Here is a 50,670-nt window from a genome sequence, read left to right as displayed (position 1 = left end):
TGTTCGGGAGGACGAAGAGGGGGTTCGTGGAGGAGAGAATGGTGATGATGAGGAGGAGGAGGAGGAGGAGGAGGACGATCTTCTTCCTGCCAACTACACCGCAGTGCCCAGGATCGAGCACCCAGTCCCTCGGCTCAAGACTCCTTCTCTAACCGACTTCCAGAGACATATGGACCACGCGAAGGAGCCCGTGGTCCTGACAGGGATCATGGACCATTGGCCCGCCCTGAAGCGGTGGAAGAAGACGTCCTACTGGAGAAAAGAAACGTTCAATGGGCGACGACTCGTGCCGGTGGAGATAGGACGGAGCTACACAGACGACGACTGGGGACAGAAGATGATGCCGTTTGGGGAGTTTCTGGGCAAGTACATCCTTAACGATGGCGGGGATGGGGTCGCGGTAGAGAATACAAATGGAGAGGCAGAGCTTGAAGGGGTTCTGTCTTCTGAAGCAGGAAGCGCTCGTGGCAGCGGTGATGATCCCGCTGGAGCAGATGGTAGTCCACCACCGGACACCGGAAGACAGACAGGCTATCTCGCCCAACACGATCTTCTCCGGCAGATCCCATCGCTCCGCTCCGCCATCGCGACCCCGGACTACTGCTACCTGGATCCGCCGCCACCAGAGCCAGGCACGCCCGTCTACCTGAGCCGGCTCAAGGACAAGACTTCTCACAGCGCTGCCAAACCCAAGTCATCCCACCCCTCCCTCGTCCCGGTGTCTGGGAGTAAAATGCCCAGCCCAGACCACGAGGCCGAAGGCAACAAAACCGACCAAAGCAACACCGCATCAAAGCCATCGCGACCCCGGACTACTGCTACCTGGATCCGCCGCCACCAGAGCCAGGCACGCCCGTCTACCTGAGCCGGCTCAAGGACAAGACTTCTCACAGCGCTGCCAAACCCAAGTCATCCCACCCCTCCCTCGTCCCGGTGTCTGGGAGTAAAATGCCCAGCCCAGACCACGAGGCCGAAGGCAACAAAACCGACGATAAAACCCCCTCCAGCCCAGACCCAGACCCAGACCTGATCCCAGATCCAATCCAAACCAACATCTGGTTCGGCCCCGCCTGGACAATCTCCCCCCTGCACCACGACCCGCACCACAACATCCTCTGCCAAGTCGTCGGACGCAAATACATCCGCCTGTACTCGCCGCACCACAGCGCAAGACTCTACCCGCGCTCCGCGAGGGAGGTTGCCCCTCACCTCAAGCACTCCCAACCCCAAACCACTCATATCTCTTCCGTGGCCGGTGACGGCGAAACACGCGCGGCACCGCCATCATCCCAGAGCCGGATGATAAGAAGACAGAGGAGGATGAAGAGAAAGCGACGATCGACCTCTCCAACACCTCGCGCATCGATCTCGCCGCCATCGAGCTCTCGCCCGCCGAAGACTGGGATGCCGTCTATCCCGGGCTCGGCGCGGTGCCGTATCTGGAGTGTGTGCTCGAGGCCGGGGAGGCGCTTTATGTTCCCGTGGGTTGGTGGCATTATGTGCGCAGTTGCGCGACGGGGGTTAGTGTGAGTTTCTGGTGGGGGTGAGGTTGTGGGATTTCAAGGTTTGGAGGGGGATGGGAAGTCCAGACTCGGGTGCGGGGGTGAGGTAGGGGAGACGGGCGGAAAGGAGAGGGTGGAGGTGGTGAGTTGCAGGGCAAAGACGAGGTGGGCCGGGTTAAGGGGTGCTTGATGGATATGGATATGGATATGGATATAAATAATATTAACATGTGCTGTGAATTGGATACTCACTCCAGACAAACACGCAGCTCCTTACCGTACTGATTGCGCAGCCGAGCCGAGCCGAGGTGGACGGACCGCTTTCTCATGTTGGACTGTGCGAATCCCTCTGGTAAAAATGCATGCTCGCCTCTTGACCGGTTGATCACATTGAATCCTAGCCCCCGCGCGCGAGTGATCGAGAGAAGTGGGGAAAACGCAGTAGTAGGAGGTAGGTTCAGCAAGGTTGAGAAGAGCCCTTCATGTTTCTTCCTCCCTTTCCCCTTTTTCTTTCTCTCTGTCAATGCAGCAAGAATCATGGAGACCCTGTCAGTGTACGTGTAGCAGCGGTGGTTGTTCCAGGGACGATTTGATTTGGGCTCGATTCAGGCCTAGGAAGGGAACGCCCCGGATGAGTCGAAGCTGGGATGGTGTACGTTGCGGTCACTGAGTCTTGCTATCGAGAGAAATCATGTCTCGATTTAGGGACAGGTTTCCTGATTGGGATGTCCCGAGTGCTTGGTTGCTTGATTGCTTGGGTAAGTCTGTGTGTGCCTCTGCTTGGTGTTTCCGAGTCTGGTCGTAACGACTTGGAGGGGACTCTGATACCAGTCAGCTGAATTGGGCAATGTCGACCACCTGCCAGGAATGGAAAAGCTTTCAAGGAGAACAGCCCCGCTGCAGCTTCAATTCTTTTTCCTTCTATCCAAGCCGGATCGAGATTCTGTTCTACCTCTATGCAACAACCCCTTTCTTCCTCAAATCCTCCACCTCAGCTTCCTCCATGCCCAGCAGCCCCATCAAAACCTCATCTGTATGCTGCCCTAGCATCGGCGGTGCACTCCGTATACTTGTGACGCTCTCACTATACTTGACCGGCGGACTGACCAGTTTCATCGTACCACATTCCTGATGTTCAACCTGCGTCACCATCCCCCTCGCTTGCACATGCTGATGATTCAATGTATCCATTACATCGTTGATAGCTGCGTATGGCATGCCGGATCCTTCCAAGAGATCCAGCCACTCCTTCGTCGACTTTGTCTTAGTAACCTCCTCGATGAGCCGTTCCAACTCGACCCGGTTCGCAACTCGAGAATTATTGCTGATGAATCGCTTGTCTGTTTTCCACGCGGATTTACCCAGTCTGTCGCAAAGGATGCCAAACAGACGGTCATTACCGCCTCCGAGCAAGATATCACCGTCGAGGGTGCGGAATCCTTTGTAGGGGACGATGGATGGGTGGGCGGTTCCCCATCTGCCCATATCTCTTTCTCCGGAAATTAACACTGAGCTCGCCATGTTCGCTAACGTAGCAACTTGGCAGTCACTTAAAGCGACGTCGAGATGTTGTCCTTTACCGGTCCGACCTCGTGCTATCAGGCTGGCCATGATGGCATTACTGGTGTAGAGGCCGGTGGTGAGGTCTGTTACGGCAACACCGACTTTGACTGGTGGGCCGCCTCGTTCACCTGTGATGTGCATAAGTCCCATTTCTGCTTCGACCATGACGTCGTAGCCGGCGCGTGAGGAGTAGGGACCATTTTGGCCATAGCCCGTTATGGAGGCGTAGATCAGGCTGTCGATTAGAATGGTCAACTGTGGAACGTGGGAATGTCGAAATGCAACAAGAATGATTAGTACCTGGAGTTAAGGTTGTGAATCGTATCATAGTCCATCTGGTACTTCTTCAGACTACCAAGCAAGTAATTTTCGACCAGAATATCTGACGAAGCGGCGAGTTTATGTAGAATCTCGACCCCTTTAGGATCTGCGAACGAGAGAGCTAAGGATTTCTTGTTTCGGTTGACCTGTTGATTATGAGTCTGCATTCCTCACTACTTGATGAAGCTCTCACAGATAGGAAGTAAGCACTCTCGCCGGGTCCTTCTTTAGGACTATCCCTTGAGTACCTGGCGAAAGGTGGTCCCCAGGCCCTCGTATCATCTCCTCTGGTTGGATGCTCGATCTTGATCACTTCGGCGCTGACGCACGATAGCTTTGTTAGTCACATTCTCCGCATGACAGCAGAGAGTAGTGATCGTCATACAATCAAGTATGGGCATATCAGGCATACCCGAGATCTCCTAGTATTTGCGTACAATATGGCTATCATCTGTCAGTGGGCTCAACATCGATCCCGTTGAAGGGAGAATTCCGTACCCCAGCCAATACTCTCGTCATATCAAGGACTCTGATACCATCCAGCGGACCTTCTCTCTTTGGGTGGGCGACAGAAGCAAACCGTCTTGGACAACCAGGCGGAGATGCATGAGCAGCAAAGCCTCGACTCGCCTTCGACGCTAGTGACGCGAAGGGTTTAAATGATATGGCCATGATCGCGGCGAGTCTGTGAAGACGTATTCACATTATGACTGCATTAAACTCGTCCAGACGTGAAGAATTCAATTAGTTGAGAGGCAGCACTGGTTTTGCACCGGAGGACCTCGGAAATTTCCCCGCACGTCTCCACTCGAGATTCGTGATCTTTAAGTGAGGAGCCAAGATTTGGTGGGGCCTTGTAGCCTAAAACAGCTCTGACTTTTGGATGCTGAGGGCTGGGGATCTGCTAACAGATTCTGCAGCCCTCTTAACGTGCCAGCAGAGTGTCATGAAATCTGTCACTAGGCTTGGACCCCCGAACAAAGGCTCGATAACATGACTATGTGCTGATGATGGAAGCTATTTGCACAAACAACTCACCTCCATCTCTCACCATTATGTTAATAAGAAGTCTGGATTATTGGAGAATTATATTAGTGCCCTTTATAATAACTGGGCTCTCTGCGCTATCCATTTGCAATAATCTCTACAGCGTTCCACGACCTCTGAGCTCTCCGTCACTTCACAACAGACCATTGATGCCTGGGTATTGAAAATATGATCGTCATCATCGTAGATGAGATGATCTCAGAATATATTTGAATTGTTTCTTCTCTGGAGACACATTTAGAGATCGTCACTACCATTAAGTCCTCGCAAAAATGAGCGTCTGAATTTGAAAATTCCACGATCCATTGCAAGACCGTGTCCCCAAGCCAGAGATACGCTCAATCTGCCAATCCTTGCGTACTCGGCAGCGTCTGGATGGATGCTTCCCAATAGATGACGGTGGGTCATTGGAGGCCAGTTGGTGTCAGGCTGTACGTGCAACATACCCAGAGGTAAGCAATGGAGAGCCTCATCATACAATGACTCCTCAGCGTCTAGGATGGTTTCGTGTGAATATCCTGCGCCTATCATCTAGTCTCCTTCCATGATTATGTCGACGGGGGATATCTGCCCAATTCGCCTCCTGAGGTGAACGTAACCTCCAGTAAGGTTGCCATCGATATTGTCCGGAGCAGACTCCATCTGTACGTCCAACAAGGTAACTGGATTCTCATCCAAACCCATGGTAGTGATGGAGTCGACGTCTGCACGATCAATATTTAGGCATGCCCAGGACCAAGAGGGGTTATAGAGTATAAGGTCTCAGCTCCTCCCCACTATTCAAGGCTACACTTACATCGATACTGATTGGGTCTCCTGGCACGCCCGCTTACATTGACCAACACCATGGTAGGTTAATACTAGCAATAGCGACAAGCCTGTCCTCATGCTTGGTGAGTAGCATCTCGTGTATTTCCCAAAAATTGAGTCTCAGCCGTAGGTATCACCAGGGAAGTCGTCCCGCCAATCTTCAAGGCTAGAAGTGTGAACGAAGATTTCGGCAGCTGCGAACGTAGTCGGATCATGGGATAGCCCTCGGTATAAGTCTCACACGCTTGAACGTCCGGCATTCCCAGAAGAGCTGCGAAGAGTAGTGTAAAGAGTGAATGCTCATCATTCTTTCTCGAAGGACCCAGCCGCGTTGGTTTATATAGGCGTCGTGAAGAGAAGAGCCCCAGAGGTTGCCCGCGAAAAGCAGTGAATTGCGTCATGTCCTTTAAGTTTGATATGGGTCCTATAAGGAGTGATCAGACAAGCATCTGTATCCTGAAACAACCCTGTGTAGGTCATTGATGACCTGGTTACAGCTATGTTACACAGTGATCGTGTATATATGTCACCATCTGAGATGAGTCTGCAACCCAGTCTGTTGGTGAATCTTGCAAGACGCACGAGGAATCGATCCAGATGTATCGAATGCCCATGCTTCGAGTGGCCTGGATGGCTTCCCGAAATGTAGGTGAAAGTATTTCTTTTGGAATATTTCGTCTTAAGATATCTATGTTAGATCGTGTCAATCTTATGATTCCTCCAACCGTCCAGAGGTGAGTTAGATATATGTAAGGGGAGTTCATCTTGCCGGATCCGAGCTCAGAAGTGATTGTGAGACGGACCACTGAAGAAAACCATGCAACCCCCACATCAATTAGACGGGTAGGAAGCAAGGTGGTCCTTGGTCCTTGCGTCAAGACTTGTCATGGCTAGCTAGGCAATCGACCAGCCACCGCGACGCGATAGAATTGCAAATCTCTGACGCAGTATTCGGCGATCTCATCCTGCCAATTGCCATGTCTGTGACGGCTATGTGCTGTCAGCTCTTACGACTCGAGACACAGCATCAATGACTCCGGTATGACTACCAAGATTCAGTGTGGAGCTCGATGAAAAGGCATCCAGAATGGAATCAGCAATTCTGTACTGAAGGGCGAAAAGTTTGGCTTCCTCATCCGACCACCTCAGCGAGCATTCGAATTCCGTGTTTTCAAGTACGACTCAGGTTGTGCGGCAGCGGAAAGAAGACATGATTGACCTTATGAGAATACATAGCCGACAACCAGAGTGGGCGGAGCTGGAAACACTCTTCACAGTTACACGAAATGTGCACTTGGCCTTGTCCCAGGGAATGCAGTCTGGCTGGACGAACATCTGTTCGCAAGCAGAGCATACTTGACTTGTACCCGCCATGACAGTAGGATCCCAGGCTTTTCAGAGACAGACTGGTCTGCGGAGAGGGTAATCCATCGGCAAGGAGAAGAGATGGTTGGGTGTCTGGAGATCGGTCAAGTCGCTACTTGCAAGGCTGGATAAGGACCGGAGGACCGAGGTTAGGTGAAGCAGACGTGGCTTAGTGGGCACAGCCACACATGTCATGCTCGAAATGGGCTAGTCGCTGACTAAGCAGACATTGTCTCACACCACTACGTAAGCAATAGAGCACGGCTGAGAACTGAGGCAACATCTGAGATCAGGAACCCGTATTTTGGCCTGATTGTTATTCGTTTTAGTGTAGGAAGTTGTGCACTAAAAGTACTTAAACTGCGCTAAGGATTGTACCATGACGTACACTCTTGGCAATCTTGTCATCAACTCCTCCTTCATAAGCTTAGGGTCGAAATGCATTACCGTAACAGGACAGTCAGGCCAATCATCGTGATCAGCCGCATCTTGCTCGTTGGACTAACGGCAAAATCTTTCGGTCCTGCTAACGCCCTAAGCAGTGGGGCTTTGGATGACCCTTAGCCCCATCGGCCTCTAGTGATCTGATTCTGGGGTTGATATGCCCTAGAATAGTGATTACTTAAGAGATATAGTGGTGGCATTTCTTGGCTGCGGACTCTATGCAGGATTCTGTGTGAGATAGCTGCGCGGATTCTGTTGATTTTTACGTAAGTCGAAGGGGCTGAGCTAGTCAAGTGGCTCAGGCATGCATTAGTCTTCTGTCGCCGGTGAGATGGACTTATATTCAATCTGGCTTTTGATAGCATTAAAATAGAGTCTAATAGTTCTACATTGTCGCCGCCGCTTATTCACAGTGTTTGCATCTCCAAATCCAACGCGAGTTGCCCTGGCCATCCGGAGAGCCATGACAACCATTCCATTGAACGATACCGTCGCACTTAACGAGATAACAGTTGAGCAATGGATGCCTCCGGCTAAGACTCGCGGAACGGCCGACATTCTATGGACGTGCATCGTTACAATCATTCTCTGCAACTGGACAGCGGTACATATGAATGTGCCTGCGCCTGAAGACACAACAATCAAACGCGTCCTCAGGAAAGCCAAATGGACTGTTTGCGGCTTACTGGCTCCTGAGATTTTGCTTTACGCTGCGTGGAATCAATTCTCGCGTGCTCTGGCTCTCACAAGGATACTCAACAAAGAAAGAGAACGCCATTACGCGAAGGAACTTTGAAACATCCGATCCCGGAAACATTTGACCTTCGATATAGTTTCTTCGTCGTGATGGGCGGGTTTCGAGTTAGTTTGGGTAAATAATTTACTAAATCAGGATCAGTTGTTCTCCCGCCAGAAACATTGGAGTGGCTAGCGCATCATGGAACATTCTTATGGATTGACAGCAGGAGCATTGAGGCCCGAAGCAAAGCAGACACCTTAACGAAACTTGTGATCTGCGCGCAAGTCACCTGGCTATCAGTGGAGTGTATTGCTCGGAAAATCAGTGGTCTACCGTTGACGCTTCTTGAAATTCACACTCTTGTTCATGTGGTTTGCTCACTATGTCTTTATCTTCTGTGGTTTAAGGTATGGCACTCTCAGACACCTCGTACACTCTCTATTTCATAACAGGAGTCTTATCAGAACAAGGTATAACCGTGACTGACATTTCTTTAGAAACCGTTCGACATGACAGAAGGAACAGTTTCAAATCTTTCAGATGATGACATGGAGTTACTAGCTCTCTGGAAAGTGATTAGTCTACTTAAACGCCCTGATTCAGTTTGGGAGGTAGAGCCTGGTAGCTGGTTTACGTTCCGCAAGGAGGACTATTGCCCTACAGCGGAGATCATTGGACATCCTGACTTGGAGAAAGTCCCGACAGCAAGGCATCTGAGCTCCTCCAATGAATCCGAAATATCCTTCCCTAGCATGCCTTGGACATTCGCAGGGGCGGAATCGACTGGTATAACAGTCATTGTTAAGCCAAAGGTTGCTGATGAAGTTCTGTACAAACTTCCCCTACTACGCCTGAATCCTTCGCTACAGGAAACGCTCCAGAGTGCATGGCGCGCTTGGCAGCGGGCCGGCGGTGAACGCGCAACGCGTAAAGAACTTCCGATATTCATCCCGACGACGCTGAACAGATCTAAAAATCTACAGAAGTCAAGAACAACCGGCTTCAGAGAAGTTACCATCGGAGCACTAATCCTGATAGCGTATGGAGGAGTTCACCTCACAGCCTGGCACTTGCACTTTCCATCCAAAACAGAAATGTGGTTGTGGCGATTTTCTGCGCTTTTCCTGGCGGGAACGACACCCGTCTTTGTTATTATCGTTCTTCCAGTTGTGTTAGCGTGGATATTCAATGAGGACTCTTCCTGGTTAGCATGGGCTTTTTCGGCGGCGTTTGCACTATTATTTTTCTGTGCCCTTTTAGTATATGTCTTTGCACCTATCTTCTTGGTGGTGGAATCGTTCATCAGCCTACGATCAGTTCCGATTGGAGTGTCCGCTTCAACGCCGTGGTCGCATTACATACCGCATATATGAACAATGGGCAGGCAATTATTGGTCTTATGTGTACCATTTTATACCTTATATGGTTGCCATGATGGCACATACCCGCGTTTCCACCAAATTTGCGCTGCCTCTCAACCTACTAAACTCCTGTGCTACGATCTCAGAGTCGAAGGAGAGGAAGAAGGAAGAAGAGCGAGAATAGTACAGAAGAGAAGAGAAAGAGAGGTCACTTTGCTTTAAGCAAATGATGGAAAGAATGCAGTTACAGAAGACTCAACACGAAAATCCCTTTCCCTTCTCGATCAAAAAGGGCGGCCTAAACAGCTATAGAAGAGACCCCTGAGAAGGGGCCAGCTATCGTAAGGCAGAACCATGTCGCAGTCCTGCACCCACGAAACCACCCGAGGAGTGGTTGAGCGGGATGTTGAGTTGTGGGGAATTTTTTAACCTTATTTTCTGGAGATAGCCTTGCAAGAATTCTTATCAGCAGAGCTATGGGGCTTCCGACGCGCGGAATGAAAATAGTGCTAGGACCTGTGTCAGTAGGCTCTTGGGTGCCGAACCACATGGGTTCGGGACATGAAATGATATGGCAACGCTTGAGACTGTCGGAACCAGCGTCTTATGTCCCAGAATCCAGAGTTGAGAGATAATAAGGACCGGAGGACCGAGGTTACTAGTAGGTGAAGGAATTAGTAACACTCTTGGCATATATTTCTCATGACTAAAATCAGTCTCACGAATTCTAATCGAGCTTTGGGCCATGGTATCTAGGCTCCGCCAACTGGTTCTGATTAGAGCCATGTAAGGCATCTTTGCTTTTGATGTGGCCGAATATTAACAGAAATGTAGATCTCTCTATTATTTATACACGAGCTGCCTCAATGGTGACGCACCAAGACGCACCGGACCATTGTGTCGAGGAGCTGAAAAGGCCAGAAGACGTCCTTGAGCAATGAGCATGGAGGGCGCCCAGCTTCCTTGATCTGCTGAGAGCTTTGCCACTACGAAGCCATGGATGGGAAGCTAAAGTCTTCACCGTTGATGGCCATCGAGGCAGCACGAAAAGAATCGGTCGCCGGGATATCCCATGGTGGTCGATTTCCCGAATTACTTACAGGAGATCGGTCCATACTCCCCATTGGATTTGACCCCAGGAAAGTGTTCGCTGCTGAGTCCCAAGCTGTTCCATAACCTGAATTGCTTGCAGGGGAATAGCCCACGTTGTCTATGGGACTGCCATTGATAGAGGCCAGACCATCTCTCCCCACGCGCTGGTTGCTGTAAGACACCCAGAATTGGGCAGAAGCTTGGATTTTGTCATACTCTTTCCGTCGCATACCCATCGCTCTCTGGTGAAAGGTGAGATGGGTCAGGCACTCTTCCCATGTCCGGAACTTCTTCACGCTCCCCTCATGATCACAGGTTCCGGGGAGATCCGGCCACCTATCCTTGTGAGTATTGCGGATGTGATTCCCCAAAAGCTTTTCTGAATTGTACGACTGTTCACAGCTTTCGTGGAAGCAGAAAAACTTCTTTTCCTGCACGTCGTCCTCGAATTTCCGTTTCTGAAGCATATGCGATCGCGAACCGCCCTGTATCAGCACTGGTTCTGATGACGCGCCGGCACCCTCTTGATGTGGTGGTTGTTCGGTGGTAAGCGTGTGCGCTCGAAGGTCAGATATGAAGCTTGAAAGCTGTCAGCGGAACGTCTTCCTACTTGGCCTTGCACTGCTCCTACCTGACAAGCCTCCCACTCAGCAGTGGCCAGTTTGGGAAACTGCTCAATTTGTGTAAGGAGTCTTCTAAATTCTGGACAACACGTTGCTGTTCTGCCGACACTTCTATTTCCTGCTGGGCACCGAGGTAGGCCTCCAGGGAGAATGGCATCGCTCGGGGCTTTGGCTGCACGGAAAGTCGTGGCAGCAATTGAAGGAGTTTCGTGATGCCATCCTGCATAGTATCGAGCCTCTCAGCCACTGCCATTGGTTGATTTTCGTTCCTAGATGGCGGGTACTCGCATGTCACCTTCAATCTGGTACATGGTCCACATGTTGGCTCTATATCATCGCATCTCATCTTTCGTCTGCGACAAGAGAGACATGCTCTTTTAGAGTATGCTGGCTTCCGTCTCGGGAGGGGTTGTGGTGGGTATTCGGGGATCTCCACGCGGGGGAATGGACTGAGGGTAGCCGTGAGTCGTCCAGATGGCGGATGTTGCGCAGAGTTGTCTCCAATAATCTCGATGGGACTAGCTGGTAGAGGAAGGGGCTGCGTTGTGTTCTGAGTTGCACACCGGGTGGCCTCCCCAGTAGATTGTTCGCTTGCCTGTTCAGATTGTGAAAGATCGGCTGTCGGCAGGTTGACGTCCTCCATGAGTGGCTTTTGGATACTCGCCCACTGGACACCTTTGAAGCACAATGCCAATGAGTGCAGTTGTCCCGGAGAATCAGTCCGTGATCATACCTACGTCCATCATTGTGGTAAAAAGTTGTTACCTAGACAGGGCAACCTTTCATTCAGCCTTGTCATCCTCCTTCAGCCTGAAGCGCCTTCGCCAGGGCCAGGTCTGTGGGTGCGGGTACCAAGTACGGCGTAGGTGTACTACGTACTACGTATGTGCTCGTGCTGCGGTTCGTACTATCCCTTGTGTCACTAAATGTCTTGAGGAAATCCCTCCCATGATTTAACTTAGTAATAAGTTTGCTGCAGCCTTGGCAAGAAGAACATCAAAACTTCTCTGAATATAATTTTAGTATTAGATGTTTCTCCATCATATAATCATATTTCTTAGACTGTAAAGTTATACATTGATCAGAATATCAAGGGTTATCCATGATGTCATTCTTAAAGCGATAAGGCTAACAATAAGAGTAAATATAAGCAAAGAACATTGGAATAACAATTGACTTTGGCGTTCACCCTCCAAGGCTGCCGCAAAATCATCGAGCTAAATCCAGTTAGCTTCCGGGAACGCTATTCCTAAGAAGGAGAATTACCCATCCGTAGCACAGGGGATAATCAGCCACGGAGTTGGTTCCGGCACTCGTGCTAGTTTCAATGATTTTCGAAAGAATTTTTGCATTTCTTCGAAAATCCTCTGAATTTCCAGTCTTTTGAGAAAGCCCACCCATATTTCTAAGATTTAATCCGTTCTTCCAACAACATCAGTGACGGTGCATGTAAGTTTTTGTTTTCGTCTAAAGGCCTCAAGTTTCTGCGGTTGTTTTGTTCGGTTTGCCCCTAAGGCTATGCTCCATGAATGATATATAGCTGGGAGGTAATCGTCTTGATGCCATGCATTCACACGACATCTATCTCCTATCATCTATCTCGCGCAATAAACTCTATTAAACTTGTCTGCATTATATCTGCATTATGCACGTTCCTTTGGCTGTTACGCTCCTGCTCTTGCTCTCCCCGTCCTCGATGTCAATCTCTGCCGCTGTCCCACTTCCAGAATCTTGCTTCGGTCTAGCTGCAGCCTCTTGCCATATCAACACCACGAGTCCCACCATACAAGCTGCAGACCCGATCTCCTCAATAGCATCGTCTACGACAACGTCTACGCCAGCCCATTCAAGTTATATTACTGCGTCGAACCCCATCATCACCGATCGACCCTCTATACCTGTGATCGTACACAGCGAAGTACCAACTCCAAGCTGTTGCCTCAGCTATCTCCCAAATTCCGAACCGACCAACTGCCATTTAAACACAGACAAGGCAAACAGCAGCAGCATGTCTGTACCTTCTTCGAAGCAAAGCGGCGACCTCTACACCATCGTCAGTATCGCCTTCGGCGCTGCTCAGGTTCTGCTATCGATCTGGCCCACGCAAGCTGCGTGGAGGTTTCTGCATCACCAAGGTCATGGAGGGGTCAATCCTTAAGTGGGGCAAGTCTGGTTCTGGGAGACGCACGGCACCGATGAGCATTGAGTGCAAGGAGGATGGTGTACGGAAACACAGAACCGTCATTGCGATCGATGTCATGATTGGGGATCAATTACGTTTAGAATATCAGGACTGATTAGCAAGAAGTGGGTAGCCTTGCTGCTTGTGAGCTGAAATTCAATTAAATCTCTGGAGAGATTCAGACAGCAATCAGCTCTCTAGATGGAGTTCCAGACTTCTAGCAAGCTGGTCTGGCGTCGTTCCTCGTCTGCTACTGTTTGGTACTTTCTCTGCTTTTTCCAAGTCAGACATGACCTCCGTCCTTGGGATGCTCTGCCCCACCTCGCTTTAAGTACTAACTTAGTACTCCGTACTTAGTACTAGTTAGTATATCCGACCCGAGGCATAATCTCTTGGCAACCATAAGCCTACCGATTATTGTCCTTGTACTTCAAGATACCCAGCAGTCTTCTAGCCCTGCAAAGTACAGACACTCCATCTACCTCGTCACTATTCCTTTCCCCTCCCTCCAACCATGTTCACCGGCCTAGTCGAGACCATCGGCAGTGAGTCAATGCACAACTCCTCCGTACCATCCCGCCACTAACCCACACCCCCAAGCCGTCACGAACCTCACCTCCCTCGACTCCACCTCTTCAGGCGGCAGCGGCACATCCCTCACCATCTCAGACTGCGCCTCCATCCTCAGCGACGCCTCGCTCGGCGACAGCATCAGCGTGAACGGGACGTGTCTGACCATCACCGAATTCTCCCACCCCAATAACCCCTCTTCCTCATCCTCGTCCGCGTCTTCATACTTCAAAGTCGGCGTCTCCCCCGAAACGCTGCGCCGCACGAACCTCGGCTCCCTGGCGCAGGGCAGCAAGGTGAACCTCGAGCGCTCCGTCTCCGCCTCGACACGCATGGGCGGCCATTTCGTCCAGGGCCACGTCGACACCATCGCCACCATCCTGGGCGTGCGCGAGGATGGGAATAGTCTCGTTTTCCGGCTGCAGCCGCGCGAGAGGCGGGTGCTGAGGTACGTGATCGAGAAGGGGTATGTGGCGCTGGATGGGGCGAGTTTGACGGTGACACGGGTTGAGGATGACGACGACGAGGCCTGGTTCGAGATCATGCTTATTGCGTATACGCAGGAGAAGGTGGTTACGGCCGCGAAGAGGGAGGGGGAGGATGTGAATCTCGAGATTGATATGGTGGGCAAGTATGTGGAGAAGAGTGTGAGGGGGTATTTTGAGGATACGAGGAAGGGAGGGGAGGCGGCGGTGTTGGAGAAGATGGTGGAGAGGATTGTGGGAGAGAAGATCAAGGCGATGGATCGATGAGTTGAGAAATCTTGGCTCCTGTCCCGCTTATTGGGCCGGGTATCATCACACAGTGCTCTGGATGAAAAATACCAGCATTAAAGAGAACTCGAGCTTGGTGACTGACACGGGATCTGAAGTCACAGACCCTGGAAAGACAGGTTAAGACAGAACCGTAAAGATGAAGTCTTAGGTAAGTAGATGAACTTTCTAGTGACCAAAGACGCAAATTGCTCGCTAAGTACTCAAATCACGATTTAGACTCTGAGCATTCCAGCAACTCGGCCATTCTCTATCCGTATACCAACGCGCGGACTTCAATGCTCTCTCTCCCAGGTGCACCCTCAGGCGTTCTCGGATCCACAAAAGCGGTATGTGGGACTCTCTGTCCCACGCCTTGTTGGGAGTCAAAACACTTCAAGAACAGCCTCTCGTCGTTCGTCATACCGCTCCAGTAATAAAACTTCTGGTTCGGGTTGAACCGCACCGCAGCAGTCTCTCCAGTTCTATCTGGGTATCTGTGCTCCACGCCGATCAGATCGCTGTCGTCCACGGTATCGGCCGAGGCAAATCCAAGTGGGAAGGATTGGACGGGGCCGTTCAGCGGTCGCCATACGTTGATGATGCGATATCGACCCTTGAGCAGCTCATCTGCGTCGTCGGGAGAGTGCAGCCTGACGCGCAACTCCGTGGAGCGCGCGGTCTGATCGACATGCGTTCTCATGACGGGAGCACGAGATGCATTGGGCGCTGCTCTGCGGATTGTATGATCGAAGAGGACGACCTTGTGTGCACCAGGGACGTTGTCTAGAAGTAGCTTCTCCACCTCTGGGTAGTAGGTTTGTTTTATATGCTCATCATCGGCAAAGTCCTTCTCCTCTGATGGTATGTTTTGAAAGGTTTGGAAGGCGTCGACGTCAAGTCTGAAATCTGATTCATGGCCACGGATATCGTTCATCTGGACGTCATGGTACTCATCATCGAAATTGCGCTGTGGCTGGCCTTCGGGTGGCTCTTCGACAAAGTAGAAGGGCTTCGAGCCATCCTCTGGTGCTTTGTAGAATGATAAGGACGCTGTCACAGGGCCTCGAGGGATATAGGAGGCGTCTTGAGTAGTGGAGATCTTGGGAGCTGAGGTTTGCGTGGTAGTGGTGGCGGACATCTTGATGCCTGGTCGGGTAATATTATAAAGATTGTTTCTTACAATGCGTGAAAGTGGTACTATGGTTCTTCGAAGTGACTGCGTGAGAGTAGCTATTTTCTGGTGTCTCGAGGAACGGTGAGATGGTAGCAGAGGAAGTTATGAGACGTTCGAATAGCGAAAATGGAAGAAATATATACTACAGCTGTATATCACGAAGATTAGTTAATGCAAGCACTAGAGATTGCGCCATTGCTGCAACGTGCTTCCATCTTAGAAATCAAACAAATGGCCGAGGTCTCGTCTGGTTTCTGTGACACCGTTTACCAATCAATCCCAAGCTGAGGGATACGTCATCCAGGGTCACTCCGGTCCAAGAAGAAGAGAATTCCATCCCCGCAATTTACAGGATCTTCACGTGATGAGTTTTACATGTTGTGGCCTTGCAAATGGTCAATATCCATATCCATATCCATTCAGGAAAGGAATCAAGTGGGCAGTCTGAAACAAGTGTCCTGTCAACACCATCTGTACTCCTCAACTTTGAGCTATCTTTTAAATTCTGATATACAACCCACCGATAGCAGTCCTGATGCGACTTCGAGATGGCCCATCTCATTGCCCGTCCTTGGCAGCAACGCTGATTGCAACCTTAGACCACATCTTCATGTCATCGGGTCTGGAGAATGCCGGACACTGACTGACAGAATCCAACCGAGGCAGACAGCGGCTACTTCAACGGTTTTGCTCTAAGCGTCGTCTTCACATCAATCCCCGCTCTGTACAATTCTCTAACTAGTGTTGCTGTTGTTGCTGCTGACAATTACCACTTTCAGGCGATATGCCGGTCTTAACTCTGGGTCACTCTTGATCGCTTCAGCAGGAGTCATTCCATACACTGTCGGCTTTCGCCTGGTCTAATTCGGAGTGACGCATCAATGGGTGGGAATCTTTATTGATTCAGTTGGATGGATCACTGGGGTTACTGTGCGGTCTATCATTTTCTATTTGAGGTTGCACCTAGTCCGTCCCCCACAAGTAGAAGATCCTTCGAGCTGTGCTCTGGATGATCATTGTCAACGCAGTGCTCTGGCATACCTTGAGAACTAGTGTTGCTTTCGGTGCAGTATACAACAGCGCTGCGAAGACATCAACTGCCGTCTATGTCGTGGTCGAGAAAGTGCGGATGACCTTGGTGCGTGTCCAGGAATTCATTATTTCTACTCTCTCACTCTTGGAAACGATTTGACTCTTTAAAGTGGTATCGAATGAGCATACTCAAAATTGTCCTGTTGGCATCTATTCAGTATCAACGTCATCATTGTACTCATGGAGCTGGCCTTTTGACCCTTAGGTACAAGGACCAAAGAACTCTTGAACACACATTCAGGTGCAATATACAGCATCAAGCTCAAACTCGAGTATGCCACTCTCGGGAAGATTGTCACGATCATCGGCACAACTAGTGACAGACATCTTTAGGATGCTATCGATCACACCAACAACTTCCTAGACAGCACTCGGACCGTATCGGATGTTACTCATGCATCACCAACCAGACAACCCCCCTTGACCATATTGGCCCAAGGAGGAACCAAATAAGGACGTTTCCAGCGGGCACGTTGAAACGACGGTCAAAATCTCCCGTATAGCAAGAAATCGAGCCAGGCAGGTAGCCAGTCATCGACCGAGAAAATGAGCATAGCTCATTACCCAGCTCCCAAAAATACCGAACCTGCCAAGCCATGCACGATCAGACACCCAGGACATGTATGCCAATTTTATACGACAGATTTCGGGGGATCAACGGTCATATCGCAGCCTTGCAAGAAGCGGAAGCACCCATGCTATCCTAGCCCTTGGTACGTAGGGGGTGCGTGTACAGATCAGTTTTAGTCTCGATGATACCCTATATGCGAATAAAACGTGACGGGATAGATATAGAATTCTCGAGCGTTCGCACACGTAAATAGATGCGTATTGAACATCTTTGCATAATGATATATATCCAAGCTGCTCTAGCCCTCTATGGACTCCATGGATCGTCCGTCGTCTTTACTCAATACGCAGGCCCCGTAGCTCCTCCTCGACGATACCTACACCTTCAGTGTGCGAGCTCTCCTCCGCCTCCAGAAGATCCAGTATACGTACCATGCATTCCGCCTCCCCATAACCATTGCCATAGCTGTGATTCAGCGCAACAGACTGCAGCGTCACCCCGCGCGCCGCAGCAGTCTGCCGCACCGTCTCCTTCAGCGCAATCTTCTCAAACAGATGCTCCGACGAATCAGCACCAGCCTTCTTACACGAATCACAGACATCGTGATCCGGACACGAGCGGCAATGCCAGCGAATACCACGGAGAGGAGACACACCGCACCCGTCGCATTTGATATCGGCATGCAGCGCCACTGTCTCGCCCAGCTGCAACGGAGTCTGGTCTAATGCGTCGCGGATATCCGTGCGGGCGCCTCGTTCGAGCAATAACTCGAGGGCGGCCAGGTTCGCTGCCTCGACGGCGTGGTGCAGTGCTGTTCGGCCGAGGTGGCCGCTTTTCAGATCCAGCTGTGCGGGGGTGTGGAATCTTTGGAGGAGCTCGTACATGATGTCGCGGTTGACGGCCATGTCGTAGTACTCCGCTGGATGGGCTGGCCGTCATTGGAGTCAGGGGATCTGGAGTACGTGCCGCGGTAGGCCCAGGCGGCGCGGTGGAGGGCGCTGATGTTTCGCTCGGGTTCGACGGTGAAGTCGAGATTCTCGCTGGCCTCGCATTGAGATAGGAGGTATCGCAAGCGGGGCGTCGAGTGTTGTGCAGCTGAGGCAACGATGTGGCCGAGGATTGTGTTGGGATGTTCGAGTGCCATCAAGCCTGAACCGACGCTGAGGGCATTGATATCCGCTCCGAGAGACAGCAGAGTGGACGCAAGATTGAAAGCATTGTTCTCAAGGGCGACGAGTAAGGGCGTCTCAGATATCGAATCTGGAGTGAGCCGGCCTTCCACTGGTACACCAGCGGCTACAAGATCGGTGACTAGAGTAACGTCGGTGTTGTGTCCAGCATACGCAAATATATGAAGAGCACTCCAATCCATCTGGTCTTTGGTGAAAGGCTTCCTGGCACTCGCGCGAACGTCCGCACCGTGCTCGACTAGAAGCTGGAACATGGTTTTACGATTCCATCGCACGCATTCCAATATGGGCGTCCGCTTGTCGACGCCACATGGTTGGTTGATATGCTCCCGGCTGAATGCACCATAGCGCCTCGACCATTTATCGGTGGGGCCGGACAATTGTGAGTTGTGCTGTTCTGCTCCTGCGGAAAGCATGGCCTCAACCTCTGGCGAGAGAAGGTATTCGACAACTGCATCATGTGCCTCGGACAAGGCAAGATAGAGCAGCGTGTAGTCAAACTCGCCAACGCCCGTGCTGAAAGTGACGCCAATGGTCGCTTTTAGGAGATAGTCAAACGTCTCTTTGAGCTTGACCCTGTACTGTGGGCCATGGCGCAGCATCATCGAGAACACATCCGCGCTCCGGGTGGCAGGGTCGAGGAATGTTATGTAGGTGGATTCGAGCTTCTCTTCCCGCATAGCTTCTATCATAAATTTCAAGCATTCGACATGGTGGTAATGGGCCGCCCACTGCACTGGTGTTGGGTGTGGAGCAACCGTGTCTGTGCAGATAGCTGCTGATACAGCGTGGTCGAGCAAGAACTTGACAATCGCTGGTCGGTCATGGTGTACTGCCCAGCTGAGGGGCGTTCCACGTTGCTGATGATCCACGTCGATTCCAGAAGGAAACTGCGAGTAAGCGATACTGTTTGTAGTCCTTAAGCGGATGTCAGCGCCACTTGCAATAAGGGTGCCGCCCACGATCTCGATGTCTGCGTCTTCAAATGACACTAGCCAATGAAGGGGCGATTCTTTGCTCGGTGTCGCAATGGATGCGTCGGCTCCTCGGCCAAGCAGAAGGTGAACAACCTCTGTTTGACCGGCTCTACAGGCACAAAGAAGCGGAGTTTCTCCCTGATCGTTGACATGGTTCACGTCGAGGGCGGACAACGTGTCAAGAAGCGTCTCGATTGCATTGCACTTTCCGCAGCTTGCGGCTATATGCAATATCCGGTCGCCACGTTTGTTGATTCGATACTCAGCGATCCTGTCGAGTCTACTTAAATTCTCGACAAGGGCCTGCTGGTCGTCGAACGTGTTCATCCACTGCCGGTAAGAAAAGCCATGGAGTAGACTAGTTCCTGGCTCGAAAAACCGTGCTCCAGTGCCTGCAAGTCCATCGCGCAGGATTGTTCTGAGTTCAGAATAGTTCCCGGGCGCAACGTCCGCGAGATCCTGTGAAGCCATTCGGGAGCCTTCAAGAGCCATATGCCATATATTTGAAATCATCTGATCGTCAGCCAGAAATTCTTCCTTTATTGCGCGGCAGATACGGTAACCGTACGCTTTGGCAATGTCATGACCCCATCTGGCAGCATGAAGGATTAGCCGAACAGCCTCGTCGTAGTTAACATCGGCTCCGTAGCCATTGATGTAAAATGAGGCAAGCATAAAGCATTCTGGTGGGTTTACTCTATTGTCTTTGCTGGCATTCTGGACACGAGCTAAGAATCTCTGAAAAACAAATGTCTGTACAGATGGCTCGAGGTTTCTCATCTGCTGCCACGAAAGGAGACAGCGCTGCCGTACATTAACGCAAACACGATGACTTATATGGGTCTGGGACTTCCTACATCAAAGCTTTTCCTTAGTAGGAGCTCCTCGTCGTTTGATGATCTGCAGATCCATATTAGCGAGGGCAATGTAGCCCATCCCTAGAAAACCCTCATGCAAGGACAAAACTTCAGCCATGGAATCCAAGTGCACTTTGAAGAATGTTCTGGCAATATGCCTGCTGAAATAATGGCGAAAGTCATCGAGAACTATAGGCACCAAACAGTGGAGCTAGCGGAGTAAATTCGACATAATGGAAATTTATCAAGGACCGAGCAGTACTGAGAACTTACATTGACGCTGTAACCGGCTTTCCCTGTAAAAATTCGATCGCGCGGCCGAGATACCTAGACATCGGATCCTTCCCAAGACATTGGGCCAGGACCGCGCTCACTTTGCCGTAGAAAGGATCGGAGGCAGCCCTCAGTAAGAGAAGGGTCTCAATCTGTTGCGTGGGGAGAGAATGTGACGAAAATGCTTGAAATGTATACCTAAATATTTGAGTGATCTCGTCCGAGTCGGCCGAGCCAGAGGACATGTATGATAAACATCTTTGAAGCAGCTGCGTCGTCTGCTCCAATGACAGAGGAACTTGCGAGACAGCCTTCCATCTTCGAGAGGCTTTGATGTATGAAATATACCAGTGCTCCGGGGAACATCGTCTTGTTAGCTCATCGGCTTGCTTTATGCGTTCAACTTCTGCATTGAACTCATCTGCTTTCAAGCCCGCTGGAAGGAGGAAGGAGAAAGGATTCATGCTGTCAACAGCAGTCCGCCACACAAACAGGCCATAGGAGTACACATCAGTGAATTTGAGCTGATCTCTTTGCACGGGACCGGTAGTCTCTGGAGCTTTCCATGGTCGCGTTCCAGCAAGATGCATAGCAACGGCTGCTGCTTCTCCCACCACAGAAAATCCAAAATCAGCAATCTTCGCAATGTACTTTTTTTCTGGATGCGAAAACACGAGGACATTTTCTGCTTTCACGTCTCCATGAATGATGCCGCAGCGATGCAGAATGTCGAGCCCCTGCGCGACATCCAGACACAAGCTTAGGCGAGCCTGGGGTAGCAGTTCCTCCTTTTCTTGTAGCGCCGCCAGACTACCATGTTCTGCGTGCTCCAGGACAATGACCGGCAATCTGTGTGTGGGTTCAAAAGGGTTGCTTCCCCAAGCCAGTCCAAGAAGATCGACAATATTCGGATGCTCTACGAGCGGAGCTTGACCAAGGGCATAGATTTCCATCATCGCAGAATCCATTGCTCTCCTGTCCTGAATCACTGGGTCACCGAGATCTGTGAAAGCGATTCGTGCTGTCTTATAGACCAGAGACTCGCGTTGTTGCTGAGGCGCATCGCTCTTCGCGATGATAGTTAATCCGCCCATTTGAGTCGTGTATTCTCTTGCCTCGACCTTGGGAATTGCTCGACATGATACTGCAAAGGAGGCTCCGTCTCCAATGTGTAGCGAGCTATCAACAGCTTGGGGTCCCAGGAGCAACGGTGGAATTCTTGATCTGATAGCGCGCTGGGCCCGGCCAGCAAGCGTAACGAAATCAAAGACATTCGGCACGAAAGGCGAGTCCTCGCCAGTTTCGGCTTTCGTCGAAGTTTCTGGCGAGGCAGTTGGTGTTCCCTTAGACGAGGAGGGGACAGAAGTCAAGGGTCTCCCTGATACTGGGAATGCCATTGGAGCCAAATTGGAGCGGAGCAGCGGCCAGAGGTAGAACTTGTGAAATACTTACGCAGAACGCCGTGCTATCGCCTGGGCCCCAACTCCTGGGCCCCAACTCCTGGGCCCCAACTCCTCTGCGGCTGAACTTTGAAGTCTACACACTGGCAGCATTGCCTCGCTCTTGGCAAACTTCCACTCACTATTATACTTGTAGTACCCATAGTCAATGTGTTGTTCTGAATGATGGGTTCCCCACAACCTCTGCCCTTGATGCTGCGTTGTCATTCTTATGGATCCTGGAACAGCGCTGACGGTGGTGTCTCTCTCATTCCAGGTGTTCGGCGGCTGTATCAAGGGTTTCGTCCTGCTCTCGGAGGCCCACAATCTCGGGCAAGATGCATCACTTCTTCGCACGATGCTCAACCTTGAAGAGTATCGCTTCACACAGTGGGCCAAGACGGTGGGGCTGACGGGCCCAGATGCCACCCTCAATCCCAGGCTCAACCAAACTCTGGCAGCTGAACTTATGGGACAACTGTCACTTCTCCCTTCCATGAACAAGTTGAAGGTGTCAGAATCCCTGCGTATATGATACGTATCTGTTACGTATTAGCATGATGGTACAAGGGTCCCCGCATGCAAAACGCACGAAACGCTCTTGTAACTGTTACGCCCTGATATTTAGGGCAGTGAGCATTGCTATACGAATTGAACGCCAAATGCTGTTTCTGAGCTGTTACAGTAATGCGCTTCTATAGCTATTAGTATGAGCAAATGCTCCTCTTGATAGGAGTAACTCAATCAAGTGAATTGGCACCTCCGTATGCTATTTTGCACCAACTTCTAACAGAAGGAACGATACAAGCTCGAACTGGTCCCCAACCGCCCCACGAATGTCTCTGTAAACGACAACGAGAGCAAATCAACTGTTTCCCAAGGTATCCTAAGTGGCGCCGTATCGCCAGAGGCACGCGGAGAGATTTTGGCTCGAGCGAATTTCATACAAGCCAAGAACCATCTCCCCAAGAGGCTTTGGTGGGCATCGGTGGACAAGAAGAAGTTCGAGAATTTGGTGCAGGATGTCCGGGCAATTGTGGACGGGCTCTGGGCTCTGCTAGATCCGCTCCAGCAGGATGAGGTTACGCAAATGATGAAGCAAGTCCTCTCGGTCGTCATCCAAGTCAGCAAGGATGTTAGCGGACTACAGGATTTGCAGGCCACATTGAACAACCTGCAGAATGGAACAGCAAGGAATGCAGCTCCATTGGCTGTCGCCGCAGCTTTGAAGGCTGCACGAATCGAAATTCAAGACGATGAAAAGTTTGAGCCGTCCTCTGTTTCTATGCAGCAAGCGGTACCGATGACCTTGCCTTCACCACCTCATACCATCAAAGTTCGCCGCAATAAAGATCTTGCGCCACTCCAACTTGATCTGCTGAAGAGTTATGTTGCAAAGACAAGTAATCCTTCCGTCGGAACGGGACTCTACTTAGGCAAACCTGTCTTCGTCGAGTACAAGACGGTTAGCCCAAAGCTCAAAGGGAACTAATGTCTCGAGTCAAGAACCTTGCCCTTCTATTATCAATGCCGAAGGATCCGTCCTTCCTGACTCTTCGTTGCCTTGGTTTCTTCGAAGATGGCGATCGCTATGCCTTTATATATGCGTATCCCGACGAATCAATTGATGCAAATGCCACTCTACCTGCTGCTCAGCCTGTTTCATTACTTGACATCCTCCGTGACCCCTCAGCGCCACAACCAAGCGTGACCGTCCGCCTGAATGTCGCGCTTCATATCTGCCGCACTCTATTAACCCTCCACACTGCAGGCTGACTTCACAAAGATCTTCGCTCAGAGAATGTACTCTTTTTCCCTAGCTCTGCAGGGTCTACCATCGCTGCACTCCTGACCCGACCCTATCTCACGGGCTTCGCCTTCTCGCGCTTCGACTCTCCGGAGGCGATCAGCGAGCAACCATCGGCGAACCCATCACATGACATCTACCGCCACCCTCAGGCGCTTGGAGAACCCTCCACATCGTTCAGGAAGCAGATGGATATGTACACGCTTGGAGCGGTCATGGTCGAGATTGCCGAATGGCGTCCGCTCAAGCATATCATCCTCAAATGTGTGGACGTGAGAAACCCGGCTGTGAATGTTCCGCTTAGCGCAATTGCTTCTGTAAGTCAGTGGCTGGTCCGGGAGAAAGTCGAAAATGGGGCCGCACGTTTCCGGATGGGAGATGTCTTTGGGAGAGCATTGGCCACTTGTCTCAAGGGTAGTGGAGCGGTTGGGGAGTCTGATGATGAGTTGCTGAATTTACAGCAGATCGTCCGGGATTTTGAAAGATGTTTCATCTGAAAGCACCACCATGGCAGATATACAGAGGTGAGTTACCGGCCATACAACGACTTCAGCAGAGATTTTCTCACCCTCTTCCCAAAACCTACACCCAGAGCTTTGCAGGCCACTGTACCAGAGTCTAGAGCAAGCGTGGCCGCGTTCTCAGAACCCGGATTCTGCACGACATCCTCCTCATGTCTTACTTCAGCAGCATGAAGAAGCCACGTGGACCCCGGCCACTGCAGTAGGTGACCAAACCGAAACCGCTATGCTTGTACTAAAGATTTCCTGCACCAGGAATGGTGAACTTCGCTCAGCATGAACCGTGCTACTACCCTATGTTGCGTAGGCCATACGGAGTGCTGCATGTTTACATCGGTCCATATTTTGCAGTCTTGGTTATGCTTTCCTATCAACCTGCAACTCACCTGCTTTGGTGGTGTCCTTGTACAAAGACTCTGCGCAGTGGCAGGACTCTCTCTTACACATATACATGTATATACACACACTTATACGGGGCCTAACCCCATAAATGAATTCTGTCAACACCTATTGGTCTGGAGTTTGTCCCTATCTCTTGACTATGTCTACGTACGTAGGAATAACTGTCTGCTGCAGTGCTCAGTCTGGCATATCGGCATGTGCATGTCAAAGAAAATCCGGTTAGGGACCTCAAGCATATCCATCGGGTGTTAAGGAAGAAGCAACGTTCCTAGCTTGAAAGCAGCACTCTTTGTGTCTAGCGGTAGCAGATCCTGCTTCAGCGCGTCCTATGGAATTAATTCACCGTGAGCTTGTTTGCTGGTTACAGCAATGATTGGATGGTGGAGCCAGTTCACTCACATGGCTGCCAGTCATTGGCTCATCGCATTATCAGACAGTGTCTCGGGCACATGCGGCCACGTGATAAAGCTTATGTCGGTACCGGGTCTTGGCAGCATCTTGGCAATGTCTTACGTAGTAAGCATCTGAAAATTGACAAATGACGTATGTGGGCCTGGATGGCTTCCAATCAGGATTTACTACGTAGTAAAGTAGTAAAGTAGCCAGTACTGCTACGTGGAGCAGTTGGGAATAAATATGGCTGCCATGCCGAATTAACACCTTCCCTCTGCTCCAGCATTCTACATTCAAAATCAAGCATACAACATGCCTACACCAGGCTACGTCTTCCGCGACAGTGGCACTACTCCTCCAGCAGAAACCGAAGACCAAACTGCGCGACGACGACTCACTTTAGGCGACCAAGCTCAATTAAAACCCTCCCCACTCTCTGGGCAATTAACAAGACCCCCTCCTCAGGACAAGACCACCGACAGCCATGCTCTAGCATTAGCCGACCACGACATCAAGGGCGCAGCTCAGATAGCGGGTCAAACGGGAGATGTTACGGATCTTGGATGGCGAGCCGACGCAAAAGAGATAGACACCTTGGTTGGAGGGTTACCCAACGAGGAGTTATGGACATTGATCAGGAGGTTCAATAGGGTAAGGCAACACACAATCCTCGACCATCATCCATGTTGACTGATCAACAGCAAATGTATCATGTCAAATCCATTCCAAGGGTGCCACCCAATGGCCTCGACCTCGAAATCGCCGATCAAGATGAGTTCTCCCCTGACAAGCTTCGCGCAAATATTGAAAGACTTTATATGACCGTCATCATCGGTCTCATGGGATTTGGTAATCACATCGCCCGACTAAGGTCATGGCGAGAGCCTCGCAGGACAGCACCCTTTTGCGCAGTCTATTTCCTTGCATGGCTCCTCGGTTGCCTCGTCCCGCTTTCATGTGCACTGTTGTTAGTCCTCATTCTTGTGCCACAGTCTCGCCCGATGCTTTTCCCGCCAGCGCCTATCGCTCTCGTCAACAGCAAGACCGGTGGTGTACAAAAGCCAAAAGCAGGAGTGCTGGGCAGTCATGACAGTGCAACAGGTGCTCCTGAGAAGCATAAGGGTGAAGCGGTTGAGCAGGAAGCTAGCAATCTTGTCAATGGCATCGCTCATGTGGCCATCTCCAGTGCGGCTGGAAGACATGACCAAGGAGATCCCGGGGATACCAAGGCAGAAGATCACCTTCCAGACCCAACCAAGATGGCAGTTGGCGCTGCTGACTCTAAAGCCTCTGCTCAGGGTCAGTCAGTTGTCAAACACGACAAGACCAAACAGCCCATGGAAGATGCCATCTGGACGAAGATGAGACCCGCAATGCATGTAGTTGGTGATATTGCCGACGTTTGGGAACGTTTTGCCAACGCCTTGTCTCCGACACCACCATTTCCGCACACCCATCAATATCGATTCGCTGGTTTAGTCGCCCCTCTCTTCCTGATATCGTTTTTCGTCAAACCCGCCCATGTCGTCCACGGCACCAGCTTCGTATTTGGCCTCGCCTTCTTTACCGATCCACTCCTCCAACGCGGCATCAAACTGCTCAATCAGAAGATCCCGGATTGGCCCAAGTATATCGAACTGCGTAACACACTACTCATACGTGTCCCGACCAACGCCCAATTGACTCTCACCCTTCTCCGCATCGGCGAAGCCAACCGCGCCCCACTCCCGCCACCACCCCGATCCGACGAACCTCCTCCAGACCACCCTGCCGAGCTCGACAAACATGCCCTCACCAACTCCGGCCTCGACGCCTCCCACTCAGAGATCGACGACGTCATCACTGTCGACGCACCGCCGCCCGCTTCCACTACCACTAGCGATACCCCATCCAAACCAGCCTCAACGAAGAAGAAGGGCGGTATCGGCGCCAAAATCCTTTCCTTCTTCCAATATACCACCGCTGGCGTGGTCGAGTCAAAAATGGGCGTCGACCACGTCCGCGCCATGGCCGGCTCTGGACACGCCAAACAGCGACTCGGAATCCTGCCGCCCAAGGACGAGCTCAAGAAATCCGAAACCGAGGGCCCTGTCGAATTCAAGGGGAGGTATAACGGCAAGAAAGGCGCCATCTACCTCGACTCCTCCGTGTCACCCGCCGCGGCAGATGGCAGCTTTCCCGCCCGCCCGTGCGTCTACTTCACGACCCAGCTCGATGGCGACGAGGAGATCACCAGTGGCAAGAAGCGGCCGGGCTGGGCGGTCAGTATCGCCGATATCACGGAGCTGAAGAAGGTGGGCGGGTTGGGCTGGAAGGGCAAACTGGTCGTCGGCTGGGCTACCGAGCGGGAGATCAAGGATGGGCTGGAGATCGTCACCAAGGATGGAGCGAGATGGAGGGTCACGGCGATGAAGGAGAGGGAGGAGCTGTTTAATCGCCTTGTCGCTGTGGGAGGGCAGATTTGGGAGAGTTATTGATTGTTGATTTCCCTTGGCAGGTTTGGATGTTGAGGTAGGGGTAGAGGGAGGGTAGAGGGTAGGGGAGGGGAGAGAGATTGGGATTGGGATTGGGATTGGGATTGGGTGTGTGTGAGGCGGATATCTCGAAGTTGGTGGGTAAGTACTTCTAGCTTTGAGCTAGTTAGTAGTATGATGGCTTTTATGCAGTAACGTAACGACTATCTAGCACGAGATACCTACCTGCTTACTACGGTACCCACCCGCCTTGTAATGAGCAGCACATCTCAATCAAGCAAAAAAAAAAATGAAGAATCTGTCCGGAAACCACCCAGCCAGTCATGTCATTAGTAGCTTGTTGGTACTGCTGAACCCCACACAATCCCCTTCAAGTTGGATAAGGATAAATGTAATCCCCAGCTCCTGATGAACAACCTCCTAAGTACCACCCTGCCAACCTAGCTAGCCAACCTATCTGTGTGAAATGTCGTGAGCTAGTATTTACCGAGAAATACAATGATGCAGTACCCGCTTCTTCTGCCACTAACTCACAGTACTATATCTTCAGGTTCTTAAAGAGGTAAGGCAGATCTTCTTTGTGTTAGAGGATGTAGCAAATAGCGTACGGAGATACTGATTAGATAAGCAGTATCCAGAGAGAGAGGATTCAATCGATTGAGTTACACCTATCAAGAGGAGCATTTGCTCATACTAATAGCATAGAAGCGCATTACTGTAATGACTCAGAAACAGCAGCTGGCGTCCAATGCGTATAGCAATGCTCACTGCTATAGATGTCAGGGCGTACCAGTTACAAGAGCGTTTCGTGCGTTTCGCATGCGGGGACCCTGTATCATCCTGCTGATACGTAACAGATACGTATCATATGCGCATGGATTCTGACACCTTGATGTGCTCTGCACATACAATACCCATACCAATACACACACATATACAAGTGAATGCTCACAGGAACAATCTAACTAACATAGTGGCTGGGAGTGTGCACCGGTCTCCGCCAGAAGAAGAGGGGGGAAGAGAGGGAGGGCGACAGGATCCTCCACTTCGCTTCATGGACATGGATAGAAGATCCCCCGAAAGAAAAAAAAGGGGGGAAAAAAGTCAAAGAAAATATGAAGAAATTGAAGAAATGAAGATACGGAGGACATCACTAACCGAGCGAAAAGGTGCTCGGCTTATGATACTTAGTTATTGACTTTTAGTTTTTGTCCGGGCACTATCATACAGTCTTCTCCCTGCCCATGCTGACCACCTGACGCGGTTCCTCATGGAATGCCACCCGTCAGCTCCTGTCCTACCGCCTACTTCTTTGATCGTATCCCTTCCTAAAACCCGTTGTGTTGAATCCCCGGAGCGGCATCCTTTCCTGTACTCCCAAACTCTGCTTGTCAATTTTTGTGCTCATTCCGGGGACCTGTCCTCTTCTTGTTCCACCACTCCCCAACCGGCGGAAGCCTCAACGCCAAACTGCTCACCACTACACTCACCGAAGATAGGGCCATCGCCGCGCTGGCCCACACGGGACCCAGCTTCCACCCCATGCCCTCCTTTCCATTCAAATCCCCTAGTCTGAAGAACACGCCTGCCGCCACCGGCACCAAGAGTACGTTATACATCGCTGCCCAGACGAAGTTCCATTTCACCCGGCTGAAGACCCGTTTGGATAGACTGACCAGGGTGAGGAGGGTGTTGAGGTCGTTATTAAGGAGAATGAACGAGGATGTACTGATGGCAATGTCGGAGCCGGACGAGAGGGCGATAGAAACGTCGGAGGCGGAAGGCGACGATTTTTCTCCCTTGTCTCTTCTCTTTATTTTTGGTCATGTTTGCTCCCGGTGGTTGTTGCTGTAGTTCCTTGATGTAGGCTGCTTTGTCGATCGGCATTACACCAGCGCGAATGTTGGCAGATGGAATCCCAAGTTGGGAGGCGATGGCGAGCGCGGTTCTGGGGTTATCCCCTGTGCACATGTGGACTTGGAGATTGTGACGCTGGCGAAGGGTGGAGAGGACCGACTGAGCGGATGGACGGATGGGGTCCGAGATTGCGAAGACGGCGATGGGTTGGAAGCTGGCTGGGAAGCTTGGTGAGAAGCTTTTGCTGTTGGTGGGAGCCTGGCGAAGATAGAAGATTGCCGTAGATTGACCTCGAGACTGAAACTTGTTGAGAACTGCTTCCAGGTACATGTTGGGTTTGTCTCCCCTTTCGTTGTCATCTTGCAGCGATGAGAGTAGTCTCTGGTTGCCAATTGCGGCGCTGTAAACCGTCATGTCCTGGTGATTTGGCTCCCAGACCGTGAATCTTCCCCGCATGCCCTGGCCAGGGATTTCCGTGATATCGCAACCCATGATATCAACGTTCTTGATATCCTCCGCAGCGCAGTATCCCGCTATCGCTTTGGCAATCGGATGCGTGCTCGAATCCTCCAGGGCCCTGGAGAGCGCGAAGACCAGTGCCTGATCTTTAACTTCCCCATGCCCACCACTGAGCATTTCATAATCAGTCACCTTCATCTGCCCTTCGGTCAAGGTGCCAGTCTTGTCAAAGACGATCGTGTCCAATTTGCTAGCTTCTTGAAAAGCTTCGCCGCCTCCTCGAACCAGAATCCCATGCTTGGCTGCCAACCCCCCACCGACAAACAATGCTGTCGGTGCTGCCAGGCCGAGACCACAAGGACATGCCACGACGAAGACGGCAATTGCGAACTCCAAGCTCCAGAATGGCCAACCACCTTGCGCATTGGTCAGATACCTTGCAGGCAGTGCACCTGACATACCCAACGTTAACCAGACAATGAAGGTAACGATAGCGGTGAGAGTTATGACGGGCACAAAATAGCCTGTGATGGTATCGGCGATTCGCTCGATAGGAGCTCTTTTGCTCTGACCTTCTCTCACCAAGGCAACAATCTGGTCCAGCATTGATGTTCCTCCAGTACCTGTAACTGTTATATCAACTGGCTGAGATATGTTGACCGAGCCAGTGAAAACTTGGTCACCCGCCACTTTCTGTACTGGCTTGGATTCGCCAGTGAGAGAGGATTCGTCAAAGAGGAAAGTTCCGCCTGAACTCACGATACCATCTGTGGGTGGAGAGGCACCATGGACGACTCGGACATTGTCCCCCACTTCAAGCATATCAACTTGCACATGTTGGGATGCTTCCGACCCAGCAGTTTCAAGCTCTGAATTTCCATTCGAAGCTGGCTCAAGAAGAATGGCTTCGTCAGGTTGAAGTTTGCCCAGCATAGCAACAGCGTCTCCTGTCTTGGCTTTGCTGTAAGCTTCGAGATATTTGCCAATCAGAATGAAGAACGACAAGAAAGTGACCGAGTCAAAATATGTACTTGACTGGCCTCGCATCGCATGCTGTGGATGAGTACGAGCATCCAAGATAAGAACGGCAACAGAAGAGAAATATGCCACGGAGGTTCCTGCAGATATCAGTAAGTTCATGCTGCCAAAGCGGTAGAAGCGTCTCAAAATTGGAACTGTGCTCCCTGGTCGCCACAGTGCTCTGAGTTCTTTGATCGCACGGGTGTGAAAATAGTCTGCGCCAAAGAACATGACTGGAGTAGTCATGATGAACAGTGCCCATTCGGTGCGAGAGACGTTGCCAACCCAGACTGGCTCCTCAAACCACATCTTGGTAGGATCACTTTTCGAAACCAGACTCATGTAGATGACGCCAATGATCAGACTGGGTATCGCAACAAGAAAGGTGAAGAGCAGCCGGAAGAGGATACGCCTTTTTTCGTGGCGCTGCATGGCTCGAGACCGTTCTTCAATAGTTGGTGGATGCCATATCTTGGCCGAAAAGGCTTCATTGGTGTTTGAAATGGTATTCATGATCTTGCGGATAGTAAGCTGCGGAGGTGATGGAGTGTATCGGATTCGAATCTTTGGATCCTGCAAACTCAAGGGCTTCTCAATCACGATCGCATCTACAAATGCGTTGTTAAGAGCGCTTATAATATCCTCGGGGCAGTGTTCGCAATACATGCCTTCAACAACAATGGTGACGGTTCGGTCTGATATGGCTTCGTTGGCGGGCTGTAGAATGCCACACGCTTTCAGCTCGACCACAGCAGCATCATAACCAAGATCATCGATCTTTTGCAAAATTTTGTCGATATTCTGCCTCCCTTCGAAAGTGATTTTTCCACTGTTACCGACCAAATCAATGCTGGTTTCATGTACGAAGGATAGTGCTTGAAGGCCCTCGGTGATTGTGCCTACACATGATCCACAGGTCATGCCCTCCAGGCTGAGAGAGGCTACGAACTTGTATGGTACAAGTCTGGAGCTGCTTGCCATGCCATGTGGCTTGATCTCATTGACTGACGTTTCGTACCCAGCATCTTGAATGCAGCTGACGATCTTGTCACTGTTCTCCTTGGGCCCATGATAGGTTGTTTTGCCTGAGTTGGTCAATAGATTGATGTTGACATCCGTAACGAAATCCAAGGCTTCCAGTTTATTGGTGATGGACCCACTGCAGGATGCGCAGGTCATACCTTCAATACTCAGGGACACAACATACTCAGCAATTTCTTGTCCATGTGACTGTTCAGCATCGACGTTGTTCAGATCGCTCACTCCTATAGACGCAGCTCCATCTACAAGTGCTTTCGAAAGGGCTTGCTTCTCCACATCAGCCAGTAGCCCTTTTATTCTAGATGCTGCCCACACATTTGATTTCATGCTTTGATTGGCTGTCTCGGCGCGACATGCATTGCAGTTCTCGATGTGCTTCCGCTGAGTCTTGGACCCAAACAGAGGCCAGCTATAAAATAGCGATTGCTTGAACCGTGTTCCAGCAGTTTCGCGGTCACAGATAGTCCTACCCTCGCCATCGAACGTTTTGATGTGTTGAATCTCAAACGCCCCCTTTTCAAGCTCTTGAATTGCTGCATGGGCAGTTTTTGCGCGACGATGGTACAGTCGGATTTCTTGACTGAGGATGGAGATGGTGACTTGAACAATGTCGCTCAAGGAGCGTAGGATGTCTTCGGCATAGGAGACACATGAGGGGCAGTGGATGTTGTTGACGAGCAGGATGGAGGTGTAGAGGTCGGACTGCGGGTTTTCCATGTTGCAAACGAAACGGAGCTAGCCGGTGTGACCAGCGACGCTCCACTGGGACTCAGCAGCCAACGGATGATAAAGATGTGTTTGCAGACTGTAGCAATCAATAGTAGTGTAGGAAACAAAAACGAGTTGCAAGGAAGGAGACCAAGGTGTACTAAGTACTGGATAGTGAACAGAAAACACGCTGGGAGAGGGGAAAAGGAGAGAAGAGTATAAAAAACATGGCCAGGCCCCTGAAATAGAAAAGCAGGCATGATTAGGAATCGATTTGAGCAGATTCTGCGTATTCTGGCTGATAAGGGTGCCATTGGGTGTTTGTCAGGAGACATGATGATGGTTCTGCGAGACTTGTGCGTGAAAATCTGTCTATTTCCGGCCAGGAAGACCTGCCAAGACGACCTATGCACCCCACACTCGAGTCGCCGGTTTTGTATTACCGTCCTTAGTGCCAGACCCAAGTACAACGCACTACGGATGCAGGCTCTGCAGTTTTGCTGTACTACAGTAAGGTTCCGAAGTTCGGATATCCTCTCATCTCAGGATACACACAGCAACGCTCGAAGGAATCGGCACGGAACGTTTCTACCCTGTTTCTACCCTGTTTCTATCCTGTTTCTATCCTGTTTCTATCCTGTTTCTATCCTGTTTCTATCCTGGTACGCATTGAGGACACTGCATCGAATACGGGTTTAGGCCCTCAACCGGCGTCGCCCTCAGCAGAGAGCGATTGTGCTCCTCGTTGAACCTACCTAGTATCTGCTACTTCTCGCGTCGTCCTGATTCTACCCACAGCCTGGTCAGTCTGATTGGCAGCATCGAGATTGGATGGCCTTTCGCCGGCAAATTCGACCATCCCGACACCAGTAGCTGTCACTGTCTGACCGGCCACCTATTGACTGATATGGTTTCGCACATCTTCAAATTTCTTCTTCCGGTCGATCACTAGCACACCATCCTTGCTATATTTCGCATCTGTGTACAGTTCTGTCCCGAACGGGATGTCTAAAGCATTGGCCGTCTTCTCCATTTTAGTTCCAACCACGCCCGAACACTGATATGCCATTCAGAACGTCCCGTGCGGTAGCGAAAGCTGCCGCACAATCTCGACACGTTATGCCAGAGTGGACACTGCATTCACGTGTCGCAAGGGAACGTCTTCAAAGGCGGAGATATCCACGCGGGTGCCCTGGTAGATTGTGATGGCTATCAGTCCTTCGGCAAAAATCTCCATTTCCCCTCTGCCGAAATCTTGCAGATCTAGCAGACCGGGATGAGCGCCGACTTTTGGTGTTCTACTCTTTGCAGCTTTTCACGGTCTTCGTCATGATATTAGCCGCAGAAAGCATCGAGGATAATCCAGACTCACCATGCATGGAGAATGCAGGCTATATCGCATGATCAATCTAGGCAAAAGTTCCAAATCTGTATCGAGAAGGTGTGAGCTCAACTTCTCACGTCTTGGCACAACGGACAGCTTCCTCAAGATCCACATTTATCAATACTCTATGTTTGATAGCACGCATGCTGATCTACTAGACGAGCATGAAGCATTTAAGCCTCATATGTGTGAAAGGTAAAATGATTGACACCTGGAACAAATATCTCTAGGACTTCTCCGCGCCGCCTTGCTACCAGCTTTTCGATACATGCCAATTCCCCTCACCTGGCGACTGGGTACCGCGCAGCCCCACCAATCGTCTCATCATGATACGAAGTTAGCATCGATAGCACAGAAGGTCGTATTTGATACTGGTAGATATCATGCCACCTCCTCTCCGACGACGCTACGAGTGGCAGACATGGTCAGATATGGAGAAGCTCAGAACTCTGCTCGCTGCCAATCCAGGCAGAATCGCAGCGTGATTCTGCAGGATCGCAAAGAGTCTGAACATTCATATTGTGCTATTTCCACTGATGCTGATGCAGCATCTGACCATCTTTACTGCGGCGGATGAATCAATTCTTCTATCTGGTCCAGAGGTTAAAGCCCGTTCAGATGGTGAACAGATTGTGAAGATTGCCAAATCACGGAGTGTAGATGTCATTAGCACGGGATATGGCCTTCTCTCCGAAAATGCAGAGTTCGCTCGACAAGTCTCTGCAGCTGGGATGGTCTGACTCGGCCGTGTCCAGAGTCCATGGGGCTGTTTGGGATCAAGTATATGGCAAGGGAAATGACTGTCAACGCCGGTGTCCCTATATGCCTGGTACCAAATGACTCGGTGCGTCTGAAGATGAATCCCTGCAAGGAACTACCAAGCTAGGCTTCCCAATCATGTTGGAAGTAGCTGTAGAAGGTGGTGTAATGGATCTACTTACTAATACTTAGCAAATGAGCTCAGGGTGTCTCTCAGAATTGTTCAATCCAGTGGAGAGACACTCTTCAAGAATTCTGGTTTGTTCATCGAGCGCAACTATCCTTGAAGTGACATATCGATATTCAAGTCCTCGGTAATGGTCAAGGTAAAAGCTATTCATTTCAGCGAAAGAGAATGCAAAGTCATTGAGGAATGGCCAATTCCATCTGTGGAGAAACATTCAGGTTTGAGAGCCAAGCTAAGGTCTGCAGCTGTTCGGCTCACAGATATTATCGAGTACGGCTCTGCTGGCACCATCGAGTACATCGTGGACGAAGAAACTGCACTGAACAATTGCCTCAAGTCGAGCATGGCGGCGCAAAGCTTTGCTACAGTATTGACTCGGTGAAACTGATGCTGAAACAAGCCGATGCTCAATTGTCCGCGCAAGAAGGATTACAGGTGTCTTATCTGACAGTCAAGGCTTAGCCATCGGGTGTCGAGTGTTTGCTGAAAATCCTGCTCGCAGTTATGCTCCGTCTCCCGGCAGGCTCCAGCACGTAAAATGGAGCGAGGTAGCTGGTGCAAGGATCGATACATGGGCTCATACTGGCACGAAGACCTCTTCCTACTACGATCCACTGATTGCCAATGTCATGTACCATGCTTCGAACCCGGAGGAGACAATCAACAGATTACACGAAATCTTGAGAGACTCCAAAATTTGTGGCCTTCCAATAAACCTTGGTTTTCTACCCAAAGTTCTTTTGCATCTCTATTCAAACCTGGGAAGACATTGACCAAGTTCATCTCCAAATTCAAGCATGCAACAGCGGCAATCAATGTTCTCGCTGGAGGTGGTTTTACTCGGATCAAAGACTGGCCTGGCAGACCGACTATTGGCAGAGCTTTCGGTCATAGTGGACCGGTGGATCCCCTAGCTTTTCGAATTGCTAATTCACTAGTAGGGAGCTCAGTCGGTATGGAAGGATTCTAGATCACTCTGAGTGACCTAGACCTTTCACTTTCTGGGTGCTGCTATCGTTCACTTTATGGTGCAGAAATGGAAGCCAAGCTCGGCGGGAAACCATTTCCCTTGTGGAGAAGGGCTCATGTCAAAGCCGGGCAACGATTGACGATTGTCAAGACTATTTGGGGTGGCTGCCGCTCGTATCGTGCTGAGTATAGCAGAATGGGTTCGGATCCAAAGCAACAGCATCAACTACAAGCGTCGGAGGATATCAAGAACAAGAACTCGCGTCCGGCGACCATCTGATTCCGGTGGCTGACTTACCTAGAATCGAAGAAGATCTTAAGCTTCCTGATCGTCTTATTCCTCAAATGCCCGATTCGCTAGGATCTATTTGCCATGCCTGGTCCCTACGATGAAGGCCATCTACTTTCCGAAGATATTAACATACTCTACAACACGGAGTACGAGGTTGGGGCAGATGAAAGCTGGGAACACCATTAGATTTCCCCGGGTGTCTCTCACTGCCGCCAATGCCAAGCATCGCAGAGTGCAAGAACTCCCCCCTTTCGTCGATAATTGGTGTAGGGGGAGAGCGACGTTCGAAGACGCTTTTTCACTGAGGTACTCAGGTCTGCCACCCTCCGTTGGAACCGGAACTTGGGGCTCAGCCATTGTCCATCAAATCCAGGAAAAGGGAAACCAGCCACTAGTATCCTACCGCCAAGGCGGAGACGACTTCTTCCTCGTTGACTACGGCCATGGTGCATTCGACCTCAGCTACCACTACCGCGCCGTAGCGCTCTATCAAAAGCTCCACGAAGCCTCTGGGGACATCACCTTTACCCCTAGCCTATACACGGGGATGACATGCGGTAATTCCCTATTTCTCACTACGATGACTTTAAAATCCCCCGCCAAAAGCTCCTCAACCATTTTCCCCTACTCAAAGCCGAACCAGGGGAACTCAGCACCGCCAAGATGCCTAGCCACAAATTTTGCTTCCGTTGATCTTCTCAAGCGAGAAGCAAAAAGCTAGCATATAGCGATACATCGAAACCCGACGTCCTTACGTATCGTATCTGTCGGACACGATGGACTTGATCGCTAAGAACAATGCCTTCACGCAGCAGCAATCCGAGACGTCTTCGTCAATGCCAGCCTCATGATGGTGGTAATGGGGTTCTTCACCGCGCTGCCGCTTTGCTAGCCTATCGACCTGCGCCAGAGCATGAACTGTCCGAAGATGAACCCAAGTCGCGTCTTCACGCCTGAAGGGCATGTGAGTTGGGGCGGCAGCTGCATCGGGATGTACAGTGTCGAATCTCCAGGTGGGTATATGCCGAGTGAGATGTCTATGCCCGGTGTGGATATTCTGTGGTCAAATGGGTGGTATCCGTTCGAGAAGCCTAGACTTTTTGAGGATTTCGATCAGATTATCTTTCATGAGGTTCCGGGAACGAATATGAGCGGTTGATAAAGAATGAGAGATCCGGGTATGAGCGGGAGGAGGGCGTGTTTACTCTACAGGAACACAATCAGTTGCTTAAGGAAACAAGCGAGGGGATGCAGGAGATCAGGAGGAGGCAGAGGGAGACGCAGGCTAGGATGGATGAGGTGGAGAGGAAGACGTTGAAGATGTGGAGTAACGAGAAGGAGAAGGGGAAGCTGAGTGGCGATTTGGGAGAGGAGCTGTTGAATGGTAGGCTTCTTCTGAGGGTCTGGAAGGCTCCAGGTGTTGATGATGCTAGATCCGGATGTTACGGCTAGTAAGGCGCCGTGGAATGCTGATGTGTGGAAGGTCGAGAGTAATGAGTTTCAGAAAGAGCAGATTGTAGCAGTTCTGGTGGCTTTAAAGCTGGAGACACCCGTCCGAGGCGAAGTTGAGGGAAGCGGGGTGGATAAAGTGCTGGTGAAGCCGAATGATGTTGCAGAGGCGGGGAGGCCTCTAATTAGTCATTGTAAGGGCAACGAAGAGCTGAATGCGATATTGAGATGGCAGACCCTGGACCCATTGAAAGCGCTAGGTATCTCCTCCGTTCCCGTCACATCAATAACCTTCGGAGGGCCCTCCCCCACCTTAGCCTCCCACTTCCCCCCAAAGAAATGATGGCGTCCGCCCGGACTCGCTTTACTTCCGCCAATCAGCAGTACCACCCTCATCCTGGCGCTGGTTTATCAGCCGCCCGCCGCCACGGCGCTGCATCTGCCGCCTGTGCCGCCTTGGAATGGTGGCGTCAATGGTGGAGAAAAAGAAACGACGCACCAAAATGGCGGGTTCTTTACGCGGCGAGCCGGGGCAGTGATGTAGGAGGATCACCGAGCTACTTTAGAAGCGGGAATTTTGTTCCTGCTGGTAACTATTTGTTGATCGATCCAGAAGAGGTCGTTCGTCATCATTCGGCCCTTGGCGTCGTGGCTGATATCAGTTGGTGTACGAGAAGATACAAGGGCTCTGGAAGGAGGAGAGCATTGGCGAGGCCGGTTCGGCTGTGGTCGTGGAGGAGAAGAGTCAGCATTTTTGGCAGCATGTAGGAGCTTGATCATGATTCATGTGAGCGGTAGCGGAAAGGGGATCTCTGTGTACTTGGTGCGGGAGAGGGATGTCGATGAACTCAAGTAAGCGCAGCTGGTAATAAATTGAAAATCATCAAAGCCATGGGTTTTTAGTCAACATTTTCTTGTATGTATTAGGAAGCATTGTGAGGACCAGACCTGCACTTCTCTCGTCTTGCTAGTGGAACTGGGCACGGTGGTATTATGCCTTAGGCCACGGTCAGGCCATTAAGCTAATGTCAAGTTCGGAGTATCATCTCCTGCTCTTCTTCGGGGGATTGTAGGGCCATCAGAGGCGGGAAACAGAGCCTCATGCCATTTGGCTTCGAGGTCGCAAGGCTGCTTCTCGCTCTGCCAGCCACTTCAACCTCATCACAGAAACGAGTCACTAATTTCGCCGCGGTCCATTTCAGACACCCAGAAACCCTGATCGCGGATTCGAAGTTTTCGAGATCGAAACGGTGAGGTCTCAGCTTAGGCTTCTATTTCAAAACGGTCAGCATGGCCTATGAAGCTCGCATTACGATGACGACGTAAAGGAGGGTTTGGATCAAACATTTCAAGACATTCAGCAAGCAACCTTGTCAGCAGAGGCAGTATTGAAAAGGGTACTAGAGAGGAAAGCTTCCCGACCATTTATGGAGTGCCATCAGAGACGATTGTCGGTTGAACATACAGGACAAGTCAAGCGGCGAATTTCCGATTCCTCCAAAGTTTTAGATCTCGTGCATACGAAGGATGCCGCGCCTTCTTACACGAAGCTGGATAGAAATCTGTTCTCGATTTCTACCATTGTTGAATTTTCCGTTTCTGAGAACATCCGGATTAAAGGGAATTCTTAAGTTGCTGTTGTTAGAGGATGTAGCAAATAGCGTACGGAGATACCAATTGAATTGATTGAGTTACTCCTATCAAGAGGAGCATTTGCTCACACTAATAGCTATAGAAGCGCGTTACTGCAACAGCTCAGAAACAGCATTTGGCGTTCAATTCGTATAGCAATGCTCACTGCCATAAATAACAGGGCGTAAAAGTTACAAGAGCGTTTCGTGCGTTTCGCATGCGGGGACCCCTGTATCATCCTGCTAATACGTAACAGATACGTATCGTATGCGCAGGGATTCTGACAGCTGTGGTCTGTTCCTTCCCAGGTCCTGCAGCGAGGAAGTAATAAACCGTTGCAATCAAGCAGGATCACTAGAAGGCTACTACGTAGTAGTAAATATCAATCCTAGAAACATTTCATAGGGTGGCAACAATATCACCGAACTGAATGCAAGCATCAATGCATGGGCTGTAATTGATAGTGTGCATTAAAGAACCCCGGCTAGCAGGTTACAATCCGGTTATTGAAAGTGATTCCCAACTACGTTCTAAGGAGGGGAGCTTACATAGTAAATATTGTGAGGCTGGCACTAGTATCAATTTGTTACTATACAGCGCCACAATTTTTATTCCCCGATGTACACCTTCGGCATTTGCGTACAGCGATCTTATCGTATGAAGATGCGGAACTTGAAAAGCTTGCTTGTGCAAGTATTAGACAGAGTAATAGAATGCTTAGGGATACTTTATAATGAGATTTGAGTTATTCAGAACCATATACAATTGCATGTGCATTCTCACATTGCTTGTAAAGAAGTAGTTACGATACAAACTTACTAGCGCCAGCCAAACTAACATTTATGCTTCCCCCTGTACGGAGTAGCCGCTCAGGCCGAGGCCATTGACAGAATTGGTGTCACTTTTCTGCACAGAGATTATGTGCCAAGAGTGACACCAATTCTGTCAATGGCCTCGGCCCGAGCGCCTAGAAAAACCGGCTGTGCTTGCCCCCTAAAGTAGCTGTGCGTTCTTTTGGTCTTTTGAGGAGCTGGGAAATACTACGTACGTAGTAGCCTCAGCCACGCCTCCTCGGAACAACGTACCAGGCTCCAATGCGGCTGTGCCCGATAGAACAAGGCTGCAAATGATATGATAGATAAGTACTGACTAACATTCCTATCGCTGTCTCCCATTCTCAATGTTTTCTACTAAGTATTGGCCATGGAAGTTGCCGGAACTGTCGTCGGTGTTGTTGGACTGCTTGCCGCTTTTAAAGGGGCCATCGACGGGTACCTTCTGATTGAGCAACTCTTTCGTCGGGATGGCGGATTACAGGATCGTGCAATTCACTTTGAGCGCATAAGGAAAAAGCTAGAGATATGGGGCACCGATTTCAATGTTGATAGCAGTTGCCCTGATAAGGATTGCTTGTTCAACTACGAGTCACATGAAAATCAGGCAACGATCTTGAAGATACTGGAGCGCACCACTCAGCATTTGGGAGCCGCCGAGAAGCAACTGAGGAGACACACTAGGGAAGAAGGGAAGATGAAGCCGTGGAAATCTCGCATTTTCAAAAGCAATGATGACTGTAAGAAACGGACAACCTGGGCTGTTAAAGACAAGCAGCTGCTGGACGAAATTATCGAACAGCTGAATAAACACCTCCAGAATCTGTTGGAATGTACGAAAGAGGTGTCAGTTCTGCAGGAAGATGGCTGGAAAGGTCAAACTGGCAGTTTGACAACAATCGACGAGACGAAAGCCCATATCGAAGCTCGAAATTCCAAACAAGAAGGAACTTGCCAGTGGATCTTTCAACGACCTGAATACAAAGACTGGGTGTCGGGAACAGCGACAAACCTGTTGTGGATAGATGCCACTCGTGAGTCCGCTTGAACGCTGCCCAAAATGAATTTTAACTCGACTTGATAGCTGGCAATGGCAAGACGGTCCTCGCGTGAGCTGAATCCTTTGCATGGGGGCCTATTCTGCTGGAACTAACCTATTTGCACAGTTCCGCGGTGATTGACGAGCTCAGGAGACTCGCAATGCAACCAAAAGCAAACACAGGTCTTGCTTATTTCTACTGCGATTACAAGGACAGCATGAGACAGAGTCTGTCAGAACTTTTTGGATGCATGACAGCCCAATTGGCACAGCAAAACTTGGCTGTCCGCCATGCAGTGTGGGAGTATCTCGCATCGTTTCAGAAGTCGTACCTCGAAGCTCGGTCTGTGGACTATAAGGAGCTCGCAAAGATCACGATCAAGACATGCGAGAAGTTCAAACATATTTACTTGGTGATAGATGCTGCGGATGAGTTCCTTCCTCCTAGCAAGCCCAAAGAGAGCAGTCATGGCGATTGGAGCCATCGCAAAGCCCTGCTGGAGACCCTCATACACTTGCAGAAGGATGGAAAAGGTAAAATCAAGGTTCTTATCACAAGCCGTCCTACCATGGAAATCCAGTCAGCTCTGAGAGAAGTGTCGAGGATTTCAATATCTAGCGAGTCAAACTCTGAGGACATTGAACTCTACGTCCGTGCAAAGCTGGAGAAAGAGATGGAGAACAACACAGAATGGGGAGAGAAATTGATGGCGGGTGAGCAACAAAGTCCTACTATCAAATCCTGCATTGTATCCAAACTTGTTGAAAAGGTGAATGGAATGTAAGTCTACCAGATATCCGGCCCCATGATACTCTGCTCATCAAGATGTCGTGCTTAGGTTTCTCTTTGCTACACTACAACTCCAAATATTACTTGGTTCTGATAGCAGTGAAGATGTGTTGACCATCCTTGAGGAGTTACCACCTAACATAAATCAGACGTGGGAACGATTGTTATTGGACATTGACGCTGCCCAGAACCTTCCAAGAGACCGCGAGACCGTCAAGAAGATATTACAATGGCTTGTAGCAGCTGCTCGACCATTGACACTGGATGAGATCAGAGCTGCAATAGCAGTGCAAAAGTATGAAGCGAACATAGAATTGGGCAACAAGCTGCACGATCCTCAGTGGCTCTTCAAGCTCTGTGGACCACTTGTCCGCATGAGCTCCGATCAGACTCCTGACAAGCAAGAGCTCTCTTTGGCCCATTTCTCACTGAAGGAATTCTTGCTCTCTGGATATCTCCAAAACAGTGCAGAGGCTGCTGTTCGGAAGTACAATATCGTGCTTTCTGACGCTAATGCTTATCTCGCCATGGTCTCTCTCACCTACTTATCTTCACGAGAACTAGCACACCCGTACCACAATCGACAAGAGCTTGACAAATTGCGACAAGACCACAAGCTTCTTGACTACTCGACGCTTCATGGTGGCATGCACCTTAGATCACTTGATCGTACAGACGACAAGTTGAGCGAACTTCTAAAGGGCCTCCTCATTCCAGAGGTGACTTGGCAGGACCTAAGGAGTCAATATAATAGACCAAACGACCCCTTCAAGGTTACATTCACTGCCTTTCTGCCATCTGAGGAAAATGATTTTACACATTGGCCACGGAATGCTTGCATCTCGATCGAAGAGGAGCTTTCAGAAGCTGTTGCGAAAGACGTTGCGACCCGTCTGGGAGGACAGTTGATGAGGTCGATTCAAGGTCGTCCCAATTGCAAATCGTTCTTGCAGCTTTTCCGCATTTTGAGCGATCCTACAAGAAAGGACCACCCGGTCAACATAACGCCTTTGTACTACGCCTCGCTGTTTGGATGGAGGTCAGGAGTCGAGAAACTTTTGCAGCTGAACGAAGACCGAGCTACTACCACTGACCTCAATCACGCTCTACGTGCTGCAGCTGTTGGAGGCTTCCCCGAAATCATCGAGATGCTGTGTAAAGCTGGAGCAGACGTCAAAGCGCAGATGGTACCACTTGGTAGCCCACTCCAATCAGCTACTTTCTGCGGCCAGAAGGAGGCGGTTCAAAAACTACTGGGTCTTGGCGCTAAGCCCAACGAGGATAATTTCTATTACAGACCTGGTGGGACCATCGGTAGTAGCCTGCAAGGGGCTGCCATGAGCGGTGATACAGACCTTGTACAGCTTCTGGTCGATGGGGGAGCGGATATCAATTGCAATGACGGCTGGCTTGGTACTGCTCTCCAGGCAGTGCTGGAAGGAGGCAAGCAAGAGATGGCGATGTTCTTGATTAATCACAAGGACTTCAATCCAAATGTGACGGGAGGTTACTATGGGAGCGCTTCTCGGATCATCTGCCTCCAAGCGGAGCGATCAATGAACAACTTACTGACAGCAATTTTCGATTGGGGTGGCTCTCCCTCTGAACGTGTCGGGCCGTACGGCAGCCTTTTGGAAATCGCAAGCCACTTTGGCCACCTCGAAAAAGTTAAACTCCTTCTCAATCGAAAAGCACAACTGGACGGCGCCTCCATGGGACAGTTTGGGAACGCCATTCACGCTGCCGCCATGCATGGCGACGAACAAACAATCCGTCTGCTTCTTGACCATGGCGCGGATCCCAATTGTCCCGGCCGCTGGCTGGGGAACGACTTCGCTCAAACCATTCCTGGTCAGCCAGAGTATGGCAAGTGCCTGAAACTACAACAAGGCGAAGGCTTCCTGGCGTATGACCACTCATTCGTTACTAAAGCCTTCTTTGCACCGTCACTGAATGCTGCAATGCGGCTCCGTCAGGTTGATCATAACAAAATCTTTATGCTCTTCGAGAACGAGCCCACACACCATAATGGACACCTGGGCAATCCATTGCAAGCTGCGGCCTTCCGCGGCCACGCCGATGTGTTGAGATTGCTGATCGCAAGGGGAGCCAGGGTGAACGACAAGGGCGGATTCTTCGGAACGGCTTGCAGGCTGCTGTGTCTCAGGGGCATCTCGAAGCCGTCTGTACTCTCCTTGAGAGCGGCGCCGATCCCAACACTGCTGCGGCAGGACACTACGGAACAGCTCTCGCCGCAGCGACTGCATTGAGGTTCGAGGAGATCGTTCAAGCCTTGTTGGATAATGGCGCGAATCACAACATCCTCGACGAACATGGCTGGGGTGCGAACACATGGTGCACGCTGCATAATTGGACGCTGCCGGACGCGCGAATTCAAGAACGACTCGAGAAAGAGTGCAAATCTCCTGGCGCGTGGAGCCTGACAGAACGATCACCCAACTTACATATCGACAACAGTGGATGTGGTATGCGGTTTTTGAACGAGCCGTTGAATCTCTTGGGTAAGATAAACGGGATCCTTCTTCGGGTGGCAAGCAGGAATCTAACCTGTCCCAGTGAGTGGCTCGCACTTCTCAGTCGGGGCTACTATTCTCGCAAACCACCCAATCTCTCCATATGGGGATTTCTACTTCGAGGTGAAGATTGAGGATCAAGGAAGTAATCAGTACGTGATCATAACCCCAATATCAGGGCATCTCTTGGCATACATTCGCTTGAAAACACACTGATACCGTCCCTACAGAGTCATCGCCATCGGCCTCAGCGAGAAAGACGTTCCTACTTTCAAGCTTCCCGGCCATGCAGCACCGAGCTGGGGCTTCCGCGGCGATGACGGCGGCTGCTTCGAGCACAAACCCAAAGAAGGACTGGCATGGCCCCACGGCGCGAGCTGGGGATATCATGGCGATGACGGACACTGTTATGCTGAAGACCAAGAGCGGACGCTTGGATGGCCGAAGTTTGGAACGGGAGACACGGTGGGCTGTGGTGTTGGTTGGCGAGAAAGAGAGAACGGGGAGAGTGTAGTGTTCTTTACGCTAAACGGGATGAGGCTTGGTACGTTGCTTTTCTTAGTGCATGCAAGGAGGAAGATATCGGGTTGGGAGAACTTTGGCTGACTTTTTGGTTTTCAACAGAACCGAACTTACTGATCTCGCGGAGGAGAGTATATCCTGCGGTGGGGCTGCAGTCGAAGGGGGCGGCTGTGCGTGCGAATTTTGGGGTACAGGCTTTTCAGTATAATGCCATAGGAGATGGTGGTTGGGAGAGTGACAGGGTGAAGGGGTTTGAAGAGCTGGAGATTTTGTAAGATGGGTAGATATGCTTGAAGGGGTTTTATGTTGTGCGGATATGGCAGTGGGTTGTGACATAATGGGCCGGAGATTATGGAGTACGGGGGGCCAGCAACCGGACTAGGACAAGAAAGAAATACTAAGGAGAGTATTAGACTTGTAAGAGTTAAGCAAATGATGAAGTCGAGAGGATGACAACCGTGATAGCGAGGACAATGACTAAAAAAGAAGCATTGAGACCTTGTGCTATGACCACATTTTCTAGCGAATTAGGGAAAATATCAGGACGCACAACCTGACAAGTATAACCGGTCAGAGATTGTCTATTCCAATTATCAGAGGACACGAGAGACGGCGCTTAAGCAGAGAATTGTCAGACTGTATGAGCGCCTCTTGGCCGGTTTCTCTACGCGTAATCCCTACGTTCTGCCTGCTTTTGATTGGTCTTTCGGTCCGATTTCTACTGCAGTTTCGCAGCTAATTTCGCCGTACCGTAAGGCGAATTTGTGCGTATATCTACACGCGCTGTCCTTTGATAGATAATACAACGTGCTATGTAGGTCCCCTCATTCTGTATTAGCCTGTTCGACACCATCTCTTCCTCAATCGGGCTGCGTTCGGGACATAAGGACCTTTGGAGAAGCGACCTTACCTTTTGTCTTCTCTCGACCAGCCTTCTTGATCGGCGCAACCATCGCAACGGTATCACGGGTATCAGCTATAGGTATAGACTCCCTGGCTCAGTTTTTGTTGGCTAGATTGCGAATACAAACCCCTGTCTCGGGGTCTCAACGCGGCATAGTACAGCAAAAGCGGAAGTCGGTCAACAGCCACAGTGTATATAGAATTGAAGTATTCGATGTCGTAAGGAACTGGATTGTTGAGATGAAATGCTCTCAATTGCTAGCTAGGGCGATGCTTTCTGCACTTTGCGAGCCTGTATATCATAGCCCAGCTATTGATACTTATGACCGTTTTCTTTTGAACGCAGAACTGATTATGGTTTTTGCTTTCCTAGTCCAAGATTCCGATGCCTCGGATTCCCATGTCTCGGATTCCAACGTCTCAGCTTCTGATATCTCTGCCTCTTCAGGATCTGGTTCTTTCCTTTTCTTTCGAAAGAGCCAATTGAATCTGGTTTCCAGGCTGCCCTCTAGCTGTTAAGGAGCTCGGTCAGTACATTTTCGGAGATAAAGTGGTTGTATATACCCACAGTGTTGCTCCGTTTGAAGATGATCCAGACAGAGAAGGTGAAGGCGGTGACACCACCAGCTAGAACTGGATACCACCACCACGCAGGGTTGTTTGCCACTATATCCACATTCATCCCGAACAAACTCTATTAAGGTTTAATCAGAAATTCTCTTGTCCGATGCATATATTCACTTACCGAAATGAACAACAGAGGGAGGAAAATGAACTGTTGACGTCAGCCCGGACATAGAACAGCCTGAGGGTAAGAAGACTATACCGTTATCCAAGTGAGGCGTTTCAAGCTCCTGTTGGTGGACGTAGATTTCTGCGCCTCTGATATGGAGGTCAAGTTGAATTCCTATATTCGAGATTAGAGTATAGATCACTCAGGAGAGACCATAATTCGATACCAGCTGTATGACGTTTTGGGACAGATCTGTAAGACTTTTCACTTTGTTCTCCCCATTCTTTTCCAAAATCTCTATTTCATCCCGAAACTTATCCATCACCTCTCTTACTTGATCAGAAGGCTGCTCGTAGAGCACTTTCCATGAATCGCTTAAGTATTGTCTGTGGAATGTTTGCAGGGTTTCGAGCTGCTTTTTGAGGTTGTTGTGAAGAGCTTCCAGCAGTTGAACTTCGTTAAGAAGATATCCAATCAGATCAGGATTATTTCCACTTAACTTCACGACTTTGGACCGCTACAGAAAGTTAGTATCCGTTGAACTTACGACAAGCTTTCGTACCAGAGTCAGGAGTCGTCTTTGCATTCCAGCCATATTATCATTCCAGATGTCTTGTAGTTTCTGCACTAGTGGAACGAACAGGTCCGTTGCATATGTTGGTAGTTGTGCGTATTCCGAGGTGCTAAAGTATATTTGAGATTGCAACAGTGGTACATTCACATGTGAGCCGATACTCTTTGACGAAGAACGTCGCATGATCCACATGATTCCTTGATCTACCTCAAGGGACCTCAAGAGTCTCTGCGAAAGCTGGAAACTCTCAGTCCAATCCTCCATGTGTTTCGGTAAGACATGACAAGCAAGACTCAAACCAGATTGTAGAAAGCCTTTAATATGTGGTTAGTGAGCAATCTGATTGCAGACGGTGCATAAAAGGCATCAGGGTGCATCTCTTACAGTCTTTCCCTGAACTCTGTCGGATGGTGGTGGGGCTTGGTGCTGAGTTCAATCGAATTTTCCAATGATGATAGAAGCCGATAAGTTTCGTCCTGTACCACCAACGGCAGTAAGAGCTAAACGGTGTCTGTGAACGCAAGACAGAACCATCCCCAAGAGCACTTCTGAACGTTAGATTGGGGGAGACAGAGGTTGACACAGTCTGATCATCGTAAGTTACTTACAATATTCGCTTTATATTGACTTCGTCTTTGAGGAAGTCGTTCATTTCAATCGTTATCTCCATCGTCTTCACTGGAAGAGGATATGCCAAATTACTAATTTTCCGTTCCAACAAAGTATTTCCAAGATTAATATTGGCCGTCTTACCACCAACGATCTCAATATCAGAAACGTGCTCTAGACTGGAACACTTTCGCCAATCAGAAGCGCTTATTGATGACAGGCCATGTTTGACTTTCGGATAGAGTAAAAGCACTATCTCACGATTTCGAGTGCACATGGCCAACTGGAATGGCGTAGTGTCGCTTAAATCCGGGGTGTCAGGTGAAGCGCCTCTCTCAAGAATATATTTGACCATTTCAAAGTCTTTGTTTCTGACGGCTAAATGGAGAGGTGTTTGGCCAGATTCGTCTTGTGAAATCAAGTGAATATCTGCGCCTGCACAACACAACATCTCCAATAAGGAAAGTTTGTTTGACATAATGCCCAAATGAAGTATAGAGAGCCGATCCACAAGTAGTGGTTGGATGGAGACGTCTGTACCGTGGTCTAAGAGTAGCTTCACAATCTGCTCTGATCTCTGATATAATGCTGCGTGCAGAGCACTGCCATACTGTCCACCCTGAACATTGACATCAGCACCATAGTCCAGAAGTAGCTTCACGATCTGTTCTGATCCTTTATATGCTGCTGCCTGCAGAGAATTGCCATAATCTCCACCCTGAGCATTGACATCGGCACCACGGTCCAGAAGTAGCTTCACAATCTGCTCGTTATTTCTTATTATTGCTGCCTCTAGAGCGTTGACCCGATATTTTGACCGAGCATTGATATCTGCGCCACGGTCCAGAAGTAGTCTCACATCCTCTAATCTTTCATCTGCGGCTGCATCGCATAAAGAGTTGGTAATAGCCTGTTTCGAAGAACTTTCCTCATTGGACTGAACACTAGAGTGCGCGACTGACTGTGAACTCATATCTGCTATATGTTGATGTGTATTCAAGATCTTGATAGAGAGAGAGCTGTGAAATTTGTTCTGCGGTTTTTGTCTCAGTTCTCAGCCGCGCTAACGTCAAGTCCGGTCTCGTGCAACAAAATTGCTTGGCACAACCCCCGCCAGCGCTATATGTGTGTTTCTAACCTGAAAACGTTACTACTAACTTCTGAAAGGGCTAATTGGCCGCGTTTCATATGCGTAATCCCTGCGTTTCTACTGCTTCTAATTAGTCAATTTCCAATGCAATTTCGCTTCTAATTTCGCTGTACAGTAGCCGTGGCCCAATGGGTGGATCCCTAGGGACCCACTCTGCAGGGGGTACCCCCCTGCGAGAGCCAGCGCGCGCAGCGCGTGGCTGCCACCGTAACGCGATTATCACCGTAACGCGTTTTTTGAAGCAGAGCTATATCCCTTGTAGATTCTTGAAGATAGCACCCCCACAACATGCCTATTTCGAATGAAGATATCGACGATTTGGTGGATAAGGCAGTACGAGAGATACTTGCTGAACGAGAGGATGGAGAGCGTTCGAACGTTGCAGCAAAAGCGCGTAAACTTGGGATTCATAAAGATCGTATTCATCGGCGACTTAAGGGCGTAGGGCCTTGTATAACTTGAAAGCCAGTTAATAGCAAGCTGTCAGCTGTACAAGAGGCCTTTCTTTTGCGATATATCCTTTGTTTAGATGAAATTGGGCATTCTATACAATATAATCAAATCAGTAATATAGCAAATGCTATTCTACTAAAGATTATACTATTACTACTCCTGCGCCTTTTATAGGCCAACACTAGGCTCGACGCTTTCTAGATCGATATTCTAAGCTTTATAAAGTAAAATAGAAGCCCTTAGAGCTTAAACAAAAGCTTGCTCATAATTCTGATATAATTTTGAACTAGTTTAAGCGATTTTAAGCGCTTTAAGAGAAGTATTTAGTATAGAAGAAGAATATTTAAAATTTTAACAAAATAAGCTTCTAAATAAGGGTTAGAAAAAATTAATAAATAATTACTACTTTATATAAGAAGAGACATTATATATCTTTTGATAATATTTATAACTATATAACTATTATTAGAGTTATTAGTATTAGTAGAGCAATTATTAATATAATACTAATTTTGCTAAGAAAGGTTTATTTAAAGCGCTTTTATTATAAGCTTTAAAGAGAGACTTTAGTTAGCTTATTAGATACTAGATATTTAAACAATAAGCTTACGTACAAATATATCTGACATTTTGAATGCTAAAGTTGGCGAATGTGTATAAGAGCTTACCACATCCTCCTTTGTAACGGATACAAGAGCCATTTTACGCATGAGATCCTTGAATTCTGCGAATTCAACTTAATCCACGTCTTTGCTCTTCCTCCTCATACTTCTTATATCCTTTAACCGCTTAACGTTGTTCTATTTCAGCCTTACAAGCACTGGCATGCTCAAGTTGTAGATCAAGCAACTCGAAAAGGATGTAGCAAATTCGATAAACTTGAATTCCTTGCTGCTATTCAAAGTATTCGCCAAATGACATTCAAAAGGAACTTCATCCTTGATGGATTTTGAGAATGCGGACTTGTTCCCTATAATCCGAATATAGTACTCAACAAGATCTAAGATTACCAAATTGCTCCTCCTCCTCCTCCTCCTCCTCAAGATCGATCTTCTACACCCTCTGAAGCTCAAATTTGGCCTCCTACTACACCTTTAACAGCTCGTTCTCTTGAGAAGCATGCTATTTGTCTGCAAAACGCAACTCCGAGTTGTCAAATAGTTCTACAAGAGAAGTTTATCAAGGGGGCTCTAATTCAGGCCAAAACTGTCGTACAAATTCAGAAGGAG

At 49.8% G+C, this 50,670-nt stretch overlaps 14 protein-coding genes across 14 annotated transcripts in view; 8 read left to right on the top strand and 6 right to left on the bottom strand.

Moving 5' to 3' along the window:
• Positions 1–1,547, top strand: part of EPUS_05940 (uncharacterized protein) — a gene marked incomplete at both ends in the record, with an annotated part of 5,437 nt that extends 3,890 nt beyond the window's left edge. The window contains 3 exons of the mRNA XM_007806753.1: positions 18–728; positions 797–1,255; positions 1,315–1,547. Coding sequence (XP_007804944.1) covers positions 18–728; positions 797–1,255; positions 1,315–1,547 — 1,403 coding nt within the window. The remainder of the gene's footprint in view (positions 1–17; positions 729–796; positions 1,256–1,314) is intronic.
• A 909-nt stretch (positions 1,548–2,456) lies between these two features.
• Positions 2,457–4,058, bottom strand: EPUS_05939 (uncharacterized protein; the record flags this gene model as incomplete). Its single annotated transcript, XM_007806752.1, has 5 exons — positions 2,457–3,300; positions 3,366–3,532; positions 3,580–3,706; positions 3,799–3,830; positions 3,885–4,058. The coding sequence occupies 5 exons, from the start codon at positions 4,056–4,058 to the stop codon at positions 2,457–2,459; spliced, it is 1,344 nt and encodes a 447-aa protein (XP_007804943.1).
• A 6,080-nt stretch (positions 4,059–10,138) lies between these two features.
• Positions 10,139–11,510, bottom strand: EPUS_05938 (uncharacterized protein; the record flags this gene model as incomplete). Its single annotated transcript, XM_007806751.1, has 2 exons — positions 10,139–10,823; positions 10,876–11,510. The coding sequence occupies 2 exons, from the start codon at positions 11,508–11,510 to the stop codon at positions 10,139–10,141; spliced, it is 1,320 nt and encodes a 439-aa protein (XP_007804942.1).
• Positions 11,511–12,563: 1,053 nt separating this feature from the next.
• On the top strand, positions 12,564–13,025 carry EPUS_05937 (uncharacterized protein; the record flags this gene model as incomplete). The annotated part of the gene is made up of 1 exon (XM_007806750.1): positions 12,564–13,025. The coding sequence occupies one exon, from the start codon at positions 12,564–12,566 to the stop codon at positions 13,023–13,025; it is 462 nt and encodes a 153-aa protein (XP_007804941.1).
• Positions 13,026–13,563: 538 nt separating this feature from the next.
• EPUS_05936 (uncharacterized protein) lies at positions 13,564–14,371 on the top strand (the record flags this gene model as incomplete). The annotated part of the gene is made up of 2 exons (XM_007806749.1): positions 13,564–13,594; positions 13,650–14,371. The coding sequence occupies 2 exons, from the start codon at positions 13,564–13,566 to the stop codon at positions 14,369–14,371; spliced, it is 753 nt and encodes a 250-aa protein (XP_007804940.1).
• A 271-nt stretch (positions 14,372–14,642) lies between these two features.
• EPUS_05935 (uncharacterized protein) lies at positions 14,643–15,512 on the bottom strand (the record flags this gene model as incomplete). The annotated part of the gene is made up of 1 exon (XM_007806748.1): positions 14,643–15,512. One exon carries the CDS (start codon positions 15,510–15,512, stop codon positions 14,643–14,645), a length of 870 nt encoding a protein of 289 aa, XP_007804939.1.
• A 2,034-nt stretch (positions 15,513–17,546) lies between these two features.
• Positions 17,547–21,905, bottom strand: EPUS_05934 (uncharacterized protein; the record flags this gene model as incomplete). Its single annotated transcript, XM_007806747.1, has 4 exons — positions 17,547–18,022; positions 18,094–20,182; positions 20,236–20,278; positions 20,509–21,905. The coding sequence occupies 4 exons, from the start codon at positions 21,903–21,905 to the stop codon at positions 17,547–17,549; spliced, it is 4,005 nt and encodes a 1,334-aa protein (XP_007804938.1).
• Positions 21,906–22,179: 274 nt separating this feature from the next.
• Positions 22,180–24,251, top strand: EPUS_05933 (uncharacterized protein; the record flags this gene model as incomplete). The annotated part of the gene is made up of 4 exons (XM_007806746.1): positions 22,180–22,458; positions 22,741–23,412; positions 23,454–23,628; positions 23,734–24,251. 4 exons carry the CDS (start codon positions 22,180–22,182, stop codon positions 24,249–24,251), a joined length of 1,644 nt encoding a protein of 547 aa, XP_007804937.1.
• A 1,131-nt stretch (positions 24,252–25,382) lies between these two features.
• EPUS_05932 (uncharacterized protein) lies at positions 25,383–27,547 on the top strand (the record flags this gene model as incomplete). Its single annotated transcript, XM_007806745.1, has 2 exons — positions 25,383–25,721; positions 25,772–27,547. 2 exons carry the CDS (start codon positions 25,383–25,385, stop codon positions 27,545–27,547), a joined length of 2,115 nt encoding a protein of 704 aa, XP_007804936.1.
• A 1,701-nt stretch (positions 27,548–29,248) lies between these two features.
• Positions 29,249–32,638, bottom strand: EPUS_05931 (uncharacterized protein; the record flags this gene model as incomplete). Its single annotated transcript, XM_007806744.1, has 1 exon — positions 29,249–32,638. One exon carries the CDS (start codon positions 32,636–32,638, stop codon positions 29,249–29,251), a length of 3,390 nt encoding a protein of 1,129 aa, XP_007804935.1.
• Positions 32,639–36,317: 3,679 nt separating this feature from the next.
• On the top strand, positions 36,318–36,941 carry EPUS_05930 (uncharacterized protein; the record flags this gene model as incomplete). The annotated part of the gene is made up of 1 exon (XM_007806743.1): positions 36,318–36,941. The coding sequence occupies one exon, from the start codon at positions 36,318–36,320 to the stop codon at positions 36,939–36,941; it is 624 nt and encodes a 207-aa protein (XP_007804934.1).
• Positions 36,942–37,148: 207 nt separating this feature from the next.
• EPUS_05929 (uncharacterized protein) lies at positions 37,149–38,012 on the top strand (the record flags this gene model as incomplete). Its single annotated transcript, XM_007806742.1, has 3 exons — positions 37,149–37,233; positions 37,353–37,604; positions 37,654–38,012. The coding sequence occupies 3 exons, from the start codon at positions 37,149–37,151 to the stop codon at positions 38,010–38,012; spliced, it is 696 nt and encodes a 231-aa protein (XP_007804933.1).
• Positions 38,013–40,504: 2,492 nt separating this feature from the next.
• On the top strand, positions 40,505–45,294 carry EPUS_05928 (uncharacterized protein; the record flags this gene model as incomplete). The annotated part of the gene is made up of 8 exons (XM_007806741.1): positions 40,505–41,168; positions 41,219–41,243; positions 41,301–41,954; positions 42,013–44,077; positions 44,131–44,485; positions 44,541–44,649; positions 44,728–45,041; positions 45,122–45,294. The coding sequence occupies 8 exons, from the start codon at positions 40,505–40,507 to the stop codon at positions 45,292–45,294; spliced, it is 4,359 nt and encodes a 1,452-aa protein (XP_007804932.1).
• Positions 45,295–46,366: 1,072 nt separating this feature from the next.
• On the bottom strand, positions 46,367–48,811 carry EPUS_05927 (uncharacterized protein; the record flags this gene model as incomplete). Its single annotated transcript, XM_007806740.1, has 8 exons — positions 46,367–46,434; positions 46,487–46,616; positions 46,668–46,697; positions 46,749–46,829; positions 46,882–47,172; positions 47,218–47,543; positions 47,614–47,774; positions 47,838–48,811. 8 exons carry the CDS (start codon positions 48,809–48,811, stop codon positions 46,367–46,369), a joined length of 2,061 nt encoding a protein of 686 aa, XP_007804931.1.
• Between the last annotated feature and the right edge of the window lie 1,859 nt (positions 48,812–50,670).

Source organism: Endocarpon pusillum (genome assembly GCF_000464535.1).
Source record: "Endocarpon pusillum Z07020 unplaced genomic scaffold scaffold587, whole genome shotgun sequence".
Classification (NCBI taxonomy): Eukaryota; Fungi; Ascomycota; class Eurotiomycetes; order Verrucariales; family Verrucariaceae; genus Endocarpon; species Endocarpon pusillum.
Note: the sequence above shows the minus strand (reverse complement) of the source record. Positions and strands in the feature narration are given on the sequence as shown.